Genomic DNA, 72,089 nt, shown 5'->3' with positions numbered 1-72,089 from the left:
TGGGTTTAGATTCATAAATTTTGTTTTGACCGGGAAATCTAGTTTCCAACGACCTAGATTTTTACCACCGTCACGCTAAAAAACCGAGGTCTAGCCTCCAAAATTTTAATTAAAATAAGGATATACATAACTAAAATAATTAAAACGGTAAAAACAAACGCAAACACATAGCCAACCGCATGCAAGTGGCTCGCGCACTTAGAGTCCTAGACTAGCTAGGCGCGCGCCACTGCTAGACAAGGCTGCCTAGCAGCCCCGGGCAATGCGGCTTGGATCGTGCGCCTGCACCACCCTAACGCAACAATACTAGGCGACAAGCCTAGCAACGTTTGTTGTAGGTTTCAAGGTGCAAGGCAACACGCACTAGGCTGCTTTCCCCTCTTACATCGCACTAAAACTGCGCACACACTCACTCACACTCGCTCAGCCGCACATGCATCGCACAACCACACATACGCACAGCAGCACACATGGCACGTATAACATGCGAGCTGCTGCTGCGCCATGCTGCTGCTGCCTTGCTGGTCGTGGCGCACCATACTGCTGGTCAGCAAGCATCAGCTACGCATGTACGCACCAAGCAACGGCCACCCCTTGGCAGCCATATGCGGGCTGCTGTGCAGCCCGACTAGCCAAGGGTGGTTTTTACCTTGGTTTACATGCTAAAATTTAGGGATTAATTCCGAATTTTGCATGACTTATTTAATTAATTCCAAATTGATTTTAGAATTAATTTAATGAGCAAAATGAAAATTATAACAAGTCTAACTTAATATATTCATTCAAGTGCACAAAACCAAAATTATTTCCAAGAACTATTCTTTAAATTTGTTCAACTTGATGCAATAAAATGAATAAAGCTATTCTCAACATAAATTTAACCAACATAAATTAATTATGAGATTTGATAAATTAAAGAGAGAGTTGGAATTATGAACACAAAATTGAAATAAAGATTCCAACTTTAACTTGTGAATCCTTGAAAATTATATCTTCCAATATGAAGATAAATTAAAATTCTATCACAAGATTGAAACTATATGATTCCAATCAACTTAATAAATGATTAAATCAAAAGTACAACAAAAATTCATGGAATTTAGTAACTCAAAGTTCCAACCACTTAAAACAATTAAGTATTAGATCTTTAGTACTTAGAAGCCTCAAATAATAAATTTTTTCACACTTAATGCAATGGATTTGCAATAATGTCAAAATTTAACCAATCTTTCAAGCACTAATTACTACAAAGTAACCATGCGTAAAGAGGTCCCAAAATGCAGAAAAATTAAGGAAAGAACCAAATACATAATCACCATAAATATGCCATCAAGATTCAAGGTTAAAAGACTTAAAAAAAATTCATCAAAAACGAAAAACCCTCGAAAAAAGGCATTTCTGGTCAGATTTTGGCTTTTTCACAGTTCTATAAAGGGTTGGAAACTTTCCAGAACGTTGTTTCCACCAAAAATTCACTATTTTTGGGAGAAAAGCTAGGTTAGAGGCCAAAAATTTCATAAAAATGGGATTAAAATTAATAAAAATCTCATAAAAACAGGATTAAAAATTAACATAAAACCAGAAAAATAAAGCCATAAAACACCTTGAAAATTTTTAGTTATAAAAATAAATGAGCAATGCTCCGATACCGCTGTTGGGTTTCGATGACTCCGACTCACCGTAGAAATAAAACCCGAGCCGTAGGAAAAAATCACAATTAATATAACCAAAAGACATAAATAACAAGATTAGAGAAAATACTAAATTACCCTTGATGCATGCTTCGCTCGACCAACGGAACTCTTACTTGAGAAAGCTAAGCCTCACAAGCGCAACGGCCTCCGATGATATCCACCCACAACTCGACCCCGACCAGTCTCTTACTTTAAGGTTAGCCAAGTCGAACCAAAACACTATCCGACTAATTAATGAGCTTAAAGGTTTTCTCTCAAGTGGAGATGCCTTTTTGATCTCTTACTCAAGCGAGTTTCCCCAATTTTCCAAGGGGGATATTTATAGGGAAACTCAAGTGAGAAATCCACTCTCCCATCAATGTGGGAGAGTTTTTAAAATCAATTTTCCCTTTTTATTTTTAAATCAAAAATAAAAGAAAATAGCCAACAACTAATTAATCAACAAGTGGCAATCATAGGAAGAAAGGTTAGGTAAGGACCACAAGGGGAGGGAACCATGCCTTCCTCCCCACGATTCCCTAAACCGACACTTTCACAAGCCACCACGTGGCGTCCCAGCCTTAGGTTTCAAGGCGCCCCAGCTGGCGGCCTTGTGTTAGGTTGGGTTGCTTCCCATGCGGGCTATGTTGCGAGTGGGATGTTGCTACCTTGGCCCAGCAAGCCACGCACGCTTGCGGGCTGCTAGCCAAGGTAAGTGTGTCTGGGGCTAGCATGCTAGCTGCTAGGCGCTGCTAGCATGGCGCGTCAGCAATGCTGGCCTCGCACCAATCACGCACATGCACGCAGCCTGACATGCACCAATGCGGGCTGCTGCTGCTTGCTTGCGGCTGGTACCGCTAGCATAGTTAGTGATGCACCAGCAGCTAGCTAGCCATGCGCACCATTGGCCCCTAGGACTCAGTTTGCTCGGGACATTCCGATACTAGGGGTATTTTGGTAACTTGTTTATTAATTATTGATTTTACCATATCGTCTTTTATTAATTTGACTTGACTTGTGACGCTCGGTATCGACGCTCCTATATCGATTTTTGACGTCTAAATTCATATTACTCGAGCGACTCATTAATTCCTTCCGAATTAATTCGTTGTGTCGGATCGTTAGTTGCTTGGGTGTGACCCAAAGGGTTCAGTCAAGATTAAGCTGTAATATTAATGTATAATTAATATTACTGATCGAAAGCGGCCTCCACCTAGGCATTTCGATCACTTGACCTTACTGAATAATTAGCTTCCTAATAACTCCGAACCCTCTATCAAAATAATACGCATGTTCGAAAGAAACCATTCCTTTCACTTCGCTTATTGGATCGATCATGTATGCCATGATATGTACTAGGCCAGATGTATCGTATGCCTTAAGTGCTACGAGTTGATACCAATCAGATCCAAGAGAGGTGCATTGGACTGCGGCCAAGAATATCCTATAGTACCTGAAAAGGAACAAGGATAAATTTCTGGTCTATGGTGGGAATAATAATTTGGTTGTTAAAGGTTACATCGATGCAAGCTTCTAGACAGAAAGAGACGACTCTAATTCGCAATCAAGGTACATATTATATCTAAACGAAGGAGCGTTTAGTTGGAAGAGTGTTAAGCAAAGTACAACAACAGATTCCACAACTGAAGTCGAATACTTGGCAGCTTCAGAAGCAGCTAAGGAAGCAGTTTGGATTCGCAAGTTCGTTGGTGAACATGGTGTTGTACCCACCATCAAGGGTCCAATACATCTCTATTGTGACAACAATGGAGCTATTTCTCAGGCAAGAGAGCCAAGAGAAAAACAGAAGGTCAAACATGTCAAGAGGAAATTTCACATGGGAATGAAACTCCGAGGATGAAATCAGAATTTGTAAGATTGGAACGGACAACAATGTAGCCGATCCACTCACTAAATCTTTGTCTTAAGTGAAACACAACAGGCACGTTAAGGCAAAGGGAATCAGACATACTGGAGATTGGCTTTGATTTCCTTGTTTATGTGTTTTAAATAATTTGAATATTTTAATGTAAAACACTATGTTGAACCATTCAGTTTTTGGAATAATTTAATTTTTCTTCAAATTATTATCACTCCATTTATATTTAATTGTGGTTTAGAATTAAATAATGAGTCCATTCATTTTAAGAATATTCAAAGTAGGGTATTAAGACAATATCTTGGATAAAGAAACACCTATTAAGTAAGGATGGCAGCGGATCTGGACTCGACCCGGATCCGTGGATCCAGATCCGTTTTTCACGAATCTGAGTCTTCAAATTTTGGACCCGTCGGATCCGAGTCCTGCTGAAAAAACGAATATGGATCCGGGTCGGACCCCTAGACCCGGACTTAGATCCGTTTACCTGTATTTTAATTTCCTATTAAAAAAAACTAGAATTGTTTGTTTCTTTATTAAAAATGTTGATGATGTTAGTAGTGATAAAAATTAGCCCTTTCAAGAGATGAATTTTGGATGCTCATTTCGAACACATCATCGTTATTTTTCACCCGCTCATTTGAAACATCGTACTTTTTTCGTTGTTTATAATTTTTATTTCAAAATATAAGTGTATAAGTTGGTTACTTTGTATTTTTAGATTAGTTGTATAACTTTAATTTAGGTTGAACTTATAACCCCCAACGGAATTTGAAATGCATTTTTTTTATCCAAACATTATATTTGTTGCAAAAAATTAGGCAAAATATATTGGACCCAGATCCGGACCCGGATCCGTTGAACCCGTCGGATCTGGATCCGGGTCTCCATTTTCCAGACCCGACAGATCCGGCTCGGATCTGGATCCTTGATATAAAAACAAATCTGGACCGAGTCAAGATCCGACCCAGTCCAGATCCGACCCGTTGCCATCCCTACTACTAAGTGAATATTAAATATTATAATCGAAAATTTATCCCTAATCAAGGTCATTTAAGTGTTGGACGATTAATGACCACTTGAGATTACTGTGTAGTATATTTATAGCACCGTTTCTTGTGCTACAAGGACATGATTGTCGTATATCATATACACAGGTATTGGTTTAGAACCATACTGGATTGACCAATGAGAATATATACTTTAAGAGATTTAAAATCATTATAAGTATACTTCTCATTATGGCTATTGGAACCTCTTTCCTCGACCAAGAGTATGAAGTTCTCTTGTTTATGTACTAGTCCGCTTTGATGTTTGTCAAACGTCTGCCGTACAAGGGGATTATAAAGGCGACACTCGGGCGGCTAGGTCCTCTTAGTAAGAGAAGATGATGGTGCAAGACTGGGAATGTCCCCTTATTAACAATAGGGAATATGTCTTTGTTGTTTACAAGGCCTCTCGAAGAGCGAAACTGTGAAAAGGCATTGTCGTGTGCTCAGATGGATTTTAGAAATCATCTTGTTGACAGTCGAACTCGGATATCGAGAAACACTTCTGGACGTAATAAGGATGACGAAGAATCTTACCTTATAGTTCATGAAGTGACATTAAGTGACGTAGGAAATACGCTATACACTAAAAGTGCACTTGTCTGGAAGGACAAGTGGGATATTGAAAGGAATAGTGTCCTTCGAACAAGTGTATTATTTCAATAGAGGGTTCGGAATTATTAGAAAGCTAATTATTCAGTGAGGTTAAGTTATCGAAATGCTTAACTGGAGGCTGCTTTCGATCAGTAATATTAATGCATAATTAATATTACAACTTAATCTTGACTGAACCCTTCAGGTGACACCCAATCGAGTAATTGATTAGAGACGACGAATTAATCCGGTGGATTAAATGAGTCATTAGAGTATTATGAACAAAGACATCGGATATCAAGCTAGGAGCATCGAAACTGAGCGTCATAAGTCAAGTCGAATTTAGGAATTGATGAGACGAAAAATCAAGCAATTAACAAATCGCAAATATAGATGTAGACACCTAAAAATGTTTCCCCAAAACCAAACCCGATGATGAACAACCTTTCACCTCCATTATTGGTCGGGTTGAGTATTAAATCTTGGAGTGCTTAAATCCATATTTCCATTTCATAAACCAACCCAACTCCTAGCCCATTTCCCCAAACCATAACTTATTTTCCTCTCTTCGTGCCTTTAAACCCAAAATAATTCATTTTGTGTCCTTTAAAATCATTCATTTTGTGTCCTTTTTATAAAAACGTTTAATACAGTTTATTTTGGTCCATAATTTGGGTCCAATGATTAAATAGTTGGATGGGCTTTGAAAAGATCTTTCCAACGATATATTATAGGCCCAAATCCGAGTAATAATGAATAAGTTATGACCAAAATATTAAACTGAGCCCAAACCGAACCTAAGCCCACCTTACCTACGACCCAATGATCATGTGGAGGGTCCAAAAGATTCAATCTCATTCCTAAATCAATTAGGATTAATTGGAAGCTTCTATAAGTTTCTAAAATATCTTAATTATCCTTTTTGAAAAGATAAGATTAAAGAGTTTGAAATTGAATAAAACTCTTTTTTTTAAAGTCCTAAATCTATTCGAATTGAAAGACGTTCAAAGATAATCAGATATTATTTTCGTGCCTTATTGTTTTTATCCAAATCTTATATGGTTGGATATCCCTTGAAATTATCTTTCCTATGATATATTATAATTACAATTCCGAGATATAACGGAAAAGATATGAATAAAATATCAAACTCTATCCAAAACTGACACTGTCTCACTATTTCGACAATATCTTTTATTCTACAAAATATTTTAATCTGATTCTAATTGGGATAGAAAATAGACTTCAATAGTTTTCAAACGATATATTATTTATCTTATTCTGATTTCTGGATCAAAAGATATGATAAAAACAAAAAACGCAAAAACTGATGTCTATCGAGTTTTATTCCGATTTAATTCGAATCTTATCTTGTTTTTTCGATCCTTCTTTTTTCTCTATAAATAGAGGTCATATCACCCGTTTTTCAATCATCAACAAGCTTGATCATCAAATAATTATTTTCTCCCTCTTTAGCCTAAACATTAGCCATCCTATTCTCTCATAATACTTTCCCTAAGCGCTCCAAGGAGTCCATACAATACCCGAAGTTCTATACTTAAACCAAGGCGTGAAAGTTATAATTAACTGAGGGTTTGGACCAAATCAACTCTAAATTTATTTAATTTAATTATTTCAATTCGATTTATATTTTTATTGAAGTTACTAACAATTTATTCATGATGTAGCAATTTAAAGGAACGCGCGGAATGTGAGTAATTAATTAATTTAATTACTCTTATTTTATTTAATATTGCTAGTATTATGATTAGGTTATTTTATATTTGATTTGACTAACACTATTATTGTTGAATTGCTTCCAATATTAATGTTTATTCTATTATTATTTTTTATCACCATATTGCATGTTAAAGGGAATATGTAATTGAAAATCACGCCTAATAAGATAATTTGGACAACCGGATTAGGTTCCTTTTTAAACTTGTTATTTAACCAAGTGTTCACTAATATTTTATAATTATATGTTGAATTAATATTCAACCAATTTAGCGTAATGATAGTTTGGAGCAAATTGAATCTTTGTTTGCATGCCTTTGAGATCGCAGGAATCACTTTTCACTGTAAGAATCGAGTAGAGGCCAATACGGGCGAATGTGACTCCATGACTCACTTCGTACCATCATCCCCAATCCTCTTTTCGTGGTTCCAAACCATATGGAGTTAGTAATCTCATGGATTATGAATGGGGTGTAACCTTCACGGGTCAATCGTTGTTGCCTATCATTGTCCCTTAATCGTGGTTGTCTTTTATGGTCCGTGAACGGTTTACAAGTTCCTTAAAAACTTGTTGGCGGCTCCCTACTTTTCTTTGTCCCTAATCGTTGTCCTTAATCGTATTGTCAATTCCCACTTCCTATGAGTGCCAAGCATATTCACCACATGCTTTAACGTAGGCGCACTTCAAACAAAGCCTACAATAGCCCTAACCTCGGAATGGCCGAGCCATCCGAGGACTAGGGGCAACATGGCTTGCCATGGCTGCCAACATGCGAGGCATGGCCACAAGCCTAGCAGCAGCTCTTGCATTGCGTTCTAGCCGGGCATCCGCGCCATGCCAAGCTAGCTGGCAGCGAAACCTAGTTAGCATCGCATGCTTGCAGCTGGCACATCAAGCTAGCATTGCTGGCGTGCGCCAAGAATGCTAGCATCACTCGCCCAGCAGCCTGCAAGAACGCGTAGCGTGCTGGGCCAAGTGTGTGGCCAACTAGTAGGCCTAGCCAAGGGGCCAGGCCGTCAGCGTGGCAGCCTTGGCGCCCAAGGCTAGCTGCACCAGCTGCGCGTGCGTATTGGGGAAGCTAGGGAGGCTGAATTTTGTGTAGAAAGGCTTGGGGAGCAAGGAGTCCATGTGGTCCTCCTTGTGGTCATCACCTACTCCCTTAGTCACATTGTGAAACTTGTTGATTGTTGATTGTTTTGCTTTTTGATTTGATTTTTGAATTAATATTAAATTGTAAAAGGCAATTTACCAACTCTCACACATTGATGGGAGATTAAAATGCATAAGGGGATTTGTCTATAAATACCCATCATTGGGAATTGGGAAATTCACTTGAGTTGTAAACTTGAAATGATCTCCACAAGCGAGAACACTTTTTTTCTAATACTCTAAGTATTTTGGTCTAGCCTTGACTAAGCTACGGAGTAGGGGTTGTTCGAGTCGAGTCTCGAGGGTGAGAGTTGTCGGAGGCTATCTGTAGGCGTCGTTCGAAGTGCGCCTACGTTAAAGCATGTTGTGAATATGCTTGGCAGTCATAGGAAGTGGAAATTGACATAATACGATTAGAGACAAGGAAAGTAGGGAGCCACCAACAAGTTTTTAAGGAACTTGTAAACTGTTCACGGATCACAAAAGGCAACCACGATTAACGGACAACGATAAGAAACAACGATTGACCCGTGAAGGTTACACCCCATTCATAATCCATGATATTACTAACTCCATATGGTTCGGAACCACGAAAGGAGGATCGGGGATGATGGTACGAAGTGAGTCATGGAGTCACATTCGCCCGTATTGGCCTGTACTCGATTCTTATAGTGAAAAGCATTCCTGTGATCTCAAAGGCATACAAACTAAATATTCAATTTGCTCCAAATTGTTATTAAGCTAAATTGGTTTAATATTAATGCAACATATAATTCTAAAATATTAGTGATCACTTGATTAAACAACAAGATTAAAAAGGAATCTAAACCGGTTGTCCAAATTATCTTATTAGGCGTGAATTTCAATTACATATTCCTTTTAACATGCAATATGGTGATCATAATAACAATAGAATAAACATTAATATTGGAAGCAATTCAACAATAATAACGTTAGTCAAATCGAATAATAAATTAACCTAATCATGATACTAGCATTATTGAAATAAAATTAGACTAATTAAATTAATTAATTACTCACATTCTGCGCGTTCCTTTAAATTGCTACATCATGAATAAACTGTTAGTAACTTTAATAAAAAATATAAAGCAAATAAAAATTAAATTAAATAAATATAGATTTGATTTGGCCCAAACCCTCAGTTATTTATACCTTTCACGCCTTGGTTTAAGGGCGGAACCTCGGGTTTAGTATAGACTCCTTGGACTGCTTAAGGGAAGAATGGTGTAATTAGGAATATAAGTTTAAGGCTTAGAATATGAGAGAGGGAGAAGAGAATGATTTTTTGGTGTAAAAGAGAGAAAGAGAGAAGGATTTTATGCCCCGAACTGCAGAAAAGGGGGTCCTATTTATAAGGAAAATGAGCAGAGGGAACACACGGAACCCTAAACAGATAAAACCCCTAAAAAATAACACCGCGACACGACGAAAAACACCGTGACACGGTGCCAGGCACCGTCAGACGGGGCACACTCCTGTGACACGGTGGAAAATAGTGCGACGCGGGAAATAAATAAGGTACGTAAGAGAAAACGAGTGAAGGGTTTACGCGGAAAGGACACGGAGATGCCCTGTGTCACAGCACAGGCACCGTGACACACCATTGTCCACCGTGGCACAGTGTAGTATGCCATGTCACGGTGTAAAAAAGTACGCGGAAATTACACGTAATATCTCCGTGTCACGGAATGGGCACCTTGACACGGGAAATTGCACCGTGACACGGTGAAAAATCCCGTGACACGTGAAAATCCCGTGACACGGTGAATTAAATGTGCAGATTTACACAAAAAAGGCACCGTGTCACGGCAATAAGCCCCGTGACACGTCAGCATTTTTACCCGTTTTTAAAATAATCATAACTTTTGATCCTTTTTATAATAATCATAACTTTTGATCCGTAACTTGGAATAAGGCATAAATATATCATTGGAAATATTATCAAGTCTAATTTCCAACCCAATTGGAATCATGTCAAAATAATTTTTAGATTTTAAGATATAACCGTTTTAGTGGAAGTGTGTCGGTTTTAGGCCGAGTTTAGTGTTTTGCTCATATCTCTTTCGTTATAGCTCGGAATTGGGCTTAAGATATATGGTTGGAAAGCTTATTTAAATTCCTATAAAACAAAATAATAATTGGATCAAAATTATATATCCATAAAATCAGTTTATCTCGGTTTTGCGATGTGGACACGAAAAGTGGAAAATAGGTTATGGTTTAGGGAAATAAGCTAGAAATTGGATTGGTTCATGAAATATATTGGATGGAACATGGATTTAAGAACTTCAAATATTAAATACTCAACTCGACTAATAATGGCGATGAAAGGTGTTCATCATCGGGTTTGGTTTGGGGGAGACATTTTTAGGTGTCTACAGAAGCCCCCACTTTGACTGAGTTTGTAGAAACGTCAGTTTCGAAAACGATAGTCAAAGTAGTCGATAGGGACGGAAAATGATTTAAGACGTTCTGCGATCCTAAATCACTCTGTATACGCCGATACCTGCAGAAAAATGTTAGTTCTACAGATAAAAGAGTAAAGGGATGGAATGCTTATCTAACACCAGTGTATCGGTGGCAAATGAGCTTGGTAGCTTCCTATGCTTGAAGGAATCCACCGAATGACGTTTGTTGAAATGCTTTCCATGCCTGAGGAAAGCCGACTTACGAGTTTGGTAGCTTTCTATGCTTGAAGAAATCTACTAGATGATACTTTCCATGCTTGAGGAAAGCCGACATATGAATTTGGCGGTTTTCAATGCTTGAAGAAATCCACTGGATAATACTTTCCATTCTTGAGGAAAGTCGATAGATGATGAGATTGCAAGTCTCTGTGTATCGAGAACCTTGCGCCGTGAAATGATGGTGGTTCGATTGTCCCCGAACATGGGCTGTAGTTGGTTCGCTTGTCCCCGGACGTGGGCTGTAGATGGTCCTCTTGTCCCCGGATGTGGGCTGTAGATGGTCCGCTTGTCCCCGGACGTGGGCTGTAGATGGTTCGCTTGTCCCCGAACGTGGGTTGTAAAAGGTTCGCTTGTCCCCGAACGTGGGATGTAATTGGTTCGCTTGTCCCCGAATGTGGGTTGTATATGGTCCGCTTGTCCCCAGACGTGGGCTGTAGATGGTCCTCTTGTCCCCGGACGTGTGCTATAGATGGTCCTCTTGTCCCCGGACGTGGGCTGTAGAAGGTTCGCTTGTCCCCGAACGTGGGATGTAATTGAGACCTGCAAAATAAAATTTGGCAAGGGACTTGTATAGACTATGATTGACCTGACCAACTGACTTGACCAAGTTTTGACTTGACACATCATGACATGTGTATGACTTGTGATTGTGTGTGTATATGTATGGTGTGAGTGTGTGCAGACACAAGAAACCGAAAATGCAAAAGCAAAAAAATTTCCGTCATTTTTGTCATGAGACGAGTGGAGGGTACTGACTTTCTCCCGAAAAAGAAAGACGTGAAAATGAAATTTTATTTTCGAACTTCCCTCGATAAAAATTATGAAAAAGTTTTTGAACTTCCCCAAAAGAAAATAATGAAAAATGGAAGAAGTTTTGAACTTCCTCCTTAAGCAAGATGAAATGAATCACATGGATTGAATTGCTTGTCCTGAAAATAATGTATGCATGATGCATGTTCTTAGGCCAGGAGGCTAAGGACAATTACACGATAGATGAATGAACTTAGGTCATGGAGCTAAGCATCATATATGGTGTAAAAAAACGATCTTGAACGTCACTTAGGTCTAGAAGCTAAGCACGTATATAGATGAAGTGATTATTGCATAATGAACGTTGCGTAGGTCAAGGAGCTAAGCACGATATGCTTTGTATGATTAAAAATCACTGATATATAAATGTTACTCAACACATTATGCGATGCATGAAACAATGAACATTGCTCAGGTCAGGAAGCTAAGCAAGTATACAACGTTTCTTCTAATGAATGTTGTCTTGAAAATGATGAAGCATGCACGGTAGGGAAACAAGATTTCATGATAAAAGGTTCCTAAGGGAAAGCTGATATGGCTATGTATGTGTGAAAGACGTGGGTGAAAGTGATACTAGGTGAGGTTGCAATGGCTATGGTGAGGGAAATAGATGTGAGAAGAGTCGAGATGGTGACTCTTTAGGATAGGTAGGCTAAACGATGTGGGTTCAAGCCCCCAAGTCTAGCTCTAGATGGATAGGGTCATAGGATTAAGCATTGGATATTCTTTGACTCGATCATGCATATGAATGTGTCCGCACCTCAATGTGAGGTTGCCTACGTATTCGTTAGGAATCAGGCCGAACGCAGCTCTAGCCGAACTTTGCACAAGTGTGTGTACACCTCAAAGAGGTCTTTCAAGGGTTGTAAGGTGGTTAAGCTGATGGTTTAAGGAAGAAAGGGATAAAAGGCTCAAGACCCGAGCTAAGCCCCCAAGATATGCAATTGTGTATTTGAAAATTTGAACTCTGCAAGTTTATTGTTCATATATTTTTTATTTGAATTTTTTTTTTTGAATCAATGTAGGCAATCTCAGATCATGCGGTCCATCACTCACTTAGTATTCATGTTTCTCAGGCACGGTATCAAGCACTCGATGAGAGACGCAATTTGAGACATGTTCATATCGAAGACATTGGAACACTTGCCTTTAGACATTTTTTTTTTTTAATATTTACTCATTTTTAGTTGAACTTTCTTTCTGACTGTTACACAAATAGCACACCTTCCCAATCCAGGTTTAAGTGAATGTGGGTTGAATAAATAAGGTCAATCGTTAGACAAGGCTCAAAGTGGTTGATGAAGAAATGGATATGTGATTGAATGGTTAATAGGGAATGACACGGGTTGCAAAGGTGCCTCAAATCATTGGTGTACCTTGTGTTTAGTTCGGTAATTGATTTTTTTAATTTTTTTTAAGGATGAGTGAATGAAAAATGCTATGATTAAGATGTAAAGGAAATTGCTCATTTTATTAATGGAATAAAGGTGAACGAAACACATGAAACATATAAAAAATTTGAAATGGAAAACCTATGCTAGACATGAATAGGGGAATGGAGATGAATGATAAAAAAAAATCATGAAATCTTGCACAAAGGATTTGTTGTGCGCCTTGTGTTCATTACTTCTTGCCGCCTGGAGGGACAGGAAGTTTGTTTGCATCCACCAAGTCTTGAATGACGTCCTTCAAATTCCAACATTGCTCTGTAGTGTGGGCCCTTCCTTGATGGTACTTGCAATGGGCATTGGGATTCCATTTGGCGCTCCTTTCTTCAGGTTTTGGCTTTGGAAATGGCCCAATAGGTGTGATCAAGCCTTGATCGTAAAGGCGATCAAAGGCCGCATCATAAGTCATTCCTAAAGAAGTGTAAGTTCTTTTCTTCTTGGGCAATGGAGCATCAAGAGCTAAAACTTCATTGAGATTAACTTGGCTTATATTGTTGGTAGTATTTTCGTGCTTGGAAGACGAAGAAGAAAGATGGTCGTTCTTCTTGTTTTTCTAAGTGTTATTATTGTTACTACCGGCAGTCTTTATTAGATCATCCTCGATATTGATGCCAATGTCAAATACAACTTCAAAAGTGTTCAAAGGAAGAAATTTGAGATGTTGCTTGTACTTGTGAGTCAAATTTTGGATGAAGAGGCGAATCATCTCTTTTTCTTTAGGAGGATCTACCAAGAGTTCAGATGTTTCCCTCCACCTGTTCAGATAAGCAGTGAAGCTTTCATTCTCTTTTTGTTTGAGAATGGAGAGTTCACGTTCAGAAGTTTTACTTTAAATGTTACACATGTAACGGTTCATGAAATTGTCGATGACATCTTGCCAAGTCGTAGTACACTTGGCATCTAGGGAATAAAACCATTGTTGGCAAGCATGTTCTAAGGAGAGAGGGAACACTGTAGGGAAGAGCGTTACGTCCAATCCCTTAAGAGTCATGGTTGCAGAGAACGCCTTCAAATGGAATATTGAATTGTCAGTAGGCTTGAACTTTGGAATATCAGCAGTGGAGAACTTTTCAGGGAGTCTGTCCTTCACATCCAAAGGAGTGGGAGGCCGTTCTACATAGGTGAAATCCTCAGAAATCTTGCTCATTTGTTCTTTGATCTTGTCCATTGCAGCCGCAGTAACATTATTTTGCTCTACTGTGTTGACTCTGGTAGTGAGTGCTTGTAACATGTTAGCCATTGTCTCAATGGACTTGTTAATGTTCTCAATATCTTCCTTAGTGGCCATTGGGACAAGCTGAAAGTAGTTTAAAGGTGATGAGTGACGTGGAGATGGAAAAGTTATCTTTAAACGCCTCTTAGGTCTAAGAGGTGTAGGAGTTTATTGGTACCACGCAGCGGAAAAACATGAACCATATTCAATCAAGTACCAATCCCAAGAATCACATGCATAACACACAAGACACATAATCATACCTTTGACGCGTGAATTCAACGAAGCTATTCGACAGGCAAATCAGGGAGAGAATAGAGCCCCAAGCGTTGCTCCTCTACTTAGTCCACGAGATTCGAACGAGCCGTCCACCAATACTAGATTGGTCGAGTGATTGAGGAGAACCGCGATCACCACCTTTACGGACAACCGACCACCGCACGAACCACCACCACCACGACACACCACCGGCGCCTAGGAGGAGGAGAGAGCCGTGAGAGAGAGGGGACTTGGAGAGGGGTTGGGTTTCGTGTTTGCTAATTAGGGTTTTATCACACTGATCAGTTAATTGCTTACTTACTGCAAACCTAGGCACCTAGTCTATTTATAATCTCATTATAATTAGACTAGGGCACGAAGCCCAAAACTCCTTCTAATCCACTACATGGCCGGCCACGTAGAGTGATGAGGCCCATGATGGGCCTCGTCCTCTAATGCTCGATCTAGCCCCTTTGTGTGACCTTATAGGATCCGTCCAATTGGGCTTTGGCCTATTTTACTAGTCCAAAGATCTTAGTACCTCTAGCTATGGCAAAAAGACGACCCAAATGTACGAACTTAATTATCTCCATAATTTGATCCAATTATATATCTAGTAATTGCACACGACGAAGACATAACTCCTTCAATCTCCCACTTGTCTGAGACATGGGTGCAATATTCAAATTCCTTAAGTCAATATATGTGTCGATTTGATAATATGATTGCATCACATGTCGAGATCATATTAATCTACAAATCGTTTCTTGAAATCTGAGTTAGAATTACAAAACCAAATGATTACTGTGTAATGCATTTGAACGCGACCACGTATTTTCTGAATTCTCCCTCTTCAAGCGGCCATGACACATTTCCTAATTTAATTGGTAGACTCTATCCAATCTTGTGGTAACATGACTCCCACTCAACTTCTGAAATAACCGGGAAACACCCTTTATAATCTCCAGTTACGGCTAGACGTTTGAGTGTACCACAGTCACAACATCCATTGAATGAAATCAATGTTCCACTCATGTCAAAGGAATCCACTAATATATACAGAAGCTCTATACTTGAACTTCAAAGTAGGTCAATAGTTCGATCATGCATCATTCATGCATATCCAAGTGATTGACCGAGCATCACTATGCCCCTATAGCCCATGAAACTGCGCTATCCAATCAATCTTACATGCTAGTCCATTTATTGAAATCATTTATGTCCACTTTAATGATCTCGAACTAGGAACTTTAAATAATATATGAATTTTGTTCACCTGTGGGGTTTCAATTCACCAGGTCATCAACCTGATGAGCCCATCAATTCATAATTATTTTGGACATTTTATTTAATTTCCAAAACCATAATTAAATAAGAGAAATAATAATTTCTATTTTAAACATAATTCTGCAAATTAATGCATTTCTCATGTAATATGCTTTCTCAAAACATATACAACTCAAATTACATAACTTGCTTCAATCCTAGGACTTTAATATGACTCTCATACCTTAGTCCATGGAAGGGGTTTAGTGATTTCTCACTCATAATAAAACTTTGCAGAACACGACCTTCCGCTGGTCAATGATCTCATAATTGAGGTGATATCTCATATCCTTTTGTTTGGATTTGTGATGTGACTCTGGCTCCTTTGTTTTTGGGCAAAGGTGGCCTGTTAGTCACATGACATTTTAATCCAAACTTCCTCTATAACTATCTGACTATAGTTTAATACACAAATTCTGACATTGAGTATGCAACAGTGCTCTGCTTTGAACTCTTCAAGCTCACTGTCCTTTTCCATCCAGACACAAATATGCATTTAGATCACCATCTAGAATCATCTTGCCTGTTTGGAAAACTTGCATTCGTGTAACCTTTTGACAACTTGCTTAAATTACTAGAATTCCTTTTAGTGCTTCTCAAGCACTCAAGGACTTTTCTTGGTAATTCTCTGTATGCTTATTCTGAATTTGCTTGAATTCTGCTACATATGCACGAGTCATATGCAACATCTTGTATTGTACATTTCATGGCACATATAATGAATCCTTTTGCAGAAGCATAAGGTACATTATCCATACAACTCAACTCTATTAGCTTTTGAAGGCACTGAGTCTTACTGAGTGTATTACCATGAAACATGGGAAGATATCCTATCTTAGAGTCTTGCTTCATGAACTTGTCAAGATCCTCATCAACATAAGTCTCTCGATTCATTCCAATCATTCTTCAAGATTCACTTCATGGATCTTAATTCCCAATATGTACTCAACATCTCCTAAGTCTATCATATTGAAACAATCTTTCTAATCATTGCTTGACTCATTCAAGCATTGATATATCATTTCATATGAACTGTATGTCAACTACATACTAGACTAAAAGACCAATTTCTCCCACTAAACTTCTTGTCTCTACAAGAATTCTTTCGTTCTACTAAGGAAATCAAACTGTTTGATTGCCTAATCAAAACGAATGTTCCAACTCCCTGATGCTTACTTCAATCCATAAATGAATTTCTGAAGTTTGCAAAACTTTCTAGGAATTTATGGATTTCAAAACTCTTAGGATGTATCATATACATTCTCACCATCAAGAACATTTCATGAAAGTGATTTTGATAACCATTACTAGAATAATCTGAATAGTCTTACCCAACTAATAGGTTTGACCCTGTTTGTAAGACTATTATGGACTAACACATTTCTACAAACATGGAGTCCATACTGGATTTCATGGCTTTAAGTCATTTCCTGAGTTGGCATTTATCCAAAGCTTGCTTGTAGGCCATGGATTCTAACCGTTCTAATAAGAAAATTTTAGTATCCACCTTTTCTCAGAATTTCAACAAACTATTTGTTTTGATCCCAAGTAACCTACGATAGGTATGAGCGACAATAGAATTATTCTCTTCAACTCTTTGAAGCCTTTCATTCTAGTGGGACGATAGAAGCCTCGCTAGTGGAATTAGCTTGCTTCGACACATGGTTTATCAAATTAGCTGATTTCATATGCCTTCGTCTCTGATGCAGTGTTATCCACATCCATTTGTTGCTCGTCTCGAATCTCATCGAGATTCGAGATCTAACTTTACTCCCACTTGGCTTTGTAGGAAGACATTCTTTCTATAAAGACATTATCGCGAGCAACAAACATTTTGTTTCTACGCGATTGTAGGAATAATACCTCTTAGTTTCCATGAGAAGACCCATGAAGAACTACATTTCTGATTTAGGGTGTATTATGTCATCTTAGTAAACATTTTACATTGATTTCATAACCCTTTATCTTGTTTAGAAAAGATAACTTTTGGAACATTTCCAAATCATAACTCTTATGACATCTTTTCTACTGCTTTGGTTAAGTTTCCTGTTTAGTATATTCGCAATTGTTATTGTTCTAATGCATATCCTCAAAACGATACTTGTAAATCATTAAATCTTGGATCGAACAATGGCAAGCAAAGTTTGATTCCATCTTCATAAACATACACTTCATTTGTAATGTTTCTGGATTGTGAATTAATTCAACAATTCCCTTTAGATGATCATTCCTTTTGAGTAAATATTTATCACAACAATCATATTGTGGTGTTAAATTGTTTATCTCAACCTGATTTTACATTTCAATTTTGGAATTTTGAACTTTTCAATGTTTCCAAGCTTTACTTCATTAAGTAATTATCGATATAATTACTTAAATCGTTAGTAAAAGCAATGAAATAGTTAAATCTCTTTGCTAATTTTGAACTTATTGATTCACATACATCATATGTATGAGTACCAAAAGGTCATTTTAGCTTCTTTTACCCTTTCTACTAAAAGGCAACTTGGTCATTTTAACTTATCAAGCATGACTTCTAATTCTCAAGTGATTCATAATCATATAAGAATGAGAGTCCATCCAAAACTTTGGATGTGCAAATGGTTTATGTGACCTTACTTTAATTGTTGTAAGTGTATTTTGAATCATCTAAATTTACTTTTGTGATCTACTTATATCAATGTCATAAAACAAGATTAACTCATATCTAGCAAAATGAAAACAATTTATTACCTTGGTCATGGATCAACACTTGTCCAAGCCAAGTAAACTAAAATTCAGTATTCAAAACAAGAAAACCGAAATATTGTCTCATCAAAACTGGATATTGTTCTAAAATCATGATAAACTAATCAAAAATTTAAAACTATGAAGCTATCTCTGGCCACTCAAATACTTCTAGTGAACCTTCAAGCTCCATTTCCTTGCTAGCTTCACTTATTTGCAGTTCCTGCGCAACATCACTATGTTAAGCACTGCAACTTGGTATCTGATACCTAAGTGAAAGTTAAAATGTTTATAACATTATACCTGAGGTTGATGCTCCTTTCTTCTTGAGGAAGTCATGGTATTTCTGGCAATTTCGCTTCCAATGCCCCTTCTTCTTGCAGTAAAAGCATTCACTTTCACTTGCAGCCTTGGGCTTTGGAGTCGTCTTAGGCTTTTCAGGAGCCTTGGCAACTTGCTTGCCCTTGCTCTTGGCACTAGCCTTTTGCCCCTTCTTCTTGAACCCCTTTCCCTTTTGAATCATAAGAACTTCCTTCTTAGGTTCCTTAGGGATTTGTTTCTCAGCACTAACCAACATTGCATGCAATTGATTCATAGTCTTTGCAGTGGCAGTCATGTTAAAATTCATGATAAACTGGTTGAAACTTTCTGGTAGTGAATGGAGAATGATGTCTGTTGCCAAATCATCACTGTATGGGTGCCCTAGTTTCTCCATACTTTGAATTAGGCCGATCATTTTGAAAACATGATCATGAACTGTGGCTCCCTTCTCCATCCTACAATCCAGAATCTCACGATGGAGCTCATACCTTTCAACTCTAGCTTGTTTCTTAAACAAAGCTTTGAGTTCTTGCATGATTGAGTAGGCATCCTGGTCCTCAAAACGCTTTTGAAGACTAGGCTCCATGGTAGCAATCATTAAGCAAGTGATAGGTATAGCTCTGTCATGAGCTTCCTTGTGCTTCTTGATCTCTGCCGCAGTTGGATTTTCTAGCAAAGGTCCTGGTAATGGGGTATCAATGATATCCTCTTTACCCTCAGATTTCAGAACAAGTCTTAGCATTCTTTCCCAAGTGGAAAAGTTCTCCCCTGTCAACCTATCCTTCTCAAGGAATGGTCGAAGGTTGTAAACATTGTTGTCATTGTGATTACGGCTACCCATCTATGTCAAAATAAGGCAAAGTTTAATAATTATGTTTAATTTAAAATTAAAGTACCATAAACGCATTCATTTGGTAACTTTAAAACACTTTATTCAATAATTAATTGATCCCAATTGAATTTAAGTGATTCCAAGATCCTTTATTTGTGCAATAATTGACCGGACTTTGGCCCTACCATCAACCATTACATTTTCAAGGTGAGTAAACTCTTTACTGATTACAACTCTTGTAATTCTTGGTTGAATAATTAATCATCACATGCTTAATTATTACCCTTAGCTTCAAGGTTCTAAACTCTTTAGGTAACCTTGTTGAGCACAACCAATTAAAAGTGTAAAATTTGTTTTACCCCCACTCCCCTAAGATATAATATGACACCCAGCTTTGGCATGACCCATCATAAATATCAAAGGTTTCATCGGTTTTTTAATTGGAAAAGCAATCTCAATATTACTGGGACCTAGATTTATTATGTTGTGATTATTTAGTGAACTCTAGCGCATCATCAATCAACATAAATAAAATCTAACATGCATAATCTACTAATGCAATAAATCATGACATAGTATGGTCCCTTAGTCCTAAGAAAACTAGAAATGAAAAAGCTCCCACTTGAATCATCATGGATCTCCATCCACCTTGCTCCTTTGGGCCTTCACTTCATGGGCTTCTTTGGACTAACACTATTTAAATAACTATTCTATTTACTTTAAATAAAAGTTACAAAAATACTTAACGGTACGCAGACCGTATTTAGATTACAAAAATACATCACGATGCGCAGATCGTATTTAAGAATCTATGGGCCATACTAGTCTATATATAGCAACATAATATCATATATTATAAAAGTGCCATATAATAAATCACTCAACATGCTTGTCTAAACTACAACATCGAATGTTCATAATAAAGTCAACGCATTTCCTAAAATATCTCATATTTTAATCATAATTAGATAATATCATATATTATTCATGACCGTTTATAAAATATCATATATTCAATTTAGTCATGAGATAGAATCAAATCATATTTTAATCTAGAAAGATAAATCATATTTAATCTTTCATGATTATCCTAACAAATTTAGGAGATTCTATCCTAATTACTAGCCAATCAAATAATTTTAAAATCAATTATATCCTAATCTAATTATGGGATAATCACATTATTTAAATCAATTATTATCCTTTTGGAATATGCTCAGAATATCCTAGTCAATCTTATCTAAAATTAACCACTTTAATTAGGATAATTACCAATTTAACAACTTTAAATATGGATAATATCAAATATAACAACTCTTGAATATTTGATTTTATCCTAAAATAAAAGATTTTATCCAAATAAAACCAACTTTATCTTTTTAAAATAAAAGATCATATTTTCAAAATATTTTATCTTATCCAAAATAAAACTGATTTTATCCCAAAATAATTCATAATTATCTTGAAATAATTTTAAAATAAGATAAATAAATTTTTTTTTTTTGAAAAAACCGCAAGCCACCACCGCCGGCCACGGTGGTTGGCTAGCCGAGGCTAGCCACGGTGGTTGGCTTCCATCACAGCAGCCACTGCCGCAAGGCAGCAGCGGGCAGCTGATCTGGCAGCCGTGCAACACTTGCACGCTGCTGCCCACAGCCGCCCTTGACCGCCTGCCCTCCCTCCCTCCCTCTCGGACTGCCACCTGGTCGGCAGCCGCCGTGGCTGCGCCAACCAGCCGCGGCTGTCGGCCACCTAAAATAGTTTTTTTTTTTTTTTTTTTTTTTTTTTTTTTTTTTTGTGTGTGTGTTTTAATTTAATTAAAATAACACTTATCATAATTAAATTAAATCAGTCCATAAGATTAAAATTAAATCACATTCAACTTTAAAATTAGGGTTCTTCATAAAATTAATCCCAATTTAATTCTAACTTTTAAAATTAAATTGATGATCATACACAAAACACTTTTATGCATAAATCAATCTGATTAAAATTATGAATCATAAAATAAATAGAATTAAATCAAAATCAAGCACAAAAATCATATTTTAGGGCTAGGATTTTCGAAAAATTCGAAATTTAGGGTGAGGGGGTTCGAAAATTTCGAACATGTTAGGGCTAAAATTCGGTCTCTTCATGGCTATTTTGAGCATAATTAAATCACATTTAATCGATTGCAAAAGTTTAATCACATTAAATATAATAATTGAACCATAATTAAATTAATTTCTCCCTCTTAATTGATTATAAAATTAACGTGGACATCAAATAATCGTATTATTATGATCTAGCGCGTTCATGCAAGAGGCTAACTGATACCACTGTAGGAGTTTATAGGTACCACGCAGCGGAAAAACATGAATCATATTCAATCAAGTACCAATCCCAAGAATCACATGCATAACACACAAGACACATAATCATACCTTTGACGCGTGAATTCCACGAAGCTATTCGACAGGCAAATCAGGGAGAGAATAGAGCCCCAAGCGTTGCTCCTCTACTTAGTCCACGAGATTCGAACGAGCCGTCCACCAATACTAGATTGGTCGAGTGATTGAGGAGAACCGTGATCACCACCTTTACGGACAACCGACCACCGCACGAACCACCACCACCACGACACACCACCGGCGCCTAGGAGGAGGAGGAGAGAGCCGTGAGAGAGAGGGGACTTGGAGAGGGGTTGGGTTTCGTGTTTGCTAATTAGGGTTTTATCACACTGATCAGTTAATTGCTTACTTACTGCAAACCTAGGCACCTAGTCTATTTATAATCTCATTATAATTAGATTAGGGCACGAAGCCCAAAACTCCTTCTAATCCACTACATGGCCGGCCACCTAGAGTGACGAGGCCCATGATGGGCCTCGTCCTCTAATGCTCGATCTAGCCCCTTTGTGTGACCTTATAGGATCCGTCCAATTGGGCTTTGGCCTATTTTACTAGTCCAAAGATCTTAGTACCTCTAGCTATGGCAAAACGACGACCCAAATGTACGAACTTAATTATCTCCATAATTTGATCCAATTATATATCTAGTAATTGCACACGACGAAGACATAACTCCTTCAAGAGGTTGATGTAGTAATGACTCGAACCGTACCAATTAACACGGAAGACTAAAAAAAGCTGACTGGACTTATTTCCTAGGCACCGTGACACGACAAACTTTCCCGTGTCACGGTACAAGCTGACGTGGCACGACAATTTTTTTTTTGGAAATCCACCGTGCCACGGTGGAAATTGTCGTGACACGGTGAACTTTCCCATGGCATGGTGGATGCTGGCGTGGAACGGGATTTTTTTTTTTTTTGCTAGAAATCCACCGTGACACGGTGAACTTTCCCGTGGCACGAGAATTTTTTTTTTGCTGGAAATCCACCGTGCCACGTAGACAGAGAAATAATCCACCATAGACAGAGAAAGATCGTTAAGGTTAGGATCAAAACGGCCAAATATACACAATAAAACACGTAGGCACAATGATGCAAAGAATAGTTCGCAACCTAAGGTCAAGTTCTATGTTCGACTATGGTTATGTTTATTTGGTGTCAATAGGGTACCATGGTTAAGAGTTTGGACGCGTTAGCAAGGCAGCCTCCCTTGAGGGTGTATGCCAACAGGCGGCTCCGCGAGTTCGTGATGAAATCGAACTTGACTCCATGGTTGGGTGGATTTAATAACTCGGATGAACCCTTATTGCCATGAGCGTTTTTGGGTTGATAGAACTTAAATCCCCCGAGGCTAAGACGCATGTAGAACACACACGTTTTTTCATAAAAATCGAAGGAAGTTGACTTTGAGAAGAGAAAACAAGCCACCAGACTGATTTTAGGACTGTCGTGACACGGCAGAGAACACCGTGCCACGATGCTGCACACCGTCAGACGGTGTGCTGCACCATGACACGGAAGATTCTGCCGTGGCACGGCAGTCAGAAAATCTGACTGATGCCCTATTTTCCTTCGTACGCAATCAAGTTATTCAATTTTTCCTATGGGACAGACCTAAATGCGACGTTAAAACGTCTATGCTTATGCAACAATGCCAAATTAATCACAGGAATATTTTTCAAGAATCTTTCAAGTCTTATCCACTCATCTTAATTAATTACCGATCACTCAAATCGATAAATAACCAAGAATCCTCCCTAGTGGAGTCGCCAAATTGTAGGCGTCGTTCGAAGTGCGCCTACGTTAAAGCATGTTGTGAATATGCTTGGCACTCATAGGAAGTGGGAATTGACATAATACGATTAGGGACAAGGAAAGTAGGGAGCCGCCAACAAGTTTTTAAGGAACTTGTAAACCGTTCAGGGATCACAAAAGGCAACCACGATTAAGGGACAACGATAGGCAACAACGATTGACCCGTGAAGGTTACACCCCATTCATAATCCATGAGATTACTAACTCCATATGGTTCGGAACCACGAAAGGAGGATCGGGGATGATGGTACGAAGTGAGTCATGGAGTCACATTCGCCCGTATTGGCTTGTACTCGATCCTTATAGTGAAAAGCATTCCTGCGATCTCAAAGGCATACAAACTAAATATTCAATTTGCTCCAAACTATTATTAAGCTAAATTGGTTTAATATTAATGCAACATATAATTCTAAAATATTAGTGATCACTTGATTAAACAACAAGATTAAAAAGGAATCTAAACCGGTTGTCCAAATTATCTTATTAGGCGTGAATTTCAATTACATATTCCTTTTAACATGCAATATGGTGATCATAATAACAATAGAATAAACATTAATATTGGAAGCAATTCAACAATAATAACGTTAGTCAAATCGAATAATAAATTAACCTAATCATGATACTTGCAATATTAAAATAAAATAAGAGTAATTAAATTAATTAATTACTCACATTCTGCTTGTTCCTTTAAATTGCTACATCATGAATAAACTGTTAGTAACTCAATAAAAAAAATATAAAGCAAATGAAAATTAAATTAAATAAATATAGATTTGATTTGGTCCAAACCCTCAGTTATTTATACCTTTCACGCCTTGGTTTAAGGGCAGAACCTCGGGTTTAGTATAGACTCCTTGGAGTGCTTAAGGGAAGAATGGTGTAATTAGGAATATAGGTTTAAGGCTTAGAATATGGGAGAGAGAGAAGAGAATGATTTTTGGTGTAAAAGAAAGAAAGAGAGAAGGATTTTATGCCCCGAACTGCAGAAAGGGGGGTCCTATTTATAGGGAAAATTGAGCAGAGGGAACACACGGGACCCTAAACAGATAAAAACCCTAAAAAATAACACCGCGACACGGCGGAGAACACCGTGACACGGTGCCAGGCACCGTCAGACGGGGCACACTCCCATGACACGGTGGAAAATAGTGCGACGCGAGAAATAATTAAGGTACGGGAGAGAAAACGCGTGAAGGGTTTACGCGGAAAGGACACGGAGATGCCCCATGTCACAGCACAAGCACTGTGACACGACATTGTCCACCGTGGAAAAGTGCAGTATGCCGTGTCACGGTGTAAAAAAGTACGCGGAAATTACACGAAATATCCCCGTGTCACGGAATGGGCACCGTGACATGGGAAATTGCACCGTGACACGGTGCAAAATCCCGTGACACGTGAAAAATCCCGTGACACGGTAGATTAAATGTGCAGAATTACACAAAAAGGGCACTGTGTCACGGCAATAAGCCCAGTGACACGTCAGTATTTGCCGCGTCGCGGCATTTTAGCTGCTGCGCGGTAATTTCAGTTTTTTTACCCGTTTTTAAAATAATCATAACTTTTGATCCGTAACTTGGAATAAGGCATAAAATATATCATTGGAAATCTTATCAAGTCTAATTTCCAACCTAATTAGAATAAGGTCAAAATGATTTGTAGATTTTAAGATATGGCCGTTTTAGTGGAAGGGTGTCGGTTTTAGGCCGAGTTTAGTGTTTTGCTCATATCTTTTTCGTTATAGCTCGGAATTTGGCTTATGATATATGGTTGGAAAGATTATTTAAAGTCCTATACAACTAAATAATAATTAGATCAAAATTATATAGCCATAACATCAGTTTCTCTCAGTTTTGCGATGTGGACACGAAAAGTGGAAAATAGGTTATGGTTTAGGGAAATGAGCTAGAAATTGGATTGGTTCATGAAATATATTGGATAGAACATGGATTTAAGCACTGCAAAGATTAAATACTCAACTCGACCAATAATGGCGGTGAAAGTTGTTCATCATCGAGTTTGGTTTTGGGGAGATATTTTTAGGTGTTTACACTATCGCGAGTGCGAAGCTTTGTAAGCTTTCAAGTAAGAGCTCGAGTCGAGGGAAGCACGCGTTAAGGGTATATCCGCCTTTCTCTCTCACTTGTTAATTAATTATGTTTTTTATTAATATACACGTTTTAGTTGCTTTAATTTATGTGCGGGTCATGGGATGGGGTTTAGTTCCACGTGATGTTGGACATCACGAAACCCAACAGGTTGACCATCCTTTTCCCCCTTATCTCCCGTTGGCAACCATCACCCCTTTCATTAATTTGGTTCTTATCTACTTAAACATGCTCAAATCAAGTCCAAAACAATTGCAATTTGCTTCTAAATCACCTTAGAATCACATACATACATAATCAAAACCAAAACAAGTATCAATTACAAGCAAGATCCACAAAATTAAAAATCCCCAAATCGATTTCATAGGGTTTTTCAAAATCAAGGAGGTGATTGTCGTCGTGGTAATTAGGGGGAAAGGGAGGGTCGTTCGGCGGTGGAGGAGGACGCCAGGGGTGGGGGTATCTGGACAGCGGGTCCGGTGATTGGTTATATATATATTAAACCTAATCACATCATATCACTAATATATTAAGCCAATCTCGCAGCCAGGCCACGAGACAACGACACTTGGTATTCTTATTTTTCGCCAAGTGTCGCGCCACGTAGACGAAAAATAGGTATTATTATGACACATATGATAATATAAATAGCGGTTTTGGATAAATTTTTTAAGATAAAAATGTTGTATAGAGTTTAATTATCACTATACTTCTACTATTTTATATGTATGAAATTAATTATAACTTTTAATATTTATCATATAACTCGGTTTTGTTTTTATCATAAAATTTGTTTCAAAAAGTTCTTTCAAATGAGATTCATTTAAAATATATTTAATTTTGTTAAAAAAAATAATAGAAAATCAGTAAAAATAATTGTGGTTTGGTAAAAAAAGATTTCATTTAAGTAAAAATAATTTAAGTTCAATAACAATAATTTCAAGTCAATAATAAGTTAATAACATACACATCTATTTACAAACAAAACTACAAAAAGTACACTATTCTATAAAACAAACATTTAAAAAAAATTGGATGTACAATATTGTACATCCGCTATAAAGTTATTTTAAAATGATCAAAAGTTACCTTTAGTATATATATAAGTTACCCCGATATAAATAAAAGTATTATGCTATATTGATAAAAGTTACCTAAAAAGGTCTAAAAGTTACTCTAAATTCAATTAAAGTTATCTTGATGTATATTTATATTTACTGTACATCGGATGTATACAAAACCTTTTGATTTATAAATAAGCGATGGAATATCATATGTCTAAATATCCTACATTATCAAAAGTCAAAAAGTTTATCCAAAAATTTTATCAATCATCAGGACAAAACTAGTTTTTTTATTTATTTATTTATTTATTTATTTTTTTGAGGAAAACTAGTTTTTAAATAATTTGGTGGGTTAGAGGTTAATTAGAAGAAATAAGAAAAAAAAATTAAAATCTAATTAAGTTAATTAGAGAGTGATTGATAATATAGGTATTCTCTCACGAAAAAAATGAATGTGGTGACTTTTTTTTTTAACCAAAAAGCTTTAAAAAGAATTTTAGTTTTATTTTATTTTATTTATTTATTTATTTTTGCAAAATGGTGTTTTAAAAAGTTTTTTTCTAACAAATTTTCCTATGAATTAATTATTTCAAAATAAGATGAGCAAAATAGAGTACTATTAGCCATACTAGGACCTTCGAGCCGAGCCCGAATAGTGGTAGGCTCGGCTTGAGCTCGTTTGTCTCATATCAGGCTCGGCTCGAGCTCGAAGCTCGACGAGCTTTAGAAATCCAGGCTCGGTTCGAGCTCGTGACTCCATACGCGGGTTCGAAGCTCGGCTCGAGCTCGTGACTCCATACAGCCAGTTTAAGCCGATTTTTTTTTCCAAAACCATTTAATCAAATAAAAATGTTGTAGACTCCAATGTTATTAATTACTACTCATAAATTCAATTTATCAAACCATATTACATACACACAAATTCCGATTAACTTTTACAATACCCTAATAATTGATTACAATTTACTTTTACATACAAGCTAAGGAGATTGATATAGGCGACGATGACGTGGTGTAGTGACTGAGCGTCTGGTCTAGTGGTGACGATGAGGATGTCGGTGGAGCAGTGGTGTGTTGGTATTGAGATGGAGATGTAATGTTTTTACTGATGCAAGTAGATAAATAGAGAATTAGAGGAGAGAGTAAAGAGCTTCCATGTTAAGGAGTTAGGTTTTTTTTTTTTTTAGTTTATACATGAAAGACCTAAGGTATGTGAGGCTGAGCTTTTATTTTTGGGTCGAAATAAACAAATACATATAATTAGATTTTGTTTATAGTTTGATTTTTACAGTAGATTTTATTCAGATTTTAAATATTCATACTTAAATTTAACTAAAACCAAAAAGTTTATATTTTTCCAAAATACACTACGTTTAAATTTAATCGAGCCAGTTCAAGGTTTCGAGCCGAACTCGAACACGAGTTGAGCCTCGTCAAATCAGCTTTGACCGAATCGAGCTCGAACAGTTCACGAATACCTCAGTCTCATTATCACCCCTAAGCCATACTCCATGATTTCTAAGGCAATTTTGCCATATATTTATTGAGGGAATATGGTTTATTTATTAAATTTATCTCTTTGCTTTTAGAGATTAGGATAATTAGATTCCTCATTACGTCAATTCTTGTCAAATTTGGTATGGAAGCTTCATGTCTTGGCATCTAGCCTAACTTAATCGGTTAATCCTCTCCATTCTCTCTCCTTTGAAAATTCCTTTCACTTTACTGGTCAATGCCAGAGAATTAGATTCTTCACTGTTTTTCACATTTTTTTCTTTTCAATTCCCAGATTAATGGCTGATTAATTATCACAATTTTATGCAGGATCTTCCATCTCTTCTGAAGCCAGATCTTTGTGTTTGATGCTTTCATAATCCACTACTTCTGTGGATTATGACATCAACTTTCACATCAAATTTCAGTTTTTTTTTTTTTTTTTTTTTGAATCTGTCTGGGTTGATTTTATTTTGGAAATTGGCTCCATAATTTTTCAATAATTTGAAGAAACCCCTTTTAATTTTTCTGGGTCTAATAAATTTGTGAAAATGATACAGTAATTTTGCACAGATTTGTAAAACCCCCTTCTATTTTTTTTTTTTGTTTTTTTTTTTTCTGAAATGGCAACCTAATTCTTCCAAAATTTACAACCCTTTTAATTTTTCTGGATTTTTCTTTCAGAACAATGGAAGATCAGGAGTTTTCTGATGAACATTTGAATTTAGTTATAGTTAGGGATGGCAGTGGATCTGGACCCGACCCGGATCCGTGGATCCAGATCCGTTTTTCACGGATATGGGTCCTCAAATTTTGGACCCGACGGATCCGGGTCGGATCTGGATCCTGTTGAAAAAAACGGATCTGGGTCCGGGTCTATCTCCTAGACCCGGATCCGTTTCAAAAATTTTAAAAAAATTCTAATGGTCATAACTTTCGGCCCAACTCATATTAGAAACCAAAGATACAATTTACAAACCCTAACTTTCTCTCTCTAGTTTCCATTCTCCAATCCCCACTACTCTCCACCCCGTACTCCCTGTCAAATCGGCGGCGAACAAAACGACACGGACTCACCGAGGATCTTCTCCATGTCAAAAATCAGTAGTAGTAGTTCATTTTTGTTTTTGATGTTTCTACTACTCTTGTTCACGTCGCCGACTACGGCGAGCGAAACTCCATCAATTCAGCGATCGAACCTCCATTACTAAGCACCAAGGAGCTTCTCCAAGCGCTTGCCAACCTCCATTTATTAAGTCCCTTCCCTTTCTTCTATGTTATCTTGATATAAATTATACCAAGTAATTCATTTTTTGTTTTTGATTTTTCTATACAAATTTGAAGAAATTCTAGCATAATTATATGTATGTATGTATGCTGCAATTTTGTGTTTTTGATTTAATTTGCTTTTATTTTTTTTAACTTTGTGTTGTTGTTTACTTATTGGTCCAAACAATTAGACAAGAAGTCCCACAAAAATTTTAACAGATTCAATGTCTTTGTCGATTCAACTAGCCTAATCGAAAAGAACTCAACAATAAGCCTTGCCTGCATATATAATTATATACTAAAGCTATAATAAATTTATTTCATTAAAAATTAAAAGTAAAGGAACAATTTAGGCCAAAACGTATAGAATCTATTTTGGACCCGTTTTGGACCCGTTTTGGACCCGGATCCGATGGACCCGTCGGATCTGGATCTGGGTCTTCATTTTCCAGACCCGACGGATCCGGGGCGGATCTGGATCCATGTTTAAAAAACGGATCTGGATCCGGGTCCACCTGGACCCGGTCCAGATCCGACCCGTTGCCATCCCTAGTTATAGTAGAAGGGGAAGAAGAAGAGGAATTTCGAAGTTGTTGCGAGGAAGATAGTGAAGATGAATGTTTGAGTGAAGAAAGTAGTGAAGATGAATGTTTGAGTGAAGAAGATAGGAAAAATGAATGTTTAAAGGAGGAAGAAGATAGTGAAGATGAATGTGATGATTTAACAGTAAAGATGTGTTTTAAGGGTATTTCAATTGATGGGTTTGGTGATTCTTGTAGTTCTGGATTTACTGGAATTGGTGTTGTTATTCAAGGTTCAAAAGGATTTTCTGATATAATTGTTCAGAAAAGGCTTGAATTTTATGTTGATGGTTTAGTTGCTGATTATTTGGCTTTGATGGATGGTTTGCTAGAGGTTTTTAAGAGTAGTATTAATAATATTAGACGTGTTTTCGCTACGACTGATTCTAAGACTCTCTATGAACAGGTATTTCTGTGTTCAATTTGTATCTTGTGATGTTATGGATTCATAATGTTTTTAATATTGTCGAATTTTTCTGAGTTCGGGTTTAATTGTGCTGCTGAAGTTTTTTGGTCTTAGGAACATTTTCATGCCATATAGAATCTTAGAAATGAACTGCTAGTTGAAAACTATACTGTAAATGAGAGAAGTTTGTTGTGTGTTCGGCATTGAATAAGATTGAGTTAGTTGCTTGTTCTGTGCTGATTGCTTCAATCATTCACTCAGCTAATTTGTTTATCCTTTGGTTTTAATGGTCATAGAAGTAATTTTTATATGTTGACCCCAGCAATTGAAGTTTCACCGATGTTGGATTTCACTAAAAGCGAATTGTGTTGGTTGATAGTACTCTAAGAGTAATTGTGTTGTTCTCATTCACTCATTGCATCTCGAAAACTTGTCTCTTCGTGTATATGTGTGTTGGACATCTAGATTTTGGTTATGAATTATGATATGAAAAGTGAAGAAGAATAAAATTTAAGTATACTGGCTTTATCTGAAATTAAAATATTTTCGATTGCATAGGCTAATGATTCATGTATACTTTTATTTGGCAGAATTTTTCTTACACGTAATTGTTTAGTGCATAAATTTGTCTCTGTGTAGCTGTTGATTTGTTGTTTTGTTGCACAGATCATGCTTAAGGAGAGCCTTGATATTCCTCTCATAGTAGCATTCAGGGAGAGGGTACTTGAACTTGTGGGCCAGTTAGATGCTTTTAGTTTGAAACATGTCCCAAGTGTTGAAGTGGAGAGGCCTTTGCAACTGGCTCAGGTGGCAATTGGTTTGTTCACCTTGCATGAGGTTAGTCATGGTTCACTTCAAAATTGTTCGGTATGTTGCGATGATAAGCCATCTTCAATGATGCTCACTTTAAGATGCTCACACAAATTTTGTTCCCAATGCCTGAAGACCCATGCTAATGAAAAAGTAGAGGCTGGTCAAGTCCCCATTGGATGCCCTGAGATAAGATGCAACTATTTACTCTCGAAATCCGAATGCAAGTTATTTCTTCCAGTTATTTCCTTTGATGTTTTAGACAAAGCAATAGAAGAATTTAATGTGCTTAGTTCAGATAAAATTTACTGTCCCTATCAAAATTGTTTGGCTCTGCTTGATCCTAGTGAGGCAAGCTCCTCAGATGAATCCAATGGGTGTTGCATTGATTGTCCAGTTTGTCAGAGATCTATCTGTGTGAATTGTGGGGTTCCCTCGCATAATTCATTAACTTGTGGGGAGTATCAAGATCTTCCACTGGACCAGAGAGGTTCGTCGGATCTTTCTTTGCACTGTTTGGCACAGGATAGGGGATGGAGGCGTTGCCAACAGTGCAGGAGGATGATCAATCTGGCACAAGGTTGTTACCACATGACCTGTTGGTAAGCGTTCCTCTATCTTGAATGTAATTTTACAAAATCATATATGGCAGTTTGTTTGTTTTTATTTTTAGCTTTAGTCGACAGTACAAAGTTTACCTATTAACTGAAGGCTATTTGTATTTGGTATTTCGGAAAACATAGAATATGTCCGATTTGCTTATGAGATGATGATACTGAAGATATGCAAAAAACGTTATTGAATGTGGTTGGAGTTTGTTACTCTGATAAGATTGTGTATTAGTGTATTACATACTGTTATTTGCGATATTGATTCTACATTGTTGTAAAGAATCAAGGCATGCTAAAAACAAGGTGTTATTAGTTTCAAAGAAATTAGGGGTTAAGGTAAGGGAAAATATATGTATTTTATGAGGGGTCATCCAACAATACTTTTGGAGGAAAAAGGAAACTTTTGTACTAGGGGTGTGATGGATGTGTATCATATTCACATGTCCTTTGAAAAATACAAGAATAAGGGTCACTCACGATACTTTTGGCTGGAATGAGAAATTTTTGTACTAGGATTGTGATGGATGTGTATCATATCCATATGTCCTTTGAAGTGTATAAGAACTCGGGTCACCCAACAATATATTTAGGTAAAGGAAACTTTTATTCTAGGGATGTGTTGGATGTGTATCATATCCATATGTCCTTTGAACTTACAAGAATAGGAAGAGTTGGGGGGGGGGGGTTAGGGGGAATAAAAAGAAAGGTTAATATAAGGATCCTATGTGGATTGATTTCGGGTGAAGAAAGTTAATGGAAAACTATTTATTTAAGATGAAATGTATTGCTAAGTATTAAGTTATGTGGAATACAATTAAGTAAGATGCCTAGAGTTGATTAATTTTTAGACATTCAATACTTAGCATGGAGTTATTGCATGAGAGAGTAGTAGAAGAGCATAGGATTGTGTGTGTGTGTGTGTGGGGGGGGGGGGGGGGGGGAGGTGGAAAGAGGGAATGGATCAAACAACAGGATTAGATGCAAATGATTCCTAGATAGAATCAGGATCTCGTTGAAATTGATGTTTTCAGAGACTTGTTGGAAGATCTTTCATTACACATACTAATGTTAAAAGGAGCATTGGGCAATAGTTAGTCAAAGTCGTCAGCTAGTAGGTGGAACGGTTTTTATTTTAAATCATCTTATAATAATGCATTTTAGGATTGAATGTTTGAAACGTTTTGAGCTTTGAGGTTTAAAGAGTATGCATAGCATTAAATGATGCTTTTCTGAAGTGTTTAAATATTAAAGATGAAGAGAAGTGAAAAAATGGATATGAATCTTTGTCCTACAAATTTCAAGGCTAAGAAACTACTCCTTCACAAAGAAAATAGGTTCACTAAATTAACACTGATACCCATTAGTCTAGGATTCGAGGTCATCAACTGAAATAAAAAGAACAACGTTAGAGCCAAAAAGCAATCTTATGAATAAAGATCTAAGAAATTTTTATGTTCTCTTGAATAGTCAAATTCTCGCTGTAATGCAACATAAATTTCACATGACACTTTAAAATTTGTTAGAAATAACTGTAAATTAGCTGTCTTTGATGCTTAGGGCCTTTTCTCTTCATATTATTTTCAGTTTAGCTTAGCTCAGCTCTAATAAGTTAAGTTAAGTTCAGTTTTTAATTTTCTTCTCTCATAAAATATTCAATTCAGCTCAGCTCCAATAAGTTCAGTTCACCTTAGTTCAGTCAATCAGAACTAGGCCCTTAGTCTCCAAATGAGTAGCCATGAAATAAGCATGTAGCTAAGCCTACTAGAATGTGACAACCACACTTTTGCATTATGTGTACTATCCTTGAAATGTTTAAAACATAATATGTGTACTTTTACCTTTTTTTTTGGGGTTCTACGCAATTCATCTTTAGTCGATTTTGACAATTCTCCTTTGCTATTTTACCTCACAATATCTGTACCTTTTCCATCAAGAATTTCGTTCCTTTGCTAGAACACTCAACTAATCTCGCCGTCCTTGAATTTTTCTGTTATATCAGTTTGCTACTGAAACAAAATCATTAGAACATGTTCTCATTTTTATTGAAATCATGAACCAAGCATAAATTCTATGATTTTCTTCTAGCATTCTATTTTGCTAGAACACTTCACTAATCTTGATGTCCTCGAATTTTTCCATTTTATTGGTGTCTTACTGAACCAAAATGAATAGCACATGTAGTTCTCTTTTGTAATGAAATTATGAACCAGCCACCATATCTATGATTTTCTTTTAGCATATGATTTTTTTTTATTTTATTTTGTTTTATTTTCTTAGGAGGGCTTGAAACCTTTTGCTTTCGATAAGAAATTTTAGGTTAGAGTTAATTTTTTCTTCAGCAGAAGCTATGTTAAGAACTTCTCAGCCCTGATTTTTACAATTTTGTCATTCAATGGGTTAAGAAATATTCCATTTGGATTGTTCAAGCTCCTTCAACACTCTTTCTTTTTTCCTTTGCACATCTTCATCTACTATTTCATGTGCTTTGTAAGGAAATTTTGATATATACACTTATGCTTGCTGAAGCTCAGAGGCTTGTCAGAGATACTCTGTATTAGATGAAAAACTTGTTTTTATAATTAAGGCCTTGTAGGTGTCTATAATATTAGAATAACAGCATAAAACCATAAATAGCCTTGTGTGTTGAATGCGGCAGTTTATTTTCTTTATACTTTCAGTGGAAACAGAAATCTAGCATCATTTTTTAGTTTTGGTGGGAGAAGGAATTGGTACACATTAGGAGATAATTTTGTTAGATAGTCATTGGCTGTATTAGGCATTCTCAAGAAAATATACAGTTTTTCATTTGGGTTGAGCCTTAATTTAACAAATTGATATCTTCCATAATATCTGTACTATGTCCACTTTCTCTTTTTGGGTTGAGCTTTTAAAGTATGTCCACTTCAAACTTGCCAAATAGCATCATGAAATTACTCAAGGAAATTATTTCGTGAACTGACTCCTCGATCAACACCCAACACATCACTTTCTCGAATTCCCTTTTGCTGCTCATACTTTCTTTCCTTCTCATCTGTCTGTGAAAAGCACTATAAGTGGTGTTTAATGGTCTTCGAGGTATATCTACAGGAAAGAGATTGAGGGTGAAGCTCAAGTCCTTGTGGTCTTGGGCTTTATTTAACTTATGAAGGTTGCATTGTTCCATTCTCATGATCCTTAAAATTCTGTGTCTCTGTCGTATCATCAACCTAGTACCCATTCTGTAGTAGCTTGTAATGAAAGCTTTATGACAATCTTTTAGGTATCTACAAGGTAGAGATGGGGAGTGAAGCTCGAGTCCATATAGTCTTGGGCCTTATTAATGTCAACTTTTAGCTATGTCAACTTTTAAAGGCTGCATATTCCATTCTCTTGATTCGTTCTACATAAAATTCAGTGTCTCGTTGTCAACCTAATATTTATCCTCTAGCAGTCTGCAGCAAATGCATTTTGACAATCTTGACCCAACTTAGTAACGAGGGTTGGAATCATTACAAATTTACAACACATGTATAATTAACATTGCATTAAGTCATAGACCCACTTTTGGGATTAAGGCTTTGATTGATTGATTGATTGATTGATTGATTAAGTCATAGAGTAGAACTGGAATATTGTTTCAGGATTAATTTTCTTTAGAATGAGTGATTAAGTGATTAGTTTTGCAGATATGTCCAAAATGTGATGGATTTTTAAATTAGCAATTTGCCCTACCCAAACACCAGTTTTCATCTTGATGGGGCTGCTCCTGCTTATAATCTGCTGTAGCATAATGGCCATGCTATCTGAAAAGAAAAGTGGTTGATTCTAAACATGAGCATATCAGAACATTTTGCACAATATGAACTGTGTCACTGATGCATCTGCTTTATCCAAGCCCTAGTCTTTGCTCCTTTCATTTACAGTATATGCATTAGTAATACATAATCCATAGTGTAGTTAATAATAGATATTTTGACATTGTTTGTTGTAAATTCTACTTAGCTGATTTCCTTTTATTTTGTTTTGATGATCTGTAGGTGTGGCCATGAGTTTTGTTATTCCTGTGGTGCTGAATATAGGGAAGGGCAACAAACATGTCAATGTGCTTTCTGGGATGAAGGTCGTTCCGAGGATTCTATTAGGCCTACCACCCCTGACACTGACCATTGGGCATGGAATTCATTTGATACATTTCCCATGATCCTAGATGCTTACTCTGATCAAGAGCGTTCGCAACTGGCTATCATTCAGAGATTCCTTGCTGGTGGCTTCAGCTTGAGTGATCATCGCTCTTGTCAGTTGCCACCTCCACCCTGTACAGATTCCTACATTGATGCCATGAAAGATCTCCATCAGCTTCCTTGGCTGGAGAGGTTTGTTTCTGTAATAAGTGATAATTATTATGATGACTACATTCGCTAACACCGCTATTAAGATCAATTGAGATTGTAATTCCCAAATTCGCCATTGTGGGGAAGCATTGGAGTTTTTTACTCTTTCGAATTGTTTGAACTGCAGTGTTCATAAGTGTACACTTTGAATGTAGTTTTCATTGATCATACATGTGATTGTGCCTCATCACCTGTCCACGTCTTCTTTTGTACTCCTGTGAAAATTTGCTACTTCATATAAATTATTTTCTTATGAGTTTGAAGTGCAAATCATTGGCAATACTGCATTAGAGTTTGGTAATTTCTATGTGCAATTCTTCTTCTATTTATTATTAATTGACATGTTTTGACTTACTACTACTACTCAAATAAGTTAGTTTAACTTCTCTTGAAAGTATGTACTCCGTAATAAGTAGATATAAATTTAAAGGTCCGAAGCTATCTGCGAGTTAACAGTTTTTATGTTACACCATGTGTTTTCAGCTGTTTTTGGCCCTAAAATGTCACAGATAAATAGTATTGTCTTTAATCTTTATTCATATAACTTAAAATCAGTTGAGTACTTCAATTTTAAAATACTATGTACTCGTAATATTATATGTTTAGCTCGTAAGTTTAGATAACCTCAAAGCTCGCGGGCTCAAGGGCAAACCATCTTTACATTGACTAAGTAAAGTGCCGAGACAACTCACGAGCTTCGTCAAAACCTCGACTCGGTTAAAGCTCGACTCGGTCAAAACTTGACTCGATTAAACTCAACTCGATATGTTAACGCGTCGAGTCGAGATATCCAAAACCCGAACTCGACTCGCATCATAAGCACCCCTGGATGTGAGTATGAATTAAAATTTAAAAGCCTCAAGCCCCTGAGTAAAACAAGGAAGAGGATGTGTTTATTTGTGTGAATATAAAGTGAGCATGACTTTGGTGGAGTAACAAAATGAGCACGGGACTGATTTATTCTGCGTTATGTCTCCTCGTGACTTCACCAAATTAATTTTAATTAATATTGGAGTTTTTTTAATTTTTATTTTTTTTTAATTTTTTTTTAAAATTTTTTTTATTGTACTTTTATGATTCCGGGACGGTGGGGGCAACTGGGCAAGAAGGATGTGCTACATAGTATTTTACTTCCTAGTGTTAGTTTCATTTACACAAGTCGATACACATTTTTGATCGTATATGTTCTTAGTCTCACACTAGCAAAAATTGTAAGCATAAATATTAGTATGTGTTCACCAAGACAAATCAAACATCTCATATGATAATATTTGTTCTTATATATATAGAGAAATTTAGGAAATTCTCTCTATTTTTTACTCCCTCTGTTTTTAAATACTTGCTCCACTTTTCTTTTTTCGGCCGTTTTTAAATATTTGCTTCATTTCCTTATTTGAAAAGCTTTTATAATATTTAATTCATTTCTCTTACCTAACGGACCCAACATAGATCTTATTTTATTAATTTCATATTCTTTCTCCTCCAATTCTGTCCACTAAGACCATCATCACTCGTGGTATAAAAATTTATAACATCCCCCTCTCTCTACCACTTTCTCACTCCTCCACATCATCTATACCACAATACAATGTACTTTCTCCAAAAATTATCCCATCCATAGTATAAAAAAAGTTTTCCACCACACTTTCTCTCCCCTATTTTTATTAATAATACACTTAATTATAATTATATTTCATTTTATTATTGAAAATACTAATTAATGTTTGTAAAGTTAATTAAATAAAATAAGCAATTTACGTAGTAAAAGCGAATTTGAAAAAATATATAAAACTATATCAATATGGGTGTCTATGTGTAGATCTTGAAAAATTATGAACAATGGTAATTTTTTCATAATTTTAAACTTAATAATTTTTTCTTAAAATGCAATTGAAAAAAAAAAAAAAAGATACATATAACCAGGCCACATGGCGTGACCTGGTTGGTTCATGTTTTACGGGGATCGAAGCAAATGTTTACCATGAGATGGTATATACCATCAAATGGTATACTTTTATACCACCAATGTAGTGAAAAATTGCAAGTTTTTGATGAGTTTTTACACCGTGGTATAAAATTATACCACGAGTGTTGATGCTCTAATTTTACTAATTACAATTTTATATTCTTTCACCTACCCCACTACTTCCATATTTTATTACTTTCTCCAATTTTTCCTAAAACTCCGCGCATGGAGAAATGGAGCAAGTATTTAAAAACTGAAGGAGTAATAGTCAAAAGATTAAAAATAAGACTAAAATTATAAAATGGAGAGAGTAATAATTACTCTTTCGTTTTTTTGATACAACGACACTTTGATATGTTCGGAATTTTTGGTTGTCGTGTTGAATTTGATAAAAGATTGTGTAAGTGAGACTTATATAAATTAAAAGTTATAAAATATAGGGAAAATTAGATTTAATAATCCCAATTTTCATAAGTTTTGCTATAATAATCCAAACTTTGGATTATTCTGGAATAATCTGAACTTTGGGGGCATTCTTTTTTACTAATCCCAAATTGGTCAACAAAAGTCAATGACCTATTATATCAGGTCACTTGACATGTGCCAAGCCCTGATTGGTCCATAAAAAAACCCAAACATCACCAACCACCAGTCAACCTCCCCTTCCTCGACCGGCCACCCTAACCACCACCTCACTGCTAGCTTACAACCCCTTTATCGCTAGGCCAGCCGTGTAAACCAACCTCCACCGTCGCCGTCTTCCTCCCTCCCCAAAACACCCCCCATTCCCCCCGAATCCACCACCCCGAAACCCAAATCCACAAACAAAACCCTTTCCCACTGCCAAAAACACCCAATTGTTCGTTCCCAGCACCTTAAAACCCTAAGCGGCTAGGGTTTTTGACAGTGGGGAGGAGTTTTTGGGGGGTTTTCGGGAGTGGGAGAGATGGATTTAAGCTGTAATTTGAGCGGAGGAGATTAGGGGAAAAGGAGAAATGGCAAGTGGGGAGGGAGAAACTAGCGCAAGGGGAGGGGGAAGGGGAAACCGACACAGTAGGAGGGGAATTAGTGCCGTCGTTTAGGGTTAAACTGGTGGTATTTGGGGTTGGCTGGTGGTTTTCGGGGGAGTTGGCTGGTGGTTGGGATTTTGGGGTTTGGTTGTTTTTTTTTTTTTATTATTTATAATTTTTTTTTATAAATTGTTTTAGTCCGGTTCAGTTGTGACATGTGTCACTTTAAAAAAAATTAACCCATTCAACCAGTTACCGGTTTTTAGGATTGAAAAAAAAGGAACCCCCAAAGTTTCGGATTATTCCAGAATAATTCAAAGTTGGGATTATTGTAGCAAAATTGATGAAAGTTGAGATTATTATTTCTAGTTTTTCCTAAAATATAGTGTAACTTTTTGGAGAGAAATGTTCAATGTTCTATCCGGTAATTACTTTAGTATATAATATAGATATAGATTATGCTAAATTTTTTTAAAAAATAAAATCTTGTAAAATCCAAAATAAATATGAAAACATGCTTAAAATAGTGAGAAATAAAGAGTAAAAAACAATATAATTAGAAAATAACTATAGAAGATTGTATTATTATAAGTAATTCTTTATATGTATGGTCCCATTGTTTAAAGGGAAATGAATAGGAGTATTCTTGAAGAAAGTCGGTGGTTGAGGGAGGTGGGAAAATATTTGAAGTTTTGAACCCTTGAGGCCTTGATATATAAATCTCAATAATAGCTCCTAAGAGTGCTAAGTCATAAGTATACTTTACCCCACTCACATTGTCAGACATAAATCATTTATTATCCGCTCCATTTTTTGCAGGTACAAACTTAATTAAGATCATTCAACTTTTATCTATTTATTTACTACTAGTATATATTAAATTGTATAAATGTGGTCAATTTGGTAGATTAGAAACTAAAAAGTGTGATAAAGATGCAAGGAGAAACTGTTTTGGTAACTGTGGAATGCTTAAGAGGCAGATTACAAGCTGAAAGAGCTGCTTCTAGAGCTGCTGAACAAAATGTTGATCTGTTGGCTACGAAGGTATGTGTCCAACTGTTAGACTCGGCTATTTTAAAACATTCCATGATTTACTTTTTTCATGAGTTTGGTGAAGTGTCTATCTATATCCATGCCGAGATATTAGAATCCGACACGGATATTTGAGGTGAAATAAAAAGTCGATGTTAATTTAGCCTCCTGCCCTTTATTTGATTTAATAAAACTTATTCACTTTGTTTTTCCTAATGTTTGTTGCAATTTGTGATTCAGTTAAGTGAGCTAGAGAAACAGCTAAAGATTGAAACAAAGTATAGAAGAAAAGCTGAAAAGAAGCTGAATATCCTAATAAAGAAGCTTGAATCTTTGAACATTCCTAAGAACAACGTTATTTTAGGGGAATATGAGCGATTAAGTTCATCAAACAATTCTGAAATTTCGTGTTTGTCATCAATCACCTCTACAAGCTTTAGTCATCAAGAAAATCATCTTCCAGTGTTTCGAGGATCGAAATCGAGCTCGATTTGTAGTGAAATTGCTGAGGAAAATACAGAATCTGAGATTAGTGTGAAACAAAAACGCCAAGATGTTATCAAATGTGAGCGAAACCAAATTGATCACACTATTGGGAGACAAGAAATGGACGAAAATTGTCACGGGTGAGTGGCATTTTTTTTTTTTTAATAATAATTTCATATTAGCTGATTAATAATCCTTATTATTTACTCGGATTTATTTTATAGTTTTTGCTCCATTTGTTTCAAAATAAATTTCTCCATTTTTATAGCTTTCACGGATGACATTGGTGCTTAATACATAGATCAAACATAGTTACTTCGTCAATAAATCTATTTCAATAAATTTTTTTGAAATTTTTTTTATAATTATTGATAATTAAATACATTTTATTCTAATAAATACCGTACTCCAAAGGAAATTTTAATGAAGTAGAGGGAGTGTTTTGGAGTGAAGTATAGAAAATGCCAAATTTTGGTGCATGTGAGAAACATATGAATAATGATTTAATTTAAACATTGGACATTGGTATACGATTTAAACTCTACATTCTCTGTTTTTATAGATTTGTCAGGTTGATTAAGGCTAATTTAAAAGGGGTAAAAGACATAGGTTGCTTAATGTTATCGTTTTTCTTTGTTAAATTAATTGTTGCCTTCAAAGAGGACAACTAGATTTCATTAATAAAAGTAGAATCCGACAATAACAAAGACAATGCAAGCAGGGATATTATTTGCCCAAACTCTCCTGCCAAATCACTAGGCATGGCAAAACAAATCTAACCTGAAATTCCCAACCCAAATGACCCGACCCAAGTATAGTTACCCTAAATCAAACCAAAACCCAATTTGGCCCAGCATGAAAAGTCCAAACTCAAATTGACCCAAAACTGATTTAATTTAACCCTAACCTGACCCAAACCATATCTAAATAATAACTTTGTTAAAGGATCGTATCAACAAAAATTAAACTGATGGTTGAAAGTTGATACCCAAAATCGATTTATATACACCATCACACATTCAAACCCCCTCAAATGAGAGCATACTGGGCTTGAAATGTGAATGCAGCTTAGGACCCCTATACAGTTATACCCAGTGCGAAATAAATTCAACTTAAAAGAAGGGGTGGATTAGATTTGAACCTTTAACCTTTTATTGTCACGCTGTCTCTAATACCATGTCAAAATAAGTGAAAATATTTAATTGTATACTGACCCTAAATAAACATAATAAAAGTTACAAAACCACACATGAATTTTAACTGGATCCAACCAAAAGTAAGACGTATCAAGTTAACTCGTGTCGAATCAAAACATGACCTAAACAACCCAATTTCTAACCCTACCAATCACCCATGAATAACAATGAATAATTTGTTGTATTTTATTTAAGTCTAAACTGTATGGGTAGTTTGGCATACGGAGATGAAGTTTGTGGATTAAAAGATGGAAATGTGAATGGAAATTAGAAATTCATTAAAAAAAATTAAAAATAATGAAGTTGAAGATAGACTGAGAATATACAATAAATTTACAAACTTTTGCTTACTAGCTAGTAAATATCATCCTCTTCTTATTTACGAAGTATAAAGAAAAAAATGTGAAATTTTTAATATACATCGGGTGTACCGTGCACCAAACTAACCCAAAGTTAGTTTTGCTATTCATTTGATTATTAAATGAATAACAATCATAAAAATGAGAATAATAAATTCTTGGGTGATCCGTGTACGCATTAAAAAATTTACAAACTTTCTCTTACTAGCAAACTATGTGAAGTTAGATTAGAAAACCCATTTCCATCAAGTTTTACTTATATGTTGGTGAGAAACTATGGACAAAATTATTATTTTTGTTTTGAAAAACAATTTGTGGCATTTATTTTGACATAGCAAAGAGTAATTAGTTATTCATTTATTCCCTAAATACTACACCATTTGTGGGTTTAACATTATGAACACACGATCATCTTTAATTATATATTGTGATTTATATATATGCAAGGAAAAAAATAGTCATCTAAAATGTTGTTTGATGCATTTCATTTCATAACATCAACTTTTTATTTTATTTTATTTTTTTACTTTTATATTTCCAAATCTCTCAGATTGAAGCAATTATCGTTGGAGAAAAGCAATGATGATGAGATTGACGGCAATCAAGATAAACATTTCGTTGATAATTCATTGGCATTGGTTCCCATGAGCCCCGTTGTAGAACTAAACACTTCTTCCAAAGGGCCATTAGAAGTTAATAGTGAAAATGTCAAAGAAGTCCTTCATACATTAAAGCAAATTAGAGAAAATATTCAAAGCTCCATTGGAGGTCAAGGGGCATTATTAAAAGTTGGTTAATGTTTTTGTAAGTATAATTTTCTTTATTTTCTTCAATTTATATATCAATTTCTGTAATTTTAGATGATAATAATGGAAATTCTTACTTTGTTTTTTCTTAGCAATATTGGAAAATAGGTTGTAATAATTACAAGTGTACAACTTTGGTTGAATAATCTCAACTTTCAATTATTACTAGTTTTGTGCCCCGTGCGATACCCGGGTTGTTTATGGACTTTTGATAAAATTATTTTATATTCAATTTTGATTGAAAATAGAATTCTAAATTAACTTTTTTTTGCTACAAAGTCTATCTATATTAATTCCAACGTGATACAACACTTGGCGAAAAGTTAAAACGCTAAATAATGTTGTCTTGTGACATAATTATAAGTTTATTATTTGGTATTTTATCGAAAATAAAACTCTAATCAACAATCTTATTCTAAAATTCTATCCTAATTTGATTGAAAATGGAATTTTTAACTAACGTTTTTATCTTATAAAGTCTATCTAAATCTATCCAAGGTGGCGCGACACTTTGACTATTTTTATCTTATGAAGTTTATTTAATCCACCCAACGTGGCGCGACACTTGGCGAAAAATTAGAACGCCAAGTATCGTTGCCTCGTGACCTGGCTAAAAGTTTAGCTTCATATATTAGTTATATGATATGGAATAATTTAAACTTTAGAGTGCCTTTTTTATTTTTTTTTTCACACAATCCCCATAACCGATAACTTATTGAATGAAATATTATACACACATGGGTATACCGTGCACCCAACTAACCCAAAGTTAGTTTTTGCTTTTCATTTGATGATTAAATAAAAATAATCACTAAAATGAGAACAAATCCATGGGTGTACCACACACCTGGGTATATATATAACAATCTCTCTTTCAAAAGAGTTATGAAATAAACTATCTAGTAGGCATGTAATAACTAATAATAATGTTGGTGGAAATGTTTGATTTAATACATTAAAAAAATAAAAAATTAGCAAAAAATAAATTAATTAAAATAAATGTTCAAAACTCGTAGGTTGCCCTGAACCCAAAACTTTAGGCAAGGGTTGAACTTTTTTGACTCGTAACCTGAACTGACCCAATCCAAGATGACTCATGATCCGACCCTAATTGACAGATCTATATAGTAATAAAATTCTTATTAGATTGTGAAGTATATTATTTTAACCGATTAGTATATACTACGCATTATAAATGTATGTTTTACGCTTTGAACATTTCTTTTACTCCAAAAAAATTTTATGATATAAAAAATAAATTTATACGATAATTTTTTAAAATCATAATCTAATAATTTTTTTAATAAAATTATAATTCAATTTGATATTGGTATTTTATCGAAAATAAAACTCTAAATAAACTAACTTTTTTTTTTTTTTTTTTTTTTTTATCTTATATAGTCTATTTAAATCTATTCTACATGACGTGACACTTGGCGAAAAGTTTGAACGCCAAGTGTCGCTGCCTCGTGATCCGACTAAGATTTTAATATTGTTATTTATCATGTCACCGAATTTATTTATTTTTTTAAAAAGTCCCCACATATATTACTACGTATTAATAATTAACAATTACTAAAAATTAAGTTCAAGCTAAAATTAAATACTGGGTAAAGATTAAGACAATAATAATATTTACTATCATTTATTCAAAAGATAAGATTAAGTATTTGTAGGCGTCGTTCGAAGTGCGCCTACGTTAAAGCATGTTGTGAATATGCTTGACACTCTTAGGAAGTGGGAATTGACATATACGATTAGGGACAAGGAAAGTAGAGAGCCGCCAACAAGTTTTTAAGGAACTTGTAAACCGTTCACGGATCATAAAAGGCAACCACGAATAAAGGGACAACGAAAGGCAACAACGATTGACCCGTGAAGGTTACACCCCATTCATAATCCATGAGATTACTAACTCCATAAGGTTCGGAACCACGAAAGGAGGATCGGGGATGATGGTACGAAGTGAGTCATGGAGTCACATTCGCCCGTATTGGCCTCTACTCGATTCTTATAGTGAAAAGTGATTCCTGCGATCTCAAAGGCATACAAACGAAAATTCAATTTGCTCCAATCTATTATTAAGCAAATTGGTTGAATATTAATGCAACATATAATTCTAAAATATTTGTGATCACTTTAATTAAAAACAAGATTAAAAAGGATCCTAAACCGGTTGTCGAAATTATCTTATTAGGCGTGATTTTCAATTACATATTCCCTTTAATATGGTGATCATAAAAAATATAATAAAATAAACATTAATATTGGAAGCAATTTAACAATAATAGCGTTAGTCAAATCAAATATAAAATGACCTAATCATGATACTAGCAATATTAAAATAAAATAAGAGTAATTAAATTAATTAATTACTCACATTCCGCACGTTCCTTTAAATTGCTACATCATGAATAAACTGTTAGTAACTTCAAGTAAAATATAAATCAAATTGAAACAATTAAATTAAATAAAAATTAGAGTTGATTTAGTCCAAACCCTCAGTCAATTATACCTTTCACGCCTTAGTTTAAGTATAGAACTTTGGGTATTACATGGACTCCTTGGATTGCTTAATTAGGGGAAGTATTTTGAGAAAATAGGATGGCTAGTATTTAGGCAAAAGAGGGAGAAGAGAATTATTTTATGATCAAGATTGTTGATGATTGGAAAAGGGGTGATATGACCTATATTTATAGATAAAAAAAGAAGGGTCGAAAAAACAAGATAAGATCCGAATTAAATCGGAATAAAACTCGATAGACTGCAGTTTTGACTGTTTTTGTTTTTATCATATCTTTTGATCCAGAAATCGGAATAAGATGAGTAAGATATAGTTGGAAAGCTCTTGAAGTCTAATTTCTAACCCAATTAGAATCAGATTAAAATATTTTATATAATAAAAGATATGGTCGAAATAGTGAGACAGTGTCAGTTTTGGATAGAGTTTGACATTTTATTCATATCTTTTCCGTTATAGCTCGGAATTGATATTATAATATATCATTGGAAAGATAATTTCATGTGCTATCCAACCATATAAAATTTGGATAAAAATAAGTGGCACGAAAATAATATCTGTGTATTTTTGAACGTCTTTCAATTCGGATAGAAATAGGATTTTCAAAAAGAAAAGTTTTATTCAATTTCAAATTATTTAATCTTATCTTTTCAAAAAGGATAATTAAGATCTTTTAGAAACTTATAGAAGTTTCTAATTAATCCTAACTGGTTTAGGAATTGGATTAAATCATTTAGACCCTCCACATGATCATTGGGTCGTAGGTAAGGTGGGCTTAGGTTCGGTTTAGGCTCAGTTTAATATTTTGGCCATAACTTATTCGTTATAACTCGGATTTGGGCTTATAATATATCGTTGTAAAGCTCTTTTAAAGCCCCATACAACTATTCAATCATTGGACCCAGATTATGGACCAAAGTAAACTGGAATAAATGTTTTTATAAAAAGGACACGAAATGAATGATTTTAAAGGACACGAAATGAATTATTTTGGGTTTAAAGGCACGAAAAGAGGAAAATAAGTTTTGGTTTGGGGAAATGGGCTAGAATTTGGGTTGGTTTATGAAATGGAAATATGGATTTAAGCACTCCAAGATTAAATACTCAACCCGACCAATAATGGCGGTGAAAGGTTGTTCATCATCGGGTTTGGTTTTGGGAAGACATTTTTAGGTGTCTACAGTATTGGTTTATATTAGGAAAGATGAATATTGTGAATATCTTAGAACATTTTGTGGGAATATTTTGTGAATATCTTTAGGTTATTTGGCCTTGCCCTTCAAGTTTCCTAGCTTATATATAATTGTATGTGTCCGTTTATGGTGAATGAGAATTACAGTGAATATTATTCAATATATTTTAGCATGGTATCAAGAGCCTTGTGAGATCTAATTTTTTCTCTAAATCGTTGTTTTTCATAAACATCGTTTGTGAATGTGAATTGTTTTCGTGAGTTTCAAATCAATCAATTTTTTTTCCCTTTGTGCGTGAGAGATGATAGGAGGGGATGGAGGAAAATCAAAGGTCAACTTGACCTTTCACCTAGGTTCGAGTGACGGGCCAGGTAACGTTATCACCCCTATTCAATTGAAGGGTGATAATTATGATGAGTGGGATAGGGCTGTGAGCACGGCTCTAAAGGCTAAGAGAAAGTTCGGTTTTATCGATGGCATGATTGCGAAACCGACTGAATCAGAGAAGCTTGAGGATTGGGTGGCCGTTCATTCTATGTTGGTTTCTTGGTTGTCAAATACCTTGGATCCGATTGTACGGTCAACAATTGGGGATTATGATGATGCTTGCTTGCCGTGGACGAATTTGAAGAACAGATTTTGCGTGGTCAGTGGCACTCGTGTATGTCAAATGAAGCGTTCGTTGGGTGAGTGCAAGCAAGGTTCAATTGAGGCAGTGGCTGTGTACTTTGGTCGTTTGTCAAAAATTTGGGATGAACTGACATCTTATGTGTCTGTCCCAAAGTGCTCGTGTGGTGCGTGCAAGTGCAACATTGTGGCTCAAGTTGAGAAGATCAGAGAAGAGGATTATGTGCACCACTTTCTCATCGGCTTAGATGATGCATATGCATCGATTCGAGGCCAACTCTTGGCGCAAGAACCTCTGCCTAGTGTGGACAGAGCCTATCAACAGCTTGTTCAAGCTGAGCAGCTGCGTGGGGGGGGGGGGGGGGGACAGAACTTGTGAGAATGCCGTAGCCTTCAAACTTCAGTACGAACCGAAGGGTAAAGCTCGTGACAATTCTGACAAATTTTGTTAACATTGTAATCGTGAAGGACATGAAGAGGCAACCTATTTTCAATTGCACGGGTTTCTAGATTGGTGGGGTGACAGGCCTCGAGGAGGCCGTGGCCCAGGCTGTGGTGGGTCTGCTACTGCAGGCCGTGGTGGACGTGCAGGAGGGCGAGGCAGAGGAACCAACTCCTCTATGCGTGCGAATAAAACTGGTGGGCAGGCTGTTTCACAGAACAGCAACTCTGCTCCTAATTCGAGTGATATAGTAGCTCTTGCAGGGGTTTTGGCAGCTCAAATTCAGCAACTCCTTGACCATCTAAATTCTCTTAAACCCAAATTGCTCGGTAAGCATGACTTGGGTTGGATAATTGATAACGGAGCCTCGAATCATGTGACTTGTGATCTCTCTTATTTGACGAATGTGACGAATGTGACTCATTGTCCGGTGGGATTGCCGGATGGAACTTATGCTAAGGCTTCTAAAATAGGCACAGTCACATTAGATGGCGGCTTGATGATTACAAACGTTCTTTATGTGCCTCAATTGAATTGCAATTTAATTTCCGCAACTCAATTAAGTGATGAATCAAATTGTATTATGCAATTTACTAACAAACTTTGTGTTATACAGGACCTAACGACGAGGATGGTGATTGGAGCGGGTGAACGTGTGGATGAAATTTATTATTTTCGAGGTGTTCCAACAGTGAAGACTTTGAAGACAGATGGGGATCAATCTACAAAGTTGTGGCATCAACGTTTGGGGCATCCTTCGGGAAAAGTTCTTGAGCAACTTCTGTTTGTGAGTCGTAGTAGTAGAATTAAATCTTGTGATGTATGCCCTAGGGAGAAACAACATAGGAGTAGTGTAGGGAATAATTTCAAGCGTTAACCCCTTAGCTTGAACCCCACTGTGATCATACACTAAAGTACGGTGGCGTCCAAAAGGGAAGAAGATAGAGCAAAAGAGTCGCCAACAAGTTTTAGGAACTTGTAAACCGTTCACGAGGTGAAGGTTACACCCCTTAACGATCCAAGAGATTGTCAACTCCAATAGGTCTGGAACCATGACTGGTAGTTCGGGGATGAAGGTACAAATCCAACCTAAAAGAGATTGAACCTGCCCTAATAATAGGCCTCTACTATATTCTGATCGTATTCATGTGCGCTTTCTGACTAACATGCAATCAATAGAATTAACCCTAAACCTGTTTATCTATGTTGGTTGAATATAATGCACAAATAAATCTATTATTGGCGATCACTTGAATTATAATCATATTAACCCTAAACAAGATTATTAATTATCTTATTAAGCGCGATTACAAGTACCAATTCCCTTTAAACATGCAATAAAAAGGCGTGATCAATCAATAACAATAAATATATCAAGCAACATAATACATAATCATAATAATTATAATCATGATAAATAATAATCAAAACAATAATCATCATAGAAACAATTATAATAATAATAAAATTATAATCATAATCAAAACAATTATAAAAATAATCACGAATCATGTTAAAGCATAATAATAACAAGATCCTAGGCATGATACTAACAAGATTAATAACAAACCCTAGCATGTCACTAAAAAATAAAAATCAAAGCTATAGCCCTAACATGATACTAACAATCATAAATATTAGGAAGACAATAAAATGCATCATAGAAATCATAATTGACATTATATTCTTTACCCTAAACATGATACTAGGAAGCAGTAAAACATCCTAACATGATCATAATAATAACAACCTAGACATGATTTCTACATCATAATAACAATGTAAACAATTAAAAGCACTTACTTGGATGCCTCGTACCTCTTTCTAATAACAAAATACACACGTTAGTAACTTAAAGGAAAATATAAAATTAAATAGTTAAATTAAATAATTGAAAGAGAGATTTGGGACCAAACCCTCAGAAATTAAAACCTTTCACGTCTAGGGCGAAGGCAGCTTCGAATATGGCTAGGTGTTTCTAAATCTAATGAATGCGGAATTTTTATATTTGTGAGAAAGCTAGTTTAGAAAAGAGAGAGAGAGAGTAATCAAGTGAATCTTGATGAGAGTTGGTGAATAATTGAAGAGAATGAAAGAGAATTGAAAACTGGTTGTAGGTGAATACTGGTTGTAGGTGGATGAAAACGGAGTTTTTAATACGTTATTTATAGAGAAAATCAGCCAAAAAGATAAAATTATTAAAACAGAGTTCTGGCGCACAGAAAACAGAACCAGCGCCAACGCTGGCTGTTGGCGCCAGAGCCAACGTTAGCGCCAGGCGCCAAGCGTAGCGCCAGACGCTACAGCTAGCGTTTGGCGCTGATCTGGAAAATTACGCGTTTTCTTAAAATCAGATAAAAATTGCCGTACAGGAGGATAAAATTGTATTTTTCCTCAAAAATGCTCTTTGATTTTAATTAAAACTCTAAAATGTCAACAAAAGTCAATTTATCAATGCTAATAGAATTAGGAATGAAAAGAACCTTCTAGAAGAATCTAGAAGACTAAAACCATTCCTAATTGCATTAGGAATGATAAATCTATATTAGACCCTCCCCTAGATCATTGGGCCGCACATAAGGCTCAAACCGGGCCCAGTTTGGTAAATATGCCATAAATTCCTCAATATTTATCGGAATTGGGCTTATAATATATCGTTGGAAAGGTCTTGTCAAGCCCCATCCAACTACACTACTATTGGACCCATATCATGGACCAACCAAACTCGATTGACTATTTTCTTAAAATAAGTTTTTAAAAACAGAGAGAAGAGAAAAGAAATTAAAACTATCCGCAACACTAAACTTTCCACACTTTCGCTTCATTCGATTATGATTCGATGTGAAAGGTACTCATCACTGGGTTTGGTTTTGGGGAGACACAAATGGGTGTCTACAGAAGCCTCCACTTTGACTGAGTTTGGAGAAACGCAAGTTTCAAAAACAAAAGTCAAAGTATCGATAGGGACGGAGAATGATTCAGAGCATTCTGCGATCCTAAATCACTCTTGTAACGCCGATACCTGCAAAACTAGCGTTAGTTAAACAGATAAAAGAGTTAAGAAACGCGTATCTTGCACTGTCGAGCACACATCTCTGAAAGTAACCGATTGTTGCCGCTTTTCCGTTGTTTTGATGACCTCCTGCAAGCTAGATAATGCCATCCCGCTTGAAAACCGCTACGCCTGTAACTGCTTCCAATATAGAAAATTGCTTCGCTTGAAACGATCCTCCTCCGCTATGATAATATTCCACGTCCAAGGGAATACTATCGAAGATTGCTTCTCTTGAAACAATTCTCTTCCGCTATGATAATACTCCACGTCCAAGGGAATACTATCGAAGATTGCTTCTCTTGAAACAATCCTCATCCGCATTGATAATATTCCACGTCCAAGGAAATACTATCGAAGATTACTTCTCTTGAAACAATCCTCAGTTTTTTGTGACAACTCTCCACAATCTAGGGAACGCCACCTTGCTGTTTTGATGTTCACTTGTCTCTGAACAAAGAGCCTCTTTTTGATATGTTCACGCGTCTCTGAACAAAGAGCTTGATAATAGGATGCCCACGCGTCTTTGAGCAAAAGAGCTTGTAGGAAATGTCCACGCGTCTCTGAACAAAAAGCTTGAAAAAGATTGTCCACGCGTCTCTGAACAAAAGAGCTTGATTGATATGCCCACGCGTCTCTGGAGAATAGAGCTTGAATGAAATGTCCACGCGTCTCTGAATAAAAGAGCTTGAAAGAAATGTCCACGCGTCTCTGAACAAAAGAGCTTAAATGATATGTCCACGTGTCTCTGAACAAAAGAGTTTGAATGATATGTCCACGCGTCTCTGAACAAAAGAGCTTTGATAGAAATGTCCACGCGTCTCTGAACAAAAGAGCTTGAAAGAAATGTCCACGCGTCTCTGAACAAAAGAGCTTGAATGATATGCCCACGCGTCTTTGGAGCAAAGAGCTTTGATGATATGTCCACACGTCTCTGAACAATAGAGATTGAATAATATGTCCACGCGTCTCTGGAGCAAAGAGCTTTGATGGAGATGTTCACGCATCTCTGAACAATAGAGCTTCGGTACTTGAACGTTTGTTGCGATAATATTCTGAAGAAAAATTTCCGAAGACCAACGTTTGTCGATCTCTAAAGCTCGCCTGAACTTTGTTTATGCTAAAACCAGTATGTCGGTGTTTCGTGATGAGCCAATTCTTAGGCGCTTTAAGCTAAGTGAGACGATCTTTCATCAGGTCGACCACTTATTGTGATTGTAATCAAACTGACTACTTAATCATGTCAAATTGCTTATAGAGGCTAACTGGCGTACCAAGGAACCCGAAATTGCCGTATGAGGTCGAAATCACCTTTATGAGAGGCTTCGAGCTCTGTTGCTGATGAAATATCTCTGGCGTCAAGAATTGACTCTGTTGCCAGACGCTGTGATCTAGCGCCAGGCGCTAAAGGCTATTGCTAGACGCTAGATGTTGTCGTCTGGCGCTGGAGTAGGGTCTTCCCTATTCTGCTGCACCTGTATTTATTTTTGACTATAGAACTTTTCCAATCTCTTTAATCATCTTAGGGTTGACCTAAGGTTTAACGTCGCTTGACTTATTGACTCGACACGACTCAAGGCATAAACTTGACTCGCTGTGATCGACTGACTCGAGGTTGACTCGACTCGAAGTGAAATGACACATGTGTTAGACTCAAATCAAAGTGATATGACACGACATGACTCAATGTGTAAATGACTCGTGTGTGCATTGTAATGTGATCGTGCGACTCGAAAAATGCAAAAAAGCAAAAATTTTCCGTCATTTTTGTGTGGAGTCATTTTTGTGTGGAGGGTACTGACTTTCTCCCGAAAAAGAAGGACGCGAAAAAGAATCGAAAGTTTTTTGAAGGTGCATGTTGAATGAGCTTAGTCAAATGTCATTTGATACTATCTCTCAAGTTGTAAGGATTAATCCATCCTAGGCTATCTCAATGGTTGTCTCAATGATGAAAGTATTTGGGTAACTTAGGCACGGAGGCTAAGCACTTCATACTTCGTGATGCAATGACAATTATGAGTAAGTTTGACGAAGCATGTGATCGCGGGTGGACGTAGGTCGTTGGGACTACTAACCCTAACTAAATTAAAAATTTATAATACCTAAACTTACACTAAACTAGTTAATGGCAAGTAAAGGGTCGAACCCAAAAGGACTAATTGTATCAATTTGTGCAAATTAGACTAGTAGGAAAGGTCGTTAGATAGAGAGAGGTTAAACTAAACACGACTAAGAACAAACAACTAAAACTAGGGAAAGTGGAATCCAATCACATCAATGTATTAAACAACATCATAAAAATAGATGAAAATGACCTCAATTAGGAACATCAACACATTTAACTCACTCTCGCACAATTAAGCATGTTAATTATCCTACTAAACTAATTCACTCTCGTGCAACTAGCCTAGCAAAGGTATGGAAGAATTTAGGGCTCTCAACCAACTCACTCTCGCACAATTGATTGAAAGCACAATTAAGAGCATAGAATCGATTAGCTAGAAAGATTCTAATCCATAAAAGCATCACCCATACACAATAATCAAGAAACAATTTCATACTAATCACAATCAATCATTTAATTCATTAATATAACCTTCATCCAATTCCCTAGAACAAAAACCTAAGCTAACATAATGAAGAAAGACATGGAAAACAAGGTAAAATAAGAATAAAAACAAGATTAAACAAATAAACTAATTAATCTACTCAAATCAACAAACAAAAAGCAAAAACTAAGAATCAAGCAAAGAAATAAAGATGAGAGAAAGTTAGAAAATGCTCATTGAATAGATGAGAAGAAGTTCCACAAAGTTGCTTCTTCAACCTCTCAAAAACTCCATGGAAATCCAAGCTTTCTCTCTCTACACTACTCCTAAAACTAGAGAAAGAAAATCCTAATATAACCCTAAGAGAGAGAAAATAAAGGCTAAACTAATCTAATCTATCTAAAATAAAATGTTGATTGAAAGTTTTTAGAAAATAACCCCAAAGGGGGTATTTATAATACAAGTTAAATAAAACTAAAATAAAAGAAATTAGAAAGAAATAAAACTAAATAAAACAATTAAAATAACTAAACTAAAAACCAAAAAAAAAAACAAAACTACAATAAAATAAAATAAAAGAAAATGAAAAGGAAAAGAAACCCCAAAAAATTCCTCCAATTCCCACCAAACCCCACGAATTATCAGACCCCCCAATTCCCCTTCTCTTCGTGGCTGCTCTGAACTTTCATCACCATCATGCATCATCTTCACCCTTCATCGAAAATCATCATCAAGCATCATCACATTGCAGCCGTTCGATTTTCATTAAAAGTCACGCGCGAAGCTCGTGAAATGGTTCGGTCAAACCATGGGTTGGTGCGGCCGAACTACAGGGTTGGTTCGGTCGAACCATGGGTGTGTTCGACCACACCTCTTCAAATTACAAAACCCCAAAAGTTTCTGACTCGAACTTTGACCGAACTCCTTTGGTTTGATCGAACTTGATTAATTGCTATTTGCTCTGATTTTGGGCGCTTGATTGAAGTGAATTGTTGCGATTTGTTGGCTGCTACTGTTGTGGTGGTTTTGGCGGCTGACGGATTGCGAGTTGGCTGGGATTGGTGGCGAAATGGGAGGCGCAGCAGGTGAGGTTGGTTTGTGGTGTTAGTTGCGTTGCTATTGTTGTTATTGGGGGATCTAATTGAGATGGGTTTGCTGTTGTGAGTTTTCGGTATGGGAGGTTGAAGATGGTGAGTGACGGTGGCTGTGATGCGGGCTGCGAGCAGAGGTGGTTATTGCGGTGGTGGCTATAGTGGTTGTTGCGGTGGTGGAGGATAGGTGATTGTGGGGTGAATTTGAGTGTTGAGGTGCTGCTACTGTTTTGGTGCTTGGAGTGTGTGAGGAGCAGGGGAGTTGAGTGCGCAAATGGGTGTGGAATGGTGTAGTGTAGGATTAGGAATTGGAGTGGTGCAGGTTAAGGTGACAGCAGCTAGGAGGAATTTTGTTGAACTTGATTGACTCGGGTCCCGAACTTCCAATGCAAACCATTTGACTTTGAAATCCGTGCTTCAACCCGAAAACATACATACACAACCAAAAAAACAAGAGAAAAAGGGACAAAAACTAAAATAATAAAATAAAACGAAGTAAAATAAAATAAAATAAAATACGAAACTAAAATAAATAAGAAAACGAGATAAAAAGAGAAATTATTAAAAATAAAAACTAAGAACTTAAACTACAAACATTAAAAGTAAGAAAAATAAAATAAAACACGAAAATAAACTAAAAACTATTAAAAATTACAAAAATACTCAAAATAAAGATAAAAGGCGAGAATAAGCAAATAATAGAAATAAAAGATAAAAAAAAGTTTAGATTATTGGAAAAATAAGCCGGAAAACGACTCAATAAACACCCTAAAAGTGACATAAAAGTCACATATCAGCATGCTTCAGCGTTAAAATTTCATGACAAAGGGTTCCTAAGGGAAATATATTTGTTCATGTATCTGTGCGGTGTGTGAAAGTGACACTAAAGCTAGGCCGCAAGAGCTAAGTGTGTGGAAAGATATATTGAAAATAGTCAAATGGTGGTGACTCTTAGGCTAGGTAAGCTAATGATGTAGGGATCAAGCCCCCAATTCTAGATCTAAATGAAAAGGGATGAGCATAGGAAATCCCTTGAAATGATCATGGTGTAAGTGTGTGAATGTGAATATGAATGCATGTTTATTACGGCCGCACCTCGATGTGAGGTTGCCTACGTATCCGTTAGGAATCAGGCCGAACGTAGCTCTAGCCGAACCTCGCACAAGTGTGTATACCTCAAAAAGGTCTTTTTAGGGGTTGTAACGTGGTTAGGCTAAAGGCTATAGAAGAAGGGGATAAAGGCTCAAGACCCTAGACAAGCCCCCAAGGTGTGCAACCTTGCTTTTGAGTCTTTATATTTTTATGCTTGAGTTTCTACTCTTTTTAGCTCTCTTTTTATGCTTTATCATTTATTTTATTTTTGCAAGTGTGGGCAATCCCGATCATGCGATCTATCACTCACTTGGCATTCGTGTTTCTTAGGCACGGAACCGAGTACTCGATAAGAGACGCAATCTGAGACGTGTTCATATCAAAGATATTTTCATATCAAAGACATTGGAACACTTGCCCTTTTGTGCACTTTTATTTATTTATTTTTGCTTATTTTTGCTATTTTAATTTTTTGAATTCACTCAAGCTTTTTTTTTCCTTTTTAGAATTGCATAAGTTACACACCATCCCATCCCAAGGTTAGGTAGATGTAGGTTGAAAAAAGAAAGGTCTATCGTTAGATGAGGCTCAAAGTGGTTTATGAAGAAAGGATTGTAAATTTGAAAGGTGAAAGGAGATATGATGTGGCTACAAGGGGTGCCTCAAATCATAGGTATACCTTGTGCTTAATTCAACATGGATTTTTTTTTTTTTTTTTTTTTTTTTTTTTTTTTTTTTTTTATGCAATATAATGAAATGATCATATATAAGGAAATAAATGCTCATTTTTATTAAAAGAAAATATATAATGATCCTATAAAATAAATCTAAGGAGAATAAAAAGGTGCCTATGCTAGACTTATTGGGGAAAAAATAAAAAAGAAATAGAAAAAAGAGGTCACGAAATCTTGTCGTTGAAGCTCGCCTCTTGTCTTGTATTGTTTGCTTTATCATCACTCGCTCTTCTTGTAAACTGGAGGTATGGGAAGCTTGTTATTATCAATCAAATGTTGGATATCCTCCTTTAGCTTCCAACAGCTCTCAGTAGCATGATCCCTACCTTGATGGTACTTGCAGTGTTCGTTTGGATTCCAACTAGACACTCTCTTCCTAGGCGGGGGATCTTGAAGAGGTCCAATAGGAGTAATGATTCCCTTGGCATGGAGTCGATAGAAAGCATCATCATAGCTAATTCCAATAAGGGTAAATTCCCTTTTCGGTTGCTTTCGATTACCCATGTCTAGGATCTCACTAAGGTCGAAAGTACCAACACTATTACTAGACTAAGTGTTTCCGGAAGAAGAAGGATAGTCGTTCTTCTTCCCTTTACAGCCACTGTTACCATCGTTACTAATCTTGGCTTTCTTGTCACGCGGAGGAACATGAAGGAAATTTGAATCAATGGAGTCTTGAACACGATCCTTGAGGGCGAGACACTTTTCGATAGTGTGACCGCGACCTCTATGGTATCGACAATAGGAATTTGGAGGGTCTTGACTGGGACCAATGGAATGAATATGACCTTGATCATGTAGACAGTCAAAAGCTTCATTGTAAGTCATTTCTATTGGTGTGTATCCTTCAATGGCCCGTTTTTCCCGTAGCTTAGGAGCATTGAGTTCTTCATTAAACTCTTGGTGAGAATTTTGTTCAATGGCCATCACCCGATTTGCTAATCCTTCTACCACATTCAAGAGCATGGCAATGACATCTTGCAGTTTTCGAACGTCCTCTTTTAGACTTGACGAGTCTTCCTCGGTATTATCTAAGAAAAGACTTTCATCCTCCTCAATCGTGGCCACTTCATCAAGAGAGGTTATATAAGCTGTCTCGATGATGGGCTCACCTACAGGTGTGATAAGGAGTGAAGGATCGAAGGATGTTTGATCCTCTGTGATGGCTAGAATCTCGGAAGTTTTATTGTCATCAATCAGATCTTGAATCGCTTCTTTGAGTTTCCAACACTCCTCAGTGTCGTGAACCTTTCCTCGGTGATATTTGCAGTGCTTATTAGGGTCCCACTTAGGTGGCCTGGCTTCTGGAACCGGATCTTTGATAGGCCCTATGGGCATGGCTAGTCCTTTGTGGTGTAACTTCTCGAAAGCTGTTTCATAACTCATACCAAGTGGAGTGAACGCCCTTTTTGATCTTTTGATTCGTGGTTTAGAGGCGTTCGTGGAATGTACCTCATTAATGGGAGAGGAAGAAGAAGGATGGTCGTTCTTTTTTCCTCTCGCACTATTATCTTTCAGAAGGTCATCTTCAATGTCAATGCCTATATTATAGACAGCCTTGAAAGTATTTAAATTATGTTGGTACTTTAAGTGCCTTGAATACTTCCCTTGGAGATTCTTGATAAACATCCTCACAGATTCTTTTTCGGTAGGAGCCTTGACCATATTAGCGGAAGTTTCCCTCCATTTATTGAAGAAAGACGTGAACCCTTCGTTTTCTTTTTGTTTTAACATCTCAAGCTGTATGTGGTCTGTTTCGTCTTGGATGTTACATTTATATCTATCTATGAAAGCGTTTTTTATCGACTCCCAAGAAGAGGTTTTTTCTTTCTCGAGAGAAAAGAACCATTGTTGACAAACAGTTTCGAGAGATGGTGGGAACAGAAAGGGGAAAACCTTCTTATCGATACCCTTAATGTTCATTATGGTTTCGAAAGCTCTTAGATGAAAGTAAGGGTTATTTGTTGCCTTGAATTTAGGGATGTCAGTGGCGTTGAACTTATGTGGAAGAAGTTCCTTGTTCAGCGAGACCCCTTGTGAACTCATGCCCTGAAATTTATAGTCACTAGATAGCTTGCTTAGACTTTCTTGCATGAGGGTCATTTGTTGTTGCTTCACGGGATCATTGATCTTGAGTGTGAGGAGCTTCAGTTCCTCAGTCACGGTAACCAGTTGATTCCTAAGCTCATTGACTTCTTCTTGACTTGCCATTATCTTTTTAGCCTTCCTCTTTTGACGAATTGGTTTATCGAAAAGCGAAACTTGAATAAAGAGGTTGTCCTTGATTAATCGCCCTTCTCTCCTCGACCAAGTACTGTGGAAAAAAGAAATTTGGGGATATTCATTGTTAATTATTTGAATCAAACTTTATTCAACATGAAATGGATGGAGGAAGTGAAGAAAGATTGGAATAGAATGTGAAGAAAAATGATGTAGATGGAGGGATATGAAGGATTAGGGATAGAATGTACCCCTAACTCAAATGACGGAAAAAACCGACTCATGCATGAACCTTAGACATGGTCATGGTGACATATACAAAGTGTGTGCTAAGACTAGTGAGTGTAGGTGACATGTTAAGACTCGTGTCATGACCATGTGGCTAGACTATGAGACTAGATTCAATTAATGTCTTAATTAGGCATTATTGATAGTAAAATTTAACCGAATTAATTTGTAAACTGGTTAATTAGACACACAGTGATGACTCGATCAATAATCCGAACTGTCGTCAAAACGACAGGACTGGCGCCTCTCTTTGTAGTGTAGCGCCAGACGACAGAACTGTCGCCAGGTGCCACACTCCACAGAGTGGCGCTACAGTTCAGATTTTGGCGCCAATGCTGGAGCTTCAATCTGAGACTATTTTCGGTGTTATTAATCAACAGGTGTATGCCTAAAGTCGTACTAGGTTAATTCTGATTAAAATATTAGACTTTATTTATTCAAATTAATTAATTAATTAATTAATTAGAAAAATTTCTTTAAGTCATTAATTTATTTAATCTCAACACAAGTTAAACAAACGGTTAAGAAAACATAGTATATGCACAACAAATAATGCACAATTAGTCAAGTAGGTACAATATGATGCAATGAGTTTGCAACCTAACCATGGCTCTAGTTCTCTAAAGTTCGGGATATGGTTTAGTCAATAGAGGGTCCATGGTTAATTGTCCGGATGCACCGCGCGGAAGCCTAACCGTGAAGGGTTGGCGTGAGTGGGTGGGACACCGCGAGTTTAGAAAAACTCGCTCCCATGGTTTGGTGAATTTAACATTCTCGGATGTACCCTTTGTTGCTCAGAGCGTCAATCAGGTAGATGGAGCATGAATTCCCAGGGGGTTATGTCCATATGTAGAACACATATGGGTTTCAGAAAAGTGAGAAAAACTCAATCAGGAAGTAGGATCGAGCAAACAATACGAAAAACTGGTTGAAATTATAACGCATATTTCTGGCTCGGTATTGGAAGAATTTGGCGCATGCAAACAGAGATTGGCTCCAGGTTTTAGCTGTAGCGCCTGGCGCCAATGCTGGCGTCTGGCGCTACAGTTAAAAGTCTAGTGCTAATACTTTGGTCGCTGACGCTTATTCCTACATGCCTCAGCAGCTTTCTGTGCTCAATAAAATTTTCCAGTTTCGCGCAGTGTTATTTCGGTCCTAGTTGTGAAAGATATTTCTCAAATTTCCTACGTGTAAAATCCTATGTTTTAACTCATTACGGATGGTCTTTCCAACGAGATCTTTTTTATGCATATGACAATAATGTTAATCAAAATTACGCACATGAAATACTTAGAACGTTTCGAGTCTCATCCACTCATTCTAAATCATTGCCGAAACAAATTCAGGAATTAAAATAGAAATCCTCCCCAGTGGAGTCGCCAAAAACTGTAGGGAATAATTTCAAGCGTTAACCCCTTAGCTTGAACCCCACTGTGATCATACACTAAAGTACGGTGGCGTCCAAAAGGGAAGAAGATAGAGCAAAAGAGTCGCCAACAAGTTTTAGGAACTTGTAAACCGTTCACGAGGTGAAGGTTACACCCCTTAACAATCCAAGAGATCGTCAACTCCATAAGGTCTTGAACCAAATAGGGTTCGGGGATGAAGGTACAAATCCAACCTAAAAGAGATTGAACCTGCCCTAATAATAGGCCTCTACTTTATCCTGATCATATTCATGTGCGCTTTCTGACTAACATGCAATCAATAGAATTAACCCTAAACCTGTTTATCTATGTTGGTTGAATATAATGCACAAATAAATCTATTATTGGCGATCACTTGAATTATAATCATATTAACCCTAAACAGGATTATTAATTATCTTATTAAGCGCGATTACAAGTACCAATTCCCTTTAAACATGCAATAAAAAGGCGTGATCAATCAATAACAATAAATATATCAAGCAACATAATAAATAATCATAATAATTATAATCATGATAAATAATAATCAAAACAATAATCATCATAATAAAATTATAATCATAATCAAAACAATTATTAAAATAATCATGAATCATGTTAAAGCATAATAATAGCAAGATCCTAGGTATGATACTAACAAGATTAGGGGTGAGCATAACAGGGTACCCTATAAAAATTCCAGGAACCGGAACCGGAACCTGTTGCAACAAGTTCCTCAAAATGAGAACCGGAACTAGAACCTGTTGAACAGGTTCCTGGAAATTGGGAACCGGAACCGGAACCTGTAGGTTCCGGTTCCGATTCAAGGTACCCTGTATTATAATATACTCACTAACTTTTTCGCGGAATTTTTAATAAAAAACTGGTTGGTCACTAATTTATAATGTTTGCAACTTGCAAATAAGACAAACTAATAGTAGTTGTCTAACAAATTTAATATATATATTTTTATAATTGTAATTTTGATATTTATTATTTAAAAATTAAGTAAGAATTAGTGTATAATTTGAAATTAAGTGATACTTTTATCAGGTACAGGGTACCCTACAGGTTCCGGTTCCAAAAAATTGAGAACCTGAACCGGAACCTATTACAACAGGTTCTCCAGTTTGCTACCCAGAACCGGAACCTCTTGTACAAGTTCTGGTTCCGGAACCTGCGGTTCCTAACAGGTTCCGGTTCCGATTCAGGGTACCCTGATTTTTTGCTAACCCCTAAACAAGATTAATAACAAACCCTAGCATGTCACTAAACAATAAAAATCAAAGCTATAGCCCTAACATGATACCAACAATCATAAATATTAGGAAGACAATAAAAGGCATCATAGAAATCATAATTGACATTATATTCTTTACCCTAAACATGATTCTAGGAAGCAATAAAACATCCTAACATGATCATAATAATGACAACCTAGACATGATTTCTACATCATAATAACAATGTAAACAATTAAAAGCACTTACTTAGATGACTCGTACCTCTTTCTAATAACAAAATACACACGTTAGTAACTTCAAGGAAAATATAAAATTAAATAGTTAAATTAAATAATTGAAAGAGAGATTTGGGACCAAACCCTCATAAATTAAAACTTTTCACGTCTAGGGCGAAGGCAACTTCGAATATGGCTAGGTGTTTCTAAATCTAATGAATGCGGAATTTTTATATTTGTGAGAAAGCTAGTTTAGAAAAGAGAGAGAGAGAGTAATCAAGAGAATCTTGATGAGAGTTGGTGAATGATTGAAGAGAATGAAAGAGAATTGAAAACTGGTTGTAGGTGAATACTGGTTGTAGGTGGATGAAAACAGAGTTTTTAATACGTTATTTATAGAGAAAATCAGCCAAAAAGATAAAATTATTAAAACAGAGTTCTGGCGCACAGAAAACAAAACCAGCGCCAACGCTGGCTGTTGGCGCCAGGCGCCAACGTTAGCGCCAGGCACAAATGCTGGCGCCAGGCGCCAAGCGTAGCGCCAGGTGCTACAGCTGGCGTTTGGCGCTGATCTAGAAAATTACGCGTTTTATTAAAATCAGATAAAAATTGCCGTACAGGAGGATAAAATCGTATTTTTCCTCAAAAATGCTCTTTGATTTTAATTAAAACTCTGAAAAGTCAACATAAGTCAATTTATCAATGCTAATTGAATTAGAAATGTAAAGAACCTTCTAGAAGAATCTAGAAGACTAAAACCATTCCTAATTGCATTAGGAATAAATCTTAATTAGGCCCTCCCATAGATCATTGGGCCGCACATAAGGCTCAAACTGGGCCCAGTTTTGTAAATTGGCCATAACTTCCTCAATATTCATCGGAATTGGGCTTATAATATATCGTTGGAAAGGTCTTGTCAAGCCCCATCCAACTACACTACTATTGGAGCCATATCATGGACCAACCAAATTGGATTGACTGTTTTCTTAAAATAAGTTTTCAAAAACAGGGAGAAGAGAAAAGAAATTAAAACTATCCTCAACACTAAACTTTCCACACTTTCGCTTCATTCGATTATGATTCGACGTAAAAGGTACTCATCACTAGGTTTGGTTTTGGGGAGACACAAATGGGTGTCTACAAGTAGTTTTCCTTTGAGTCAAAATAAAGCTAGTCGTATATTTGAACTAGTACATTTAGATTTGTGGGGGCTTTACAAGACTTCATCGTCTTGTGGTTCGCATTATTTTTTTTTTAACTATTGTCGATGATTACTCTAAGGGTGTGGGGACCTATTTATTGAGAAATAAAACGGAAGTTGAATACATGTTCTATAATTTGGTTGCTATTGTGAAACGTCAATTTTCTCAAGAAATTAAAATTGTGCGTAGTGATAATGGTACGGAGTTTAATTCTTTGAAGGTTTATTTTTTTAAGAATGGGATATATTTTGAGACTTCTTGTGTAGGCACACCCACTACTACAAAAACATGAATATAGAACGCCTAAAACATACAATATAGAACGCCTCAGAGGCGTTCTTCTAAGGGGGTGCCACAAGTCTACAGAACGCCTCTTTTGAGGCGTTTTATATCTAACACAATACAGATCGCCTATCTAAGATAGGCGCTTCATATTTAAGGTACAAAGTGAATAAACAACAAGGAAAAGAGAGCGGTCATCTTAGGAAAGGCGCTCTATAACTACATAAAACCAGAACGTCTATCATAGATAGACGCTCTCTATTCCTCTCTTTTTTAAATAAAAAAATATTATATAATAATAATAATAATAATTTATTATTATTATTATTATTATTATTATTATTATTATTATTATTATTATTATTATTATTATTATTATTATTATTATTATTATTATTTTTCATACGTAATAAATAGAACATAATAACAGCATTTTATTTATAAAAAAAAATTAAAATACAAGTATTTCAGTCCTTTGAGGAAAAAAAAATTATGTTACAACAAGGTTTCTAACATAACTAATTAATTAATTATCAACACTTTTGATCGAAGTGCATCTACTTGAATTGCACCGCAATCATCCACAACCAGGCCAGCTCGCTTCCACCAACCTCAAAAATAGAAAACCTGCACCGTATCAAACACCCGCAAATCAAAAGTTTTAAAATCAGAAATTAATCCCAATTACATCATATAAATCAATCAATTGATAAAAGATAAAATTCAGAATTTATTACATGAAAATCAACTAATAAGAAATGAAAATCGGATTATGACATGAAAATCAATTAATAAAATCACGAAAATCATAAATTTTAAAACATAAAAATCAATTGATAAAAGATGAAAATCAGAAGTTATGAGTTTATAACATGAAAACCAAAACAGATCTAAAATACTCGTAATTGAGAAATAAAACAAAATTATAAAATCAAAATCAACATTTTGAATTAGAATTAAATCATGAACTATAGATTGAAAAAAAGCCCATAAAAATCATATTAATTACTTTAAAACAACCAAAAATCGGATTTAAACATTAAATTCAAACACAAATGATATTACCCTTCATATACCATACCTTTATGCATCTTTAGACTTCACAATATGTTCTATAGTAGCAACACCTCATTTCAACGGACCCAGATCTAGCGACGGCGGCTTATACGACTTGATCGACGGCGGCATCAAATTAAACTTTTGAAAATTTGAGGGAAATGTTACAAAAAAGCATGCGTTAGTCTTTGATTTTGAAATTGAACAACAAATTTACTAGCCTTCTAGTGGGGTTTGAGAGGAGATAATAGAGGAAGAGGAATGGAGATGAGATGAGATGAGATGAGACGAGAGAAAGAGGAGAGAGAAAGACTGAGGGCAGCATGAGGTTAGAGAGGAGATAATAGAGGAAGTGGAATGGAGATCAGAAGAGAGAAACAGGAGAGAGAAAGAATGAGGGCGGCGTGAGGCTGATGATTGGAATTTTATTTGCTAGGGTTAGAATTTTATTTATTTAGTTTTTTTTTAATCATGTTAAAATTATATAGATCGCTTAACTTAGAAAGGCGTTCTCTATCTATAATCATATTTTCTACAAAACATCTTAACTATGAGAGGCGCTTTATAGGTTTAAACATACAAAGCACTTATCTTACATAGGCGTTCTATAGAATGCTAGAGATCGCCTATCTAACTTGACAGTTTTATATTATGCGTTATTTATTCTCTATTTTGTGGTAGTGACCTCAACAAAATGGGAGAGTAGAGCGAAAACATCAACACATTTTAAATGTAGCTAGAGCATTACGATTTCAAGCCAATTTACCTATTAAATTTTGGGGAGAGTGTGTGCAAGCGGCTTGTCATTAAATTAATCGAACCCCTTCTCGGTTACTTGATTATAAAACCCCTTTCCAAATTTTATTCCACAAACAACCTTCATATGAGCATATTCGGGTGATTGGGTGTTTATGTTTTGCATATAATCTACGGAGTAAAGGGGACAAATTTGCTAGTAGAAGTAGGAGGTGCGTGTTTGTTGGGTATCCTTTCAGGAAAAAGGGGTGGATGTCTATGATTTGGAGACTAAGGAATTTTTTGTTTCGAGAGATGTGAAGTTTGTGGAGCATGATTTTCCTTTTATTAGCACTTCTACTACTGCTACTGTAGGCGTCGTTCGAAGTGCGCCTACGTTAAAGCATGTGTGAATATGCTTGGCACTCATAGGAAGTGGGAATTGACATATACGATTAGGGACAAGGAAAGTAGGGAGTCGCCAACAAGTTTTTAAGGAACTTGTAAACCGTTCACGGATCATAAAAAGCAACCACGATAAAGGGACAACGATAGGCAACAACGATTGACCCGTGAAGGTTACACCCCATTCATAATCCATGAGATTACTAACTCCATATGGTTCGGAACCACGAAAGGAGGATCGGGGATGATGGTACGAAGTGAGTCATGGAGTCACATTCGCCCGTATTGGCCTCTACTCGATTCTTATAGTGAAAAGTTATTCCTGCGATCTCAAAGGCATACAAACAAAATATTTAATTTGCTCCAAACTATTATTAAGCTAAATTGGTTTAATATTAATGCAACACATAATTCTAAAATATTGTGATCACTTTAATTAATAACAAGATTAAAAGGAACCTAAACCGGTTGTCCAAATTATCTTATTAGGCGTGATTTTCAATTACATATTCCCTTTAAACATGCAATATAGTAATCAAAATAATAATAGAATAAACATTAAAATTGGAAGCAATTTTACAATAATAGTGTTAGTCAAATCAAATATAAAATAACCCTAATCATGATACTAGCAATATTAAAATAAAATAAGAGTAATTAAATTAATTAACTACTCACATTCTGCACGCTCCTTTAAATTGCAACATCATGAATAAACTGTTAGAAACTTCAATAAAAAAAAATATAAAGTAAATGAAAATTAAATTAAATTAAATAAAAAGTAGAGTTGATTTGGTCCAAACCCTCAGTTATTTGTACCTTGCACGCCTTGGTTTAAGGAAGGAACCTCGGGTTAAGTATAGAATCCTTGGAGTTCTTAAGGAAATTATTATGGAAGAATAAGGAGGCTAGAAATTAGGTTAAAGAAGGAGAAGAGAATGATTTTTGGTGTAAGGTGAGAGAGAATGATTATTGGTGTAAAAGAGAGAAAGAGAGAAGGATTTGATCATCAAGCTTGTTGATGATTGAAAAAGGGGTGATATGACCTCTCTTTATAGAGAAAAAAGAGGGTCAAAGAATCAAGAAAAGATAAGAATTCGAATCGGATAAAACTCTTGCGATAGACATCAGTTTTTGCGGTTTTTGTTTTTATCATATCTTTTGATCCAGAAATCGGATTAAGATGAATAAGATATCGTTGGAAAGCTCTTGAAGTATACTTTCTAACCCAATTAGAATCAGTTTAAAATATTTTATAGAATAAAATATATGTCATAAATAGTGAGACGGTGTTAGTTTTGGATAGAGTTTGACATTTTATTCATATCTTTTCCGTTATAGCTCGGAATTGATATTATAATATATCATTGGAAAGATAATTTCAAGGGATATCCAACCATATAAAATTTGGATAAAAACTGTGAGGCACGAAAAAATTATCTGTCTATCTTTGAATGTCTTTCGATTCGAATAGAATTAGGACTTTCAAAAAAAGGAGTTTTATTCAATTTCAAACTATTTAATCTTATCTTTTCAAAAAGGATAATCAAGATCTTTTAGAAACTTTTAGAAGCTTCTAATTAATCCTAATTGGTTTAGGAATGGGATTAAATAATTTGGACCTTCCACATGATCATTGGGTCATAGGTAAGGTGGGCTTAGGTTCGGTTTGGGCTCAGTTTAATATTTTGGCCATAACTTATTCGTTATAACTCGGATTTAGGCTTATAATATATCGTTGGAAAACTCTTTTAAATACCCATACAACTATTTAATTATTGGACCAATATTATGGACCAAAATAAACTGGATTAAACGTTTTTATAAAAAGGACACGAAATGAATGATTTTAAAGGACACGAAATGAATTATTTTGGGTTTAAAGGCACGAAAAGAGGAAAATAAGTTATGGTTTGGGGAAATGGGATATGAATTGGGTTGGTTTATGAAATGGAAATATGGATTTAAGCACTCCAAGATTAAATACTCAACCCGACCAATAATGGCGGTGAAAGGTTGTTCATCATTGGGTTTGGTTTTGGGGAGACATTTTTAGGTGTCTACAGCTACTTTGCCTGATGTGATGTTATGTGGGAATGAGGGGGAAAGCGAGGATGATTTTGATGAGGAACGGTGTGTAGGAGATGAAGAGAGGAGTTGTGGTGATGATGGCAGCGAGAGAGAAGTCATGACAGAAGGGTTCGCAGCCACCCCGCGGCATGAGCATGCTGACCGCAGCCAGGCTGCGGAGGGGTCTGCCAGGCCATTTGATAAGGCTGCTGCTCCCTCTGCAAGCACTGATGTTGCTGATCTTGGTAGAAGCTTGCAAGGGGGGCCTGGGCAGCCCGCATCTACTGTTTTACAGCAGCAAACAGAGCACACTACTACTGTCCAACATCAGCACACAACGCATGGTTAAGAGGCCTTGGGTAAGGCATGAGAACAATAATTCCGTCCGTTAAATTTTGTAATTTTTTGACACATACTATCTGGAATAATAATCCATCTACACCAACTCATATTTCACTCGTGACATCACCTCCCTCAGGTACTGTTTACCCTATAACACATTTTGTTGATTCTCACCGGTTTTCTGTGAAACATAGAAAATATATTGCTGCTATTACAGGAGGAAATGAACCTAAAAGTTTCAGGGAGGCCATGAAACATGAAGGTTGGAGAAAGGCAATGGCAGATGAGATTCAGGCGCTTGAAGAATAGGGTACTTAGGCCTTTGAGAAATTACCACCAGGTAAAAAGGCACTCGGGAGCAAGTGGGTGTACAAAGAGAAGTATGATGAGCATGGGAATTTGCAGAGATTGAAGGCGAGATTAATCATCTTTGGCAATCATCAGGTTAAAGGAATAGACTACAATGAGTTTTTTTGCTCCGGTAGCAAAAATGGTGACAGTTCGAACCTTTCTTGCAGTAGCGGTAGTGAAAAATTGGGAAGTTCATCAAATGGACGTTCATAATGCGTTTCTCCATGGTGATTTGGAAGAAGAGGTATATATGAAAATTCCCCTGGTTTTGAGAAAGATAATTCTGACAAAGTTTGCAGGATGCAGAAATCGTTGTACGGGCTTAAACAAGCTCCAAGATGTTGGTTTGCAAAGCTTGCTACAACTTTGAAAAAGTATGGCTTTAAACAGTCATATTACGATTATTCTTTATTTACTCTGACAAAGGGTAAAATGCAGCTCAATGTGTTAGTATATGTCGATGATTTAATTGTTGCAGGCAATGATAAAAATGCTATGCTCAGTTTTAAATCATATATGGGAAATTGTTTCAAGATGAAAGATCTTGGATCGTTGAAATATTTTTTGGGGCTAGAGGTAGCCCGGAATAAGCAGGGAATTTTTATTTTCCAGAGGAATTATGCATTGGATATTATTACAGAGGCCGGTTTACTTGATGCTAAACCTAGAGAGTTCCCTATGGAACAAAATCACAAATTAGCTCTATCTCAGGGAGAGTATTTTCATGATATTGAGAAATATCGTCGCCTCATAGGTCGCCTGATTTATTTGTCTGTTATGAGACCTGATTTAGCGTACTCTGTGCACATATCCCAATTTATGCGAAATCCCAGAATTGATCATTGGGAAGCAGCTCTACGAGTTGTTAGATATTTGAAGAAGAGTCCAGGACAGGGAATTTTATTGAGATCTGATAGTGCTTTATAGTTGGAAGGTTGGTGTGACTCTGATTGGGCAGGTCGTCCTCTCTCCAGACGATCCTTGAGTAGGTGGTTTGTGCTTCTTGGTTTGTCTCCAGTGTCATGGAAAACTAAGAAGCAACCCACTGTTGCTCTTTCTTCATCGGAAGCTGATTATCGTTGTATGAATGCAACGACTTGTGAATTGAAGTGGTTGAAGCGACTACTTGGTGACTTAGGTGTAAGACATGAGAATGGGATGCACCTCTATTGTGATAGTCAGTCTGCGTTATACATTGCGCAGAATCCAGTGTTTCATGAACGAACAAAACATATTGAGTCAGATTGTCATTTTGTTCGGGATGCGATTACAGATGGAACGATTATACCCTCGTATGTTCCTACGACGGTTCAATTGGCTGACATTTTTACAAAGGCTTTGGGAAAAACTAAATTCGAGTTTCTACTTCGCAAGTTGGGTGTCCGTGATCCGTACTCTCCAACTTGAGGGGGGGGGGGGTATTAGGAAAGATAAATATTGTGAATATCTTAGAATATTTTGTGGGAATATTTTGTGAATATCTTTAGGTTATTTGGTCTTGCCCTCCAAGTTTCCTAGCTTATATATAATTGTATGTGGCCGTTTAGGGTGAATGAGAATTACAGTGAATATTATTCAATATATTTTAGCAGTTTAAGATATATATAAAAACCAACTTAACAATGGTAATATTATTGGTATTTTGCATGATATCAAACACGATCTAAAATAGATAAGAGCTAAATTTAATAAATTTAATATACACTCCACATGCCGTTGGTGTTGCTCTATAGATCAGGTTATGGTAGTTTTGTGTGCCGTGCAATTCCCGAGTTGTTTATTGAATTTTAAAATATTTTTTTAATCTAAAATATATATATTATTTGAATTTTTCTACTCATGGATTAATAATCACTTATAACATCATACTTGTTCGTTTATGGGTACTAATAACGTACAATCAGAATCGTCGTCTAAAGCTATAATCTCTTTTCATTTTCTCTGAATGTCTAAGGAAAGACCAGTTGCATGCATGTTAAGATTTAAGAGAACGGTTATATATACTCACAGGTCTCTTTGATTTTTTTTTTTTATTATTATTTTCCTTTGTACGTCTTGGATCTGTCATTTGTATAGAAATATAGGTATAGTATTTTATTAAAAATAAAATTCTGAACCAAAATTTATATTGAAAATAAAACTCAAAAATAACTTTTTTAATCTTACTGAATCCATCCAAATTTTAATTAAAATAAAGTCTAAAATAATTTTTTATCCTACTTTTTTCTTAATATTAAATTTTATTTTATTTTATTTTTTATTTATTTTTATTTATCTTAGTCTATAAAAAATATTTCAAATATATCCTAATTGTTTGTTTCAAAAAAAAAAAATCCAAATTGTCATATTTAATTATTAATTGTCGCCTACGTGGCACAACACTTGGCGAAAAGCTGGAACCTCAAGTTTTGTTGTCTCATGACTTGGCTAAAAATTAGCTTTATATATTAGTTATATGATTTCATTTACATTCATAAATTCGTGTGAAATGATAAATGAACTTTGCATATTGAGGGTTAAAGGGAGTGTTATATTTCCTTTCAACTTTTCAATCCCCTTCCAAATAAATGAATTAATTCAATGAATTTACTTTGAGAGTTATAATTCTTGCACCTTATTTCTTGTTAGATCTTAGATATTTAATTTGTTCAAATAAAAATATTGAAGAATAATTTTTTTTTTTTAATTCTTTAGTTCACCTAAAATTTTGATATCCATCCCTATAATAAGATTTAAATTAAAGTGAGAAGCTAACATGCTATAAGAGTTAGAGAGATACTTGATATCGATCAACCTAGATTAGTTTGATAAAGATTTGTGAAAACCATTTATCTTAAGAATTTAATGACACCAAGCAATCAGGTTACAATCTTTGTACAATCGATTCATTTGTATACTTGACATGTATTATATTGCTTTCCTACCCTTGAAATTTCATCCAAATCATAATGTTAAGGTTAAATCGTATTTTACTACCCTTCAAAAAACACTATTTTGATTTGTTGCCTGTTTTTTCGTTATTTTATTAACTACCTGCAAAAGAGCAAAAATTTATGTTTCACTACCTCTTAACTACAAATTATTCTTGTACCAAAACTTACTCTATTTAGGTTTTGGGAGTCATGTTGGCTCTTTGGACATGATTATACGGAGTAGATCAAAACACCCAAAAAAGTATCGAAAATGCTCCATTTATGTGTGTCACGTAAATTGAGGTAATTCTTAGCATGCAAAATGAGACATTTTCACAAAAAAAAATAATAATTCAATTCTTACCTTAAATCAATTCAAAATGATAAAAATGACCCCCCAACAACCCTGATAGAGCAAGTTTAGGCACGAAAATCGATGTTCATATTTAAAAAAATGGAATTTACTTTCAAGAGCTAGTGAAATCAAACATTTTCGTTTTGTGAGTGGTTAAATAAAATAAAAGGAAAAAAAAAATGAGTGGCTAAATAAA

General features: G+C 36.0%; 2 protein-coding genes and 1 long non-coding RNA gene across 4 annotated transcripts; 2 read left to right on the top strand and 1 right to left on the bottom strand.

Moving 5' to 3' along the window:
• Positions 1-30,471: 30,471 nt before the first annotated feature.
• Positions 30,472-36,904, top strand: LOC145623991 (putative E3 ubiquitin-protein ligase ARI11). The gene is made up of 4 exons (XM_081676913.1): positions 30,472-30,860; positions 31,527-31,697; positions 31,806-32,272; positions 36,298-36,904. Exons 1-4 carry the CDS (start codon positions 30,606-30,608, stop codon positions 36,680-36,682), a joined length of 1,278 nt encoding a protein of 425 aa, XP_081533039.1. The 5' UTR covers positions 30,472-30,605; the 3' UTR covers positions 36,683-36,904.
• Positions 36,905-40,343: 3,439 nt separating this feature from the next.
• LOC145614060 (uncharacterized) lies at positions 40,344-43,597 on the top strand. Of its 2 annotated transcripts, XM_081669070.1 has the most exons (4): positions 40,344-40,446; positions 40,535-40,671; positions 40,900-41,285; positions 43,251-43,597. In XM_081669070.1, the coding sequence occupies exons 2-4, from the start codon at positions 40,561-40,563 to the stop codon at positions 43,495-43,497; spliced, it is 744 nt and encodes a 247-aa protein (XP_081525196.1). In that variant the 5' UTR covers positions 40,344-40,446; positions 40,535-40,560; the 3' UTR covers positions 43,498-43,597. The 2 variants fall into 2 exon arrangements, with proteins under 2 accessions (XP_081525196.1, XP_081525193.1); XM_081669067.1 differs by having other exon boundaries at positions 40,378-40,671.
• Positions 43,598-64,167: 20,570 nt separating this feature from the next.
• LOC145614054 (uncharacterized) lies at positions 64,168-64,995 on the bottom strand. The gene is made up of 2 exons (XR_014107043.1): positions 64,749-64,995; positions 64,168-64,294 (listed from the first exon to the last, which is right to left on the bottom strand). It is a non-coding gene; the product is annotated as an uncharacterized LOC145614054 (long non-coding RNA).
• Between the last annotated feature and the right edge of the window lie 7,094 nt (positions 64,996-72,089).

Source organism: Chenopodium album, chromosome 3 (genome assembly GCF_948465745.1).
Source record: "Chenopodium album chromosome 3, dcCheAlbu1.1, whole genome shotgun sequence".
Taxonomy (NCBI): Eukaryota; Viridiplantae; Streptophyta; class Magnoliopsida; order Caryophyllales; family Amaranthaceae; genus Chenopodium; species Chenopodium album.
Note: the sequence above shows the minus strand (reverse complement) of the source record. Positions and strands in the feature narration are given on the sequence as shown.

Coding starts and splice junctions, on each gene's coding strand:
- LOC145623991 (XM_081676913.1), top strand. CDS start 30,606: ATGTGTTTTAAGGGTATTTCAATTGATGGGTTTGGTGATTCTTGTAGT. Junction 31,698..31,805: donor GTTTGTTCACCTTGCATGAG/GTTAGTCATGGT, acceptor CAATGCCTGAAG/ACCCATGCTAATGAAAAAGT. Junction 32,273..36,297: donor TGTTACCACATGACCTGTTG/GTAAGCGTTCCT, acceptor GATGATCTGTAG/GTGTGGCCATGAGTTTTGTT.
- LOC145614060 (XM_081669070.1), top strand. CDS start 40,561: ATGCAAGGAGAAACTGTTTTGGTAACTGTGGAATGCTTAAGAGGCAGA. Junction 40,672..40,899: donor TTGATCTGTTGGCTACGAAG/GTATGTGTCCAA, acceptor TTTGTGATTCAG/TTAAGTGAGCTAGAGAAACA. Junction 41,286..43,250: donor ATGGACGAAAATTGTCACGG/GTGAGTGGCATT, acceptor CAAATCTCTCAG/ATTGAAGCAATTATCGTTGG.